Source organism: Vicia villosa, linkage group LG3 (assembly GCF_029867415.1).
Source record: "Vicia villosa cultivar HV-30 ecotype Madison, WI linkage group LG3, Vvil1.0, whole genome shotgun sequence".
NCBI classification, from domain to species: Eukaryota; Viridiplantae; Streptophyta; class Magnoliopsida; order Fabales; family Fabaceae; genus Vicia; species Vicia villosa.
The window spans coordinates 206,383,250-206,455,338 of record NC_081182.1 but is presented as its reverse complement, the minus strand read 5'-3'; the positions used below and the strand labels follow the sequence as shown (position 1 = coordinate 206,455,338).

The window sequence follows — 72,089 nt, the reverse complement described above, 5'->3', positions numbered from 1 at the left end:
TGAAGATAAACCTCAAAAGAGAAAGTTGAAGGATAATGGAGAGAGAGAGATCTTTATATCCAATATAGGAAGATAAAGGAATGAAGAAAATGAGAGAGATATCAGGACAATCATTAGTCTTCTAATACCATATTGACAAGTGGTAGCAAAATGAAAAAGACATTAAAAAAATGATTAAAAATTCATTCTAAAAATTATTTAGATTACAATGTGGACTCTTGTAGTATTTATAGGCTATTTGTTGGAGAAAAAGGCTCTAACTAACTGGGCCTAATTGTAACTCTTTAAAATAAAATAACTTACAATATGACACTTTATATGATTAATTATTAAAGACAGTTTTTTTTATAGACCTTTCTACGGGAATAACTCCTGCTGAAAATTTCAAAATATCCTTGTTTTGGAGATGCATCTTCGAAATGTTTTTTTTCTAGGTTTTCAGAGAATTCGGAGATGCATCTCCGAAATCACTCATTTTTTGGGTATTTTCGGATATAAATCTCCCATAGCACTTATTTTCCAATTTAAACGTTGGATTTAAAGTGTCAGGTGTTTTTTCGGAGATGCATCTCCGAAAAAACCCTTCCTAAAATTTGGGATATTGATTAATTCGGATATGCATATCCGAAATATTCCAATATTCTAAATTTTACGTATCAAATTTTATTAACACACAAACTAAATAAAATAAAGATGATAAAAGGTACATTCAAACAAAAACCAAAAATACATCGTAAAATAAGAATATTAATATTCCAAATATTCAATTGGTAAATTAATCGATCAATTAAATACTACTATATATATATATATATTAACACACAAATTAAAACACAAACTAAATAAAATTAAGGTGATAAACTATACATTCAACCAAAAACCAAAAATACATCTTAAAATAAAAGAATATTAATATTCCAAATATGACGTCATTGGTAAATTAATCGATCAATTAAATATTACTATATATATATTATATTATAAAATAATTAATATTTTTTACTTTATTATATTAAATAGATATTTTGATTAAAATAATATATATTTAATTATATATTTTAATTAATACAATTGATTCACCTTGATTTTTGTTTTCTATATCAGACAATATTTAATTATATATTTTAATTAATACAATTAATTATATTATTAATACAATTGAAATCACATTTTTAAAAAAAAAATAATTTTCGAAAGTGAATATTCGAAACCATCTTTTTTCATAAAAAAGTGACTTCGAAGATGCATTTCCGAAATATAGAGGCATTTTTGAAATTTCACCTTGAATTTCCCAGAAGGATGGGAGATCCGTAAAAAAATTGTCTTATAAACTAGTTTCGGCATTCTAAACATAAGCCATTAATAGAACTTTGTAGGAATTCTTGGTTCTTAGTTCTTTAAACAACTTCGACATCATATGTATGGAAATCTTGCATGGTCTTGCCCTAAAATAAAACCTAGATACTAAAGGATCTTTGCAAGACATATACAAATATAAGGCTGAAAAATTAAATTACACCGATATAATAGTTGGATAATGTAACATCACGTAATATTATTATAATGAATATATATATTTTACAAAATTATATTATACTTATACAATTTATATAAACTTTAGCATTAATTTAAAATCTTTTAATACATTACTGTGTTTGAATTATTAGTCAAATAAGAAGTTAATATAAATCTAAAACAGAAATGAGAACAAAATATCTTAAATTATAAAGAGACAACATGTAAAAGTTAACATGTAGACAAAGTATATTTGTCGACTACTTGTCATTCAAAATAGATTAAAAAAAGGACACATGCAGCAAACAAAACAAAAATAAAACAAACATGCAAAGTTTCTAAACTACTATTAGTAGTAGACACATCCACTAGTAATATTCTAGTAGTAATAGACACGTGCAATAGTAACATTCTAGTAGACACATGCAGTGCATGCACTAGTAATATTCTAGTAGTAGTAGACACATGCAATAGTAACATTCTAGTAGACACATGCACTATTAATATTCTAGGGATGAGAAACAATAATGTTATACTCAACAATATAATGTTGAGGTGTAGAAATGGAGTTAACACTATTCGCAATAGCAAAGCCTCTAGCAAACCTAAAAACACCAGTTCCACCAACAATACTTGTTTCTCTATTTTGCTTTGAAATAGGGTTCCTCCCCAACATACTTAGAGTACTTCCAGCATAACTCCCTTCATCAAAAACTAAATTTATCAACATACACTCAGAAATATCATGAAGTGATGAAAGACCTAATAGCCCTTGAGCTCTTCCAATGTGCTTTGAACTTAACTCTGGTCCTTCTGTCATTGCATCATCCATCATGAAAACTGAACCAAATCCATTAGCCACGTTTTTTGGCGTGTCGATGATTTGTATCATGGTAGGGTTTTTTTTTGTTCTGATGTCGTGGTAGTAGAAGTGGATATGTGTTAGTTTTTCGGTGTCTCGTTGTTGTTCGGAAGGTAATATGATGTTGGATTGTTGTGAGAAAACTCCATTGGAAATTATGAGTGTGATAATGGAGAAGAGAAAGATGAAAGTATGTGAAAGAGACATTGTTATAAGATAAAGATACTTTGTTTTCTTACTCAAGAAGTTTTGTAACTAATGCAAAGAAAACACAATGCTTTATAAGGGTTTTTTCTCAAGTTAAATATTTTTGTTGAATAGTTTATATTGGCCACGGATATGGCGAGGAACTTTCAAGTGGAAATTGTTTATTTGAATGCATTGCACAATGCACAACAATGCCAACTTACACACTTACACATAGAGAAGAAGATTACTAAAATTACCACTTGCTTGTATTGGCATTAATTTGCGTATTATACATCATTCAGATTCTACTTTATCTATGAGGAATCCAGTAGGAACTGAGGGGGGTGACAATTGTTTTTGCAGTGTTTATATTAGAACTAGTAACAAACCCGTGCATACGCACGAGTTCTGTTCGGTTACGCGAATTTGGATACATCATTGATTTTAAAAAAAAAAAGTTAAAAAAAATTAGATTAATAATTGATTATTTTATATATAAAAATATTTAGATCAATAATATATTTTTTCCCGTATACCATTTTTGGATTAAAAATATTTAATCATAAATACCATTTCTCGTATATAAAAATATTTAAATCAATAATAGATTTTTTTCCTGTACAGAATTCATTTTTGTTTAGGTATCATTCACAAAAATATTTGGATCAATAGTAAATTTCGTATATAAGATTATTTAGATCAATAATAAATTTTTTCCCGTATACCATTTTTAAAAAAAAAAATATTTAGATCAATAATATATTTTTCGTATATTAAAATATTTAGATCAATAATATATTTTTTCCCGTATACCATTTTTTATCAAAAATATTTGATCATAAATACAATTTCTCGTATATTAAGATATTTAGGTCAATAATAGATTTTTTCCCGTATACAGACTTCATTTATGTTTAGGTATCATTCACAAAAATAAGGGTATTTTGGACTTTTCCACAACCATTAATTTTCTTATATTATAGATTGATAGATTTTTTTTGGAAGAAAGAAGTGAGAAAGTGATGAAAGAGAAAAAAATAGAGAATAGAGAGAGATTTGATAAGTTTGATAAAATATGAAAGTTGTATTATTTTAATAATAAAATTAAGAACTTTATGGTACAAAGACCAAAAAACCACAATTTTAATGTGGTGGCAAAAAATCAAATAAGGGTATTTTGGACTTTTCCACAACCATTAATTTCCTTATATTATAGATTGATAGATTTTTTTTAGAAAAAAGAAGTGAGAAAGTGATGAAAGAAAAAAAATAGAGAATAGAGAGAGATTTGATAAGTTTGATCGAATATAAGAGTTTTATTATTTTAATAATAAAATTAATAACTTTATGGTACAAAGACAAAAAACCACAATTTTAATGTGGTGGCAAAAAATCAAATAAGGGTATTTTAGACTTTTCCACAACCATTAATTTTCTTATATTATAGAATGATAGAACTTTTTTTGAATAAAGAAGTGAGAAAGTGATGAAAGAGAAAAAAAATACAGAATAGAGAGATATTTGATAAGTTTGATAATATATAAGAGTTGTATTATTTTAATAATAAAATTAAGAACTTTATGGTACAAAGACCAAAAAACCACAATTTTAATGTGGTGGCAAAAAATAAAATAAGGGTATTTTGAACTTTTCCACAACCATTAATTTTCTTATATTATAGATTTTTTTGGAAGAAAGAAATGAGAAAGTGATGAAAGAGAAAAAAATAGAGAATAGAGAGAGATTTGATAAGTTTAATAAAATATAAGAGTTGTATTATTTTAATAATAAAATTAAGAACTTTATGGTACAAAGACCAAAAAACCACAATTTTAATGTGGTGGCAAAAAATCAAATAAGGGTATTTTAGACTTTTCCACAACCATTAATTTTCTTATATTATAGATATATTATTGTACGTTTTCATTGTACGTATGCAAGGATGTAGATTAACTTTTGGTCTATTGGTCTAGACTGTTTAGTTTGGTTTTTATTGTACTTTGTTCTCTTGCATCAAATATTTTAGTGTATTGGAATCTTTGAGTTTTTTTTATAACAAGTAGTGTAAATTTATCAATGAGTACTATGAGTTTTAAATGGAATATTAAGAATTTTTTTAGCGACAACAATTTTGAATCGTGAAAATTGGAGATATAAGATATCTTGATTAAAAAACTATAGAGAAGCATTGAAAGGTGTGATCTTAATGTCGGTTGCCCTGATACAAATACAAATAGAAGAGATTGAGATGGAGATTAAGCCTAGGAATTTCATTATCTTGTGTTTCAGAGATAAAGTATGAGAGATGTCGCAAGATAGAAGACCGCAGACGAAATGTGGGTATAACTTGAATTATTGTAAATGACCAAGTATTTGAATCATAGGTTATGTTTGAAACAAAAACTCTAATCATTTCATATGGTGGAGAACAAATCTATTGTGAGCAATTAATAGTATTTCAAAAATTTATTGATAACTTACAAAATATTGAGGTGAAAATATTGGCATGAATTTGGGAATCATTTTAAAAGTTAGAAGTGATTTTTAAAGAATTATAAGTTATTATTTGAAGAAAATGAAATACAAAAAAAATATATCGGTTACTTACACATTGCTATGATAGTATGAGTTATTAGACTACAATTAAAAGTTTTCTCTAAATAAGAGTTTAAACTTCATGCCTCGTTCACTCATAGTAATTGCATTTGTGGGATCAATAACACATGATTTATTTTTCTTACAATTAATATTTCAGTTAAGAAATTATTTAATGATTTATCTGTTTTCTAAAATTTAATTATTATTTGGAGGCCCTTAAAATGTGGGGCCCTGTGATGTGGCTCTGCTTGCATAGGTATAAGGCCGGACCTGACAGAGAAGATTGAGATGGAGGTTAAGATTAGAAATTTCATTATCTTTTAGTACAGAGATAAAGCATGGGAGAACTCGCAAGGGAGAAGACCGCTGATGAAATGTGGTTAACGCTTGAATCATTGTATATGATCAAGTATTTGACTCATAGGTTATATTTGAAACAACAACTCTAATCATTTCATATGGTGGAGAACAAATTCATTGAGAACAACAACTCTAATCATTTCATTTGATGACTTACAAAATATTGAAGTGAGACTTGATGAAGAAAATGACGTACTCTTGTTGAGATTGTTACCTAGATCTTTTAATAACTTAAAGGATGTCAATCTTTATGGTAAAAAAATCACGATCACCTTGGAGGATGTCCGATCAACATTTAGAACTAAAAACCAAAAAAACTATTAGAACTAATTAGTTAATCACGAAAAAAAGTTAAAGGTCGGTGATAATTGTTTTTGCAGGGTTTTTATATTAGAATCATTTTTACACTAGTGTCATTATTACACATCATTTAGATTCTACCATATATCAATGAGGAATCCGTAGGAAGGTGGGTGACAATTGTTTTTGCAGGGTTTTTATTTGAATATATTATTTTTATTTTAATAATAATAATAATATTCTAATAATAACAATAATATATTGTAATAGTTTTGGTTTGGTCTCACCTATGAGGGGGATGGATTTGTACGTTTGCTGTCGTTTGTTGTCGTGATGCGGATGGTACAAATGCAAGGATGTAGATTAAGTGATTAACTATTAGTCTATTGGTCTAATGTGGTTTACTTAGGTTTTTATTGTACTTTGTTCTCTCACATTACTTTTTTTTTGGTGTATTTGAATCTTTTGAGTCTTTTATAACAACTAGCGTCCTCCACCATTAAATAAAAATGAAATATTAAGTGTTGTTTTAGAGCCAACAATTTTGAACCAGGGAAAGTGAAGATATAAAATATCTTGATTAAAAAACTATAGAGAAGTATTGAACGGTGAGATCTTAATATCGGTTACTTTGACATAAATAGAGAATAAGATCGCCCCAATTAATTTAAAGACTCTGTTCTAATTTAAAAAATAAAGTTAAAAAAAATATAAATTTATACCAATATTTTTAAAACACCGATATAAATCATAGGTTTTAAAAACAAAATATAATTTTACACCTATTTTTAGAAAACGGGTGTAAAATAGTTTTTCAAAACACATTATAATTAGTACATATTAATAAAGAAATATTTTGTTAAGATATAATGAAGTATTAATATCATAAATAATATATATATATATATATATATATATATATATATATATATATATATATATATATATATATATATATATATATATCTTTTTGCAAATATAATCAGTTAAAAAATAATAAATATTTAATTTTTATGTCAATTTAATGTTAAATAAATTAGATTTTGTAATAATATAAATAATATCGTCCTAAGAATAGAAATTTTGAAAGATAATATGTTATTATTAGTAAGAAATAATAAGTGTGTGTGAGATTTGTTATTATAGAGATCTAGTTTTAAAAGTTAGAAGTAATTTTAAAAAAATAGAAGTTATTTGAAGAAAATGAAATATAAAAAAAATATTGGATATTTACACATTCATATGATAGTATGAGTTATTAGACTACAATTAAAAGTTTGTTCTAAATAAGAGTTTAAATTGCATGCGTCGTTCGCTGATAGCAATTGCATTTGTGGGGTCAATAACACATGATTTACTTTCTTACAATTAATATTCCAATTAAGATATTATTTAATTATTTATCTGTTATCTATAATTTAATTATTATTTGGAGACCCTTAAAAATGTGGGGCCCTGTGATGTGACTCTGCTTGCGCAGACACAAGGTCAGGTCTGACAGAGAAGATTGAGATGGAGGTTAAGATTAGAAATTTCATTATCTTTTACTGCAGAGATAAAGTATGGGAGAACTCGCAAGGGAGAAGACCGCAGATGAAATGTGGTTAACGCTTGAATTATTGTATATGACCAAGTATTTGACTCATAGGTTATATTTGAAATAACAACTCTAATCATTTCATATGGTGGAGAACAAATTCATTGAGGAGCAATTAATGGTATTTCAAAAATTTATTGATGACTTACAAAATATTGAGGTGAAACTTGATGAAGAAAAAGACGTACTCTTGTTGAGATTGTTACCTAGATCTTTTAATAACTTAAAGGATGTCATTTTTTATGGTAAGAAAATTAAAATCACCTTGGAGGATGTTCAATCAGGTATTAGAACTAATTAGTTAATCACGAAAAAAAAAAGTTAAAGGTCTGTGATAATGAAGACTTGAATATTTTAAGAGAATGGATGTGAGAGTGTGAGAAACCAAGTGAGAGTATGATCTTTGCATACTAGGCAAACAACATAGAGTGGAGTTTGGGAATGATATGCATAATTCTAGTGAATCATTTCAATATGTTCACTCATATTTTTGGGGTCTAACAAGGGTGAAAACTAACAAGGTGGTTTCTATCTTAGTGATTGATGATTTATCTAGAAGAGTGTGTTCATATTTTGAAGTGTACAAGTCACACTTTTAAAAAATTATGATCATCTTGTGTGTTCATATTTCAAATAGCTTTACATAAAAATCATTTTTAAAATACATCATTTTGAAAAAATAGTGATTTTACTATGTTTTAATCTTTAATAATGGATATTTATATTAGAGGAAGTCAAAGTTACTTTTTCAACTTTTCAATTTATAAAGAACGAATTTACAAACTATAATAATTAAAAAAATGTTTTTATAAAAAAAATCATTTTTTAAAAATATAAAGATAAATTTTATTTTCTTAAAGGTAAAACAGATATATCTCTATTATCTAATTTATTTTATTATTTGATTTATTGAGAGTGAATCTGGTGGTTTGAAATCTAATATGCTACAAACGAGATGGGTTTTAGTAGTTAGGTCTTTATCTTGGGGGAATTCTTTCTTTTTTTTTAAAAAGACATATAATGGTCAAAGTACAAGTGCACTCGAAACAGGCACAAGAAGTATCCATCCCGAGAAAAGCCTACAACAAAAGCTCAAATCAAAACAACAAAAAACAATCCCAACTGCAAAACAGGTGGATTAGAGCCCACAGAAAACATAATCCAAATAAGGCTAGATCTCCCCCAAAACAAGGAGACCTTACTATAAGGTTAGAAACATGAAAGGATTCTCAAGTCAAGCTGAGAAGGAACAAGAATATCCCACATACTTACCAATATATCAATTCCAAGCGAAAATCATATACTCTTGTCTTCCATGTCTTTTGATGTCAAAAAAAATTGGTGGTGATAATGTTCTTTTTCTTGTGTTTCTTTTTTATCTTTAGTTGTATCTTGGTCTATGTTCTATCTCTGTCCTACTCTTGCTGTTTTTTCACCCATTCTATAAATAAAAACTATATTATTAAGTTTAGTACACTATACAATTTAATATTTGTTAGTCCTTAGGGCATCGGAAAATAGTTTTATAAACACAAGTTGTTACTTATGTCAATGTAATATTTACACAACTTTTGTAATATAAAGTTATCCCTTTTTGTTTCTTAATCAATATTCTTAGATTACTCATTAACATTCTTAATAATAAAACATCAAGAGTACAATTTTAATTTTTCTGATAATTCAAAACAACTACTTCATTGTAATAATAACCCTAAAAACAAGACCTTACAAGAGTTCTAAGGATGAGAAACAGTGACATTATACTCAACAACAAAATTTTCAGAAGTAGAAATCTCATAAAGACTCTTCACAACAGCATAACCTCTAGCAAACCTAAATACACCAGTGCCACCAACAATAGGCATTTCTCTAACAGTATCTTGAACAGGATTCCTTCCAAGCAAACTAAGAGTACTACCAGCAAACTCACCTTCAATAAAAACAAGATTGATCAACATTACCAACCCGCGGTCATTCAAAGACGCCGAACCGAATATTCCTTGAGCTCTACCAACAGGTTTTGAGGTTAACTCTTGTTGTAATGTTAAGAGGTTGTCCATCATGAATGATGCTCCAAATCCAGTTGGTGAGTGAGTTGATGGATCTATGATTTTTATAACTGTTGGATTTTTTCCTTCTAGGTTTTCATGGTAAAAGAAGTGCAAATGGGTTGTTTTTTCTGTGTTTTGTTGATTTGTTGGTAACATGATGTTGGAATGTTCAAAGAAGACTCCATTGGTTGTGGAAAAATTAACAAGTATGAGAGTGAGAGTGAAGAGAGAGAAGAACCTAAGAGTTGTAGCCATTGGAGGGTGTAATTTTATGATGAAGTGTTTGACACTTATATAGAGGTTTTTTAATTAGGCTTATAGGTGTTGAATATTAATATTTTATTTATACCCGATCTTAGCGAGGGATTATAAAAAATTAAGCAAGGTTAGTATAAATTAGTTTTAAATTTTCGACCAATTAGTATGAAGTATGTGATAGTAATAATGTTTAATAGACAATTACAAAATAGACATACATGGCAAGATATGATAATGAATTTCTATCAGATGATTATGTAATTTACATCGAGGGTATTAAACCATTACACTTAACATTTATTTATTATTTTATACAAATATTCTATTTGAAAAAAATTTAAAGAATTTATTTTCCAATCTAGTTGTTACCTTTTAAAGTTCTCTCTTCTCTTCCCTTAAGACTCCAGAACAAAATTTTAAATTGTGTTTGAAAGATTTTTGCAGGAAATTGGAAAGGAAGAGTTTACATGTATGTATGTTATATGTATGTCCATGCGTATGTATATATGTATGCATGCAAATAAGTAAGCATGCATAATGGATACATGTATGTGTGTATGTGGGTGTTATATGTATGTGTGTGTGATTTTTTCCTGGTCGTTTGCAAGGCGTAGAAAATAAAAGCCTAATTACGAAGCAGCAAGATACTAAACGCGGTATAGGTAGATCTCTTTCTCCGCGTCGCTAATAATTTATCATATGAATGTCATGCCAATCATCCAGATCAATCCAACAACTAACTGCATCCAACAATGTTTCACATGCGTGTAATTATCAACCATCTTTCCTATTTAAAGAGGAAAATTTGTCACTTCACAAGTATTCAAATCATTTTCCATTCAAATTTCACTTTTCACTCTCTTACATACATAAGTGTTTCAGTGCTAACCTTGCATGTTAGCATCCTCTCCTCTGCGTCGGAAATTTCAAACCACCACATCAGATTGTGAATCCACTATTTCTTATCAACTCTACGGATCATTGACTTTGTCTATGAGAATTGGCTTCTAATTGCAACGACTCTCCATGATCTAACTTCTCTTGTTTCAACTAAATCTCTTCAGATAGAAATCCCTACCTCCGTCGATCGAAGCACATATCTCCATTTCCTAATCACCTCTGCCATATTCAGATTTAAACTTTCCTCCTTTAAAGCATCCATCAGATTCGTCAACGATGGAGGTATCCAAAGTTACTCGCCTTGTCGTCCAACAACAGGTCATCGATGTCACTAAGGTTACCATGAATCTTACATTTCCTCCTCATAGGATGAACGATCAAGTCTTGATGACCGCTTCATTTATTCCCCGCCACAAATTCTTGTCCAACCTTAGACATACTATGGAGCGTTTCAACCTCCTCCATTTTTCGGATCTACACTGCATTTTCAACTACGTGAACCTTCATTTAGACCTACATCACTACTTGCAATGTTTGAGCAATAAATGCTTCCCGATATTCATCACTTGCAGGCTAATATTGGTTTGCAAGGACCCAACGATCTTCTAAACAAAGTCTACAAAATGGTGCAGAAGCATAACTCACAAGCCTTTGAAGAAAGACTAACTTGGATTGAAGAAATTTTACACAACACCAATCCAAGGAAAAACACTCTGAAGGAGGTAGCTTCACATAAAATCCTCATTTCTGAACCAAGAAGGGGTCTATAAGAGGTCCAAATATCACCAAGCTACTGACGGCATAAACACCATACTACTTCCCCTAGTCTCGAAGAAGGAAGGGGTAGCCATACTACTCTTGAGGTTCGCCGCCCTAGGAGGAAGGAATAGTATGAGGAAGATTATTTCATCGTGACATTGAAGGATAACCCCATGTCTACCCCCATTCTAGATAGCGAAATCCCAAAGCCACCAAAGAAGCTTATGAAGCTCCAAAGCTACAACGGGAGTGGAGATCCATATGAAAACGTCGAGCATTTAGACGACCGACTAGATTATTATCATGTTGACGGAGATGTGATGTGCAAGCTCTTTGCACTAACCCTGGAAAAATTAGTTGTGGTCTGGTACAAATCCCTTCTGGACGGAAGCAATAACTCTTGGTCCGACTTGTGTGAAGTTTTTACCGCATACTTTCCTTCCAGGGAAGAGGCAACTAACCACCATGGTCGTGCTTAGCGGAATCATACACATAAAGAAAAAAACAAGACACAGATACATTTAGTGCTTCGTCAAGGTGGTCCTTGTTGTTGGAGGCTTGGATCAAAGCCTTAAGCGTTAGATCTTTGAGAAGGGCCTCATGCCATATTATGCATTCCGAGAAAAGTTAGGTTGCAAAAACGCCAACAATCTGAAATATTTGTTTAGTATAGCACAATCTTACATCAACTACGTGAAAAAACTCTTGGATGACGGGGTTAGTCGAGTACTGGGAGGTGCATGAAAGTGAATGCAGACCTCGCCAAAGGTATATTACTTATACTCCCGTAAACACTTCACAAGAGAGAGTCTTGAAGAAGAGTGTAAACATAGAGTTCAAATAGGCCAGAATAAGGAACCCATATACCGTCAAGGAGTTCGCCTATATTGATAAGTCCAAATAATATTATTTTCACAAAAGTCATCACCACAATACTAACAATTGCATCTAGCTGAAAGATACAATTGAAGTGTTAATCAATAAGGGTTGGTTGTACGAGTATACCAAGGATGGCAAGAGGGGTCGAGAAGACTATCCAAAGGGAAACTAATCCCTTCAGAAAACCATTGAAGTTATGGTCAGGTCAAGGGAAAAGAGGTAAACAGCAAGGAAGATGAAGGGCATAATTGGAAGCGATAATATATCGCTTCCATTACGAGAGGTACCCCGAGCGCGAGCAGCCTTTCTAAGAACAAAATGAAAAGGAAGATAGTTGAGTTAGTGGTCATCAACAAGAATGGCAGAAGCATTTAGCCATGAACTTGGAAAGGTCAATCCTCGGATTCCAGATAGCGAGAAAATTAGGGGGGACTCCAAATGAAAATTTTCCTTTGGTAATAACGGCCATTACTGCCAACTTTGACGTCTCTAGATTTCTAATTGATGGCAGAACCTCCTGCGATATCATGTACTCGGATCTCTTCAAGAAGGTGGAGCTAAAGAATGAAAACTTATGGCCCTACAAAGGGTCCAAGGTACATGACTTTAATGGCACGGTAACTCGTCCTATGGATACATCAAGCTTATGATCACCTTAGGAGAAGAGAGAGACATCAGGACTATTGACTCTCAATTTTTGGTAGTCCCTTGCAAGAGTGTCTACAACAGCATCATGGGTCGGCCCATCCCCGAAACGCTAGATGCAATGATTTCCCCTATCCATTTCAAGATAAAGTACAATAATGTGTATGATGAGCCAGTGACGATAAGCGCCGACATTTTTGGAGTAAAGAGAAAACAAAGGTAAAGTTATGAAAATCAACATGGCATCCTTGATTGGGGAGATGAAAAACATGGTTGTCCAACCCTTGTGAAGAAAGCATGCCGTCTCGGCCAAGTAAGCAAAAGTAATTGATCTAGAAAAATTTGAGAATATTTGTGGCCAACAAGCAATGGCATAGCCATTTGGTTATTCTAAATTCATGTCGCTTTTGTAAAAACCAAAAGATTCTAATGTATTATAATTAATTTATTAAAGAAAGGAGGAATTTTTGCTAAATTATCTCATTTCGTTGTGATTATGATAAGTAACGATGAGTTTGGTGTTCGACTAAAGAGATCTAAGTCTCATCACAAAGACTCAAGAATGTTGTCATAAACACTGTAGGCATAACACTAAAGTGATCAAAACTTCATGATTTCAATGCAGACACGCAAAAAAAGAAAGCCTTAAAAGTATAAAATAAACTGCTCAAACCCGCTCCCCCTTCTCTTAGTAGCTAGTCACTTCATATATCGTGGTGGGTCCGCCAAAGCATTAACCTTGAACAATATTTGGCATGGGAAAGGGTACCAACCATTGACCGGATATGGTCCCTAGAGACGTCCAATAAACTTTGATCACAAACTCGAAGAAAAAGGTCATGGCTACATAGAATAGGGGACACATGTGGATCATCTGTCACTCCTTAAAACGACATGTAAGAATATCTTCCTAGATTCATTGTTTCCCAAAAAACGAATGTTCCATTAGGCATCTCTTCGCGATGACGGCATAAGCGGGTAGTTTCCTTTACTACAAAATCTTTACCCCTCATAACAAGAGACAAGGGTGGGAACAACTGTTCTTGACCTACAAAGGGGTCCAACAAAGCACAAAAGAACAACATATGTAGGAATTGAAGTATGATAAAAATAGACAGATATAATTTCATGCATCCTTGGGTTACATCATCTAAAAAACGCATTTCTCGCCATTAGATTCATCTAGTGGTCATCCGCATTTCACGCTGATTTTCATATTTCAGTTTCTAACAAACTCTCTTATTTAAAAGGGATCAGCGCACCACTCTTAGGTATGAGTTTCGCCCCACATTCGATATCACACTTTTAATTTTCTTCATTGACTTGAGTGTTTGAGTGTTAACCTAGCAAGTTAGTCTCACTCCACCGCATCGAAACTTAACTCTATCGTGAAGCGACGATCAACTCAACTTCTCTGCCATTTAGAGAACTTTGCTTATTTTCCCAACCATCAATATATTTAGAGAATTTTCCTTGCAACCCGAAATTATACTATTTTTCATTATTCCAAAAATATCTTCGGTTAAATGAGAATTTTTGGTCTAAGATTAAAATTTCTAGTATATATAAAATTATGGGTATATATAAAATTTCTGATAAAGTTGCAATTAGTTTAAAAAATTTCAAAATTTGTGATAAATTTTGAAATTTTCAACAAAATTTTGAAAACTATGAAATTGTTGGTAAAATCTCCAAAAAAAAAAAAATCAAAATTTACTGTAAAATCTATTGAAATTTTCAAAATTTCCGATAAAATTTCCAATAAAATCTACTAGAAATTAAAAAAAAATCTCAGAAATTTCAAATAAAAATCTCTTTTTTTTATAAATTTTGGTATGTGCTTGAAATTTTTGGTATCAACCTGGAGATTTCAAATTTTTTAGTGTAAATTTTGAACAAAGATATTTTGATCTTTTGATACACTTCAGGGGTGTCGGTCCAAGTGTCAGTGTGGGAATCACAAGTTAATGTCTCATATTTTTAATGAGATTCAAAATATATATTTTTTAAATTTTAGTTTAAAGTGAGACTCTTAGAATAGTGATGACAAAAGACTGATTTCAATAACCATCTTACATGACACTCATATATAGGAGACATCATAAGACTGCATATTTATGTTATCTGCTTCTCAAACTCAAACATTGATATAAACAAACCCCTTTTACTCAGATTTGTCATTCTGCATTGTTTTGTTTCTCTAATTATCAAAAACATAGTAACATTCTTGCCTTAAATAATAATATATTACTACAGAGAATCATATTCCTAATACAATCTACAATATAAGAAAGGTATATGCTTTGGAAAACCCCATTATGCCCCTCTGCTCAATTAGGCCATCCAGTGTATGCTCTCATCAACCAGCATTCTACTTTCTTTTATATTCTTCCCATCTTTATTTCTTATTCTTTCAACCTTTCTTTCTTATACTTCCCATTTGCCTCTTCATTTTCTTTTCCATAATGCTTCGATGGAAACAAATATATTTTATTAACCTGCTTTCACATCAGCTGTGGTATAGCAGTCTGCACAACCTAACCTTCTTTTCTTGCAATGTTGCATTTGCTACTTTCAATACAAGCCTTTTATTTTGCTTCTCTCTTCAACATCCTTCTTCAAACCAGAAACAAAATTCTTCTTTATTGCTCAGCTCTCATTTTTCTACTTCCATTCTTTTCTCAGATTCGTTCTCCTCATTCTACACTTTTTTTTTCTTCCACATTTTTCTTCTCTATCTCATTCTTATCTTCACTCTTCTTCTTTTGTTATAACTTTTAAAAATTAACTTATTTTCTTCTCAAACTTAGCTCTTTTTATTACATTTCTGCTTCTTCTTTTTTTTGCAGGTTATAAATTAGATCTGGAGAAAAGTAAATGTGGAGAAAAGAGGTATGAAAAAAATTAGATCTCCAAGTGAAACGTTCACTTGGTTTGTATGCATGTTTAATGTTTGATATATGAATTTTCCTCAAACAAAATCAAATGAGAAGGTCTTTATTTTATTTCAATTAATTGTTAATAACTTAAGAGAGTAGTAATTTCGAAATAACTTGTCTCAATTTTTTTCTTCATGAATACTAATGTTAAACGCTCTAATGTTTTTTTCTTCATTTCTGCTCTGCTGTTTTCTTCTTCATCATTTGTTTATCCAAATTATTTCAAAATAATTAATTTACTTTTATATTAAATAAAATTAGAATTAATATTATTTTATAATTAATTTCTTGTATCACTTCCCTTCATTTTACCATTTTTCTTTTTCTATACTTTTTTAAAACACTGATATAAATCTTTTCAAGACCATTAGTGCATCTTTTAATATTATGTTTATTGGTTTTTTCTCCATTGATGGGAGGAGAGAGAATCGAGTTAATGGTAGGGAGGAGAGATAATTTTTTTCTGATTTTCTTTTTAATGCTTTGCTACCTAATTAATTATTCTTTTGATTATCATATGGGGAAATAATGTAGGTAAAGAGAAAAAGAGAGAATCTTTTTTAATATTTTTTCTGACACAATGTCTCCTCAATGTTTAAGTGATTTATTTATTATTTTTTCCTTTTTTTGAAAATCGTGATTCATGATTCATCTCTTATTGTGGCTTGGTTTGCTTCTAGCTGGAATTAAGAAAATAAATAAATTCATGTATACTTATTTTTTCATTATGTTATTTCATAAATTCTTATTAGTATTTTTTGTTACTTTTAATTTTATGGGTTTGATAATAGACTACTAACTATATTATGGTATATGTATATTCAATAATACATATTCAAATCATTACTTTTATATTTTTTATAATGTTTCTGTTTACATTAATTTTATATAGTTCCTTTTAATTATTTTTGATATTATATTATATTTTATAGAAATAATTTTTAATATTTCTGTCTATATTAATTATTGTCTTATATTAATTTTATGATATTTGTAGTGGGTAGTATGATATTTTATAATCATGAGTTTTTTTATCACAAAAGTGTGATCATAACTTTTTTATAAAACACGATTAAATATTTAGAATCTCTTCACTTGGAATAAAAGCTTTTACTTGAAAAAAAATCATATACATGATTCTGATATTAAATATGATTTATTTTCCCTTGCTTTCTATTTAAACTTAATTATTTATTTTAATGTTTATTAATAGTTTTTTTATTTATTTCACTTGATATAAATTTATTTGTTGACATAAATTTTGTAAAGTCATCCGCCTGATAGGAGTTTTGCAGGAGTGCATTGGTAAGCCAAACTTTTGTAAAAGGTACAATGGTTTGTCAGCATTGATCATCGATATATGTGTTGCAAGAGTGCATTGTAAAGCCAATTTTTTATCTTTTCTCATACCCTACAGTAGGATGTAGATTTTTCTAAAGCAAATGTTTATTCATTCATATTTTGCAGACTTTTCTAAAGCAAATGTCTATTCATTCATACACTAATTATATTTTTAAGTTGAAAGTTTAGTTTGTACAGCTATGCCAAACACTAATTTGCTTAGTACAATCCTACTATTTCAACTTAGTTACCTGTGCCAACTTTTTGCAACTTTTGTAGGAAATATTTACCTCCAACATTTTTTGTTTATACGATACAACTATCAATGTGTACTAATTGTTATTTGATTTTTATGTCAAAAAGGAAATAAAAACAACAATTTAATGTTATTATTAGCATTTATGTTTTTGATTTGATAATTAGTGATTATGTTGAATTATGGAAAAATGATCACGTGAATTTGAATTTTTTTAATAAAGTATAAATTTTGTTTTGTTTTAAACAAATAGATAAATTTTAAAAATAATTTATTTAGAATTTTTGGTTTTCAATATTAAAATATATTTTATATATTTACAAAAATATATAATGGAAAGAAGAATATATGGTTTGTGTATGTAATAATGAATGATATCTTATTTCCTTTTCAATCTGTTTGTAATTAGAAAAATAATCAATGACATTTGTGTATGTCATAAATGATTAAATATTATTTGATTTTTTAATATTTTTAATTTACTATTTTTCAAAGACAGTTATGAACATTATTTTGTAGGAAAATTGTTCACTTGTGTCTAACAAGCAATGTGATATAATAGTACGTTATTTTCATCTTTTGTTGCCATAGTACACTAACTTTTTTTCATATGTCACTTCAATACTTTTTTTCTCTTTTACTATTTTCATCTTTTGATGTCATAGTACACTAACTTTTTTTTATATGTCACTTCAATACAATTTAAATAGTGACAGTATAAATTTGTATCATTACTATAGATATGTGAAAAATGTACTATTAATTCACGGGTACCAGACATTTTTCTAAACATTCAATTATTATTTTTTCACTGGTACCAGATATTTTTCTATACATTCAATTATTAGTTTTTCATAGGTAACAAATATTTTTCTAAACATTCAATTATTATTTTTTCACAGGTACCAAAAATTTTTCTATGCATTTAATTATTTTTTTCCACATGTACTAGACATTTTTATATATATTAAATTTTTTTTTTCACGGGTACCAGACTTTTTCTATTAAAAAATATACATCTGAAACAAATGCGCGTGTCGTACCAGAACCCGTGCGAACGCACGAGTTTGTTACTAGCACAGTTAATAGCACTTTAAAACAAATGCGCGTCCCGTACCAGAACCCGTGCGAACGTACGGGTTTGTTACTAGCAAATAGCACTCAATTATGTGTCACCAAATAAACATTATGATTGGATTTTAAAATCTTTAATTCATATCATTAAAATAATGCCTTATGATTACTAAGAATTTATATCATTAATTTATACCATTAACATATGCCAGCTCAACTCTGCATGCTTCGATATTTTTTTGATTAAAAACTCCATCTTCTACTCTTCCATCTTTTCAGCTCAACTCTGCATTCTTCAATATTTTTTATTAAAAAATTAAACAAAATAAACAAATGTTTTCCTTGAAACCAACATTTTTTCTTTTTACTATTTGTTATTATATCTATGGTCACACTTCGTTCTCTCTCTTCTTCTGCCCCAAATATATTTTGCTATTTCCATGTATCTAAGCTATCAATTAAAAATAAATAAAATTTAAACACTTGAGTACATGGGTACCTGCTGCTACTATATATTATTATGATATGATATTGCCTCTATGAGTTTGACAACACCATGCTCCTCTATCAATTAAATCTTAGATAATTATTATTTGTTTGTTTAAACAGAAAATAGTATCAAAGCAATTTTTAGTAGGCGCATCTATTTACATTTTAACATATTAGTAATTAAACATTTTTAGCAATTTTGGATGTCAACTTGTATTATAAGTATACATAAAAATTAATTATTAATGTTTGTATAATTGATGCATATATATAAAAAATGCACACTTCATAGATATTTAAACGTGTTAATAAAAATATATGTCATTTTAGTTAATTTTCTAAGTTTTTTTTTTATAAAATGATTGTATTGATCTAAATGTTTTTACGGGTGCTAGACATTTTTCTATACATTCAATTATTATTTTTTCACGGGTACCAGATATTTTTCTATACATTCAATTTTATTTTTTTTACGGGTGCTAGACATTTTTCTATACATTCAATTATTATTTTTTCACGGGTACTAGATATTTTTCTATACATTCAACTATTATTTTTTTACGGGTACCAGACATTTTTCTATATATTCAATTATTATTTTTTCACGAGTATCAGATATTTTTCTATACATTTCAATTATTATTTTTTCACGGGTACCAGATATTTTTCTATTAAAAAATATTCATCTGAAACAAATGCGCGTCCCGTACCAGAACCCGTGCAAACGCACGGGTTTGTTACTAGTTGGATAATAAAGATAAAGAAACTCTATTAATCATGTTCAGTAAGTTTGGTTCAGTGAACACATTCAAAATTGGTGAATCAACCAATCAGCAAGCAAGTTTACCTTAATCCATTTGTTGCTTGCTAACCAAATGAACAGAAATGAAACACAATAATCAAAATCTGACTGATTGTCCCACTAGAAACACACTAATGCTGCTGTCTCAAGTATCAAAACCTTAATCTTCATCGGAACTGCTATCTTCGGAAACCTTTTCATTGTCATCTGATTCATTTTTACCCTGCGGTTGAGTAACAAGATGAGTGCAAGGTAGCTCGATCATAACATAATAGTATTAGTAACTTCAAAAGATACTTACTGGCATGTTTTTGTCCCAATCCTTTATCCTTGAACTTGTCAGCATATAATTATCTCGTAATGGAGCCCAAGAAGGTTGTTCATCTTCGCCATTGCTTGTGCTTGCATTGGCCTGTAAATCCAAGAGATTTGATAATTAAGCAACAAATGGAAGTTTTCTCATTTAAGAAACACTTGCAGGAGTTATTACAAAGAAAATTAGTATTCTTTTACTCCTTTGACATCAAACCAATGAAGCCACCGGTTCAATGTTTAACCAGTTTGACAATTTGTCAAATGACATAATTTCAAAGTAGAAGGCCTAATAAAAATAATAATATATCAAATTAAACATGTTTTATCTCAAACTAATTTATAGCTCATACACTAATAGCTTTAAAGAGAAAATAGACACTTATGATATAATTTTATGAATTAGGATCTCAAAAATGAAATTTGAATTTGTTCCAGCTCTCAATTTCTTACATTGCTAGGAACAATAAGAACCAGAGTGTACATAAGTTGTAAATGCGCAAGTCTAAATAGAGTAAACACTTTGTACTTGGGCATTCTCAACTTATATGCATTTTGGTTCTCTTTGTTTCAATCAATGTGGAGCTTATCCTTCGTTATATTTGAGCAGATGCACAGGGCTAATCAGTTTTAACTCAAACCATAGTTTAAAACAGTGTTTCAAATTATCAAACAGTCATCAAAAAAGGACTGCCAATGAAAAACTGACAGTAAGAGAACTAGTAACAATCACCTTTACAGAAGTGCCAATTGCTGGCTTCCCTAACTCCGAAAAGAAGGCTTCTTTGGTGCGTTTCCTTAACTCTGCCACAGGTTGAATATATTAGGAACCACATTAATAAAACGGATAGCTATGAACTAGATCATAAAGGTAAATAGAGAATTCTGACAGGGATGCATCCATTTGGGGTAGTATGGTTCCAAGTTACAACTGCTCCTATTTTTCAACAGTTGTATACGAATTACATTAATGGTTAACTCTTTCCTCTAATACTTAGAGCATGATATCATGAACAAGTTGTTGGCATGGTCGTCATAAACAAAAATCAGTGTTACTGATAGCAGATCGTGGAAATTAGTGGACCACCAAAAATCTACTGTGAGGAATACTGGATATCTTTGCAGGAAAATATACAAACTCACATAGCAGTTGAAAGAAATCAATAATATATAAACAATGGTATGCTGCATAAAAAAAGTGCATTGGAAAGTTTAAAAAAGGTCATGTGTGGAAGACATGCTGCCTCTTTACAAAAAAGTTAATTGAAAGGTTTATCCTCCTCAATGAAGATGGAGGAGGAGCACGATGCGTTGAAAGAAAATGAGGCAGAGCATGGCTTGAAAGGTTTATGTATTAGGGTGATCATAGGAGTAATAACATTATGAATCTTGATATCTATTTTAAAACATAAAATTCTTCTTTTTGGCATTGAAGTGACAACTGCTATTGCCTAAGGCCCTAATAGAGAAACAGGGATAGCATTGCGCTTTTCATTTATGGATTCTTCAAAATCCACTAGGCTATAATGCTATAGCAGCATCACAATTTGATAACACTGACAAAATCAATAAAAATGAGTTTGTTTGGCCAAAGAGATTGTGTTAAATTTCCTCGTATATAATATAAACCGAAACAAATAATCCCCCAAATGAGGTTTCTTTTCCTTTAGTCGATTCAGTTATTCTGCAATTGGACAACTAACTTGAATCTAGCTAATATCCCACATTTTGTTGTTGCAGCATAAAACAACTTACCTTTGGCATCCCTATTCTTTGAGGGATCCAGCCCTTTCTGAGCAACTTGTGCCTTGTTGACCTGAAACAGGTGTAACAAACTCCTTGATTTAATAATGCTAATACAACGCAACAAATAGACAGAAGTTGAAGATTAGGAGGAAACAAAATTTGGTTGTATGCTAAGACAGACTTACAGCGTTGAACAACTTGACCACTGAAAGAAATCGGAAGTAGTCCATGTTCACAACAAGAGTCAAATTAGTAAGAGGAAATGGAAGCCATTAATAAAAAATAAAAGAAACCTCTATTTAGAAGAAAAAGCAGTTCATTTACCTCCTTTGGTCGCTACACTTATAAGAAACTTTTCGTGCGCGTCCAAATATGAAGCAGGCTTGACATGTCCCTTTTCTGCTAGCTGAAACAAGTAATAAGATAGAAATTGTCAGATGGATAATATTTTGGTACTAATTAAGATATGATTAAAATGAATCAAGTTGAAATTTAAAATTACCATCAGCTTTTCCTTTTTTGCCTCTCCCTTGACCTTGCGCTCTGCATCCTCTTCCGCGAGCTTTTCTATAACAAGATTCTTTTGTGCTGACAATACTGGACCCTGTAGAGATGTCCAAGTTTAAGAATGCCAATTTTATAATTCTCTAATAAACATTAGCATGTTGTATGATCACCTAGCTTACCAACAAGTCATCAGAAACACTTTTCTTTATAATACTCTTGAAGGCCATCTTGAATGCTTTACAACCTTCTGTAAATTTAGTAATTCCAGGCTGAATTTCATCACCATCTTCTCCTTCATCCTCGGAGAAACTAACTTTTTTATCAGTAACATTCTTCTTCTGCGTTCTTTGTCCTCCTGCTGCTCCTTCATCTTCAGACAGCTCTTCCCCTTCTATGTCTTCCTCCTCGTGCTTTTTTTTGGTGAAAGATGCTACAACTTTAGTCTTAATAGATGCCCCACCTCTAGTCCTCACAGAAGCAGGGGCAGCTGTATCATCTTCATCATCAGAATTATACTCTCGTGCTCGCTTGTGGTAAAGTTTCTTCATTTTTTGATCAATTTTAACTTTCTTCTGTCCCCGTTGTTGCTGCATCACTTTTGGTTTCTTATTTGACTTTTTGCGCCCTTGGTTCCTACCAAACTTCCTCTTTCCCAAGCCTCTTCCAGATTCAACCACTTGTGTTTCTTCAGCCATTGAATTTCTTTATAATTCAACCTATATGTCACACATTAAGATATGTCATGAGCTGAGCTATTAAATATATGCAAAATGATGATTTCCAAAGTATTAAGAGAAAATAAACAACTATTTCCAGATGTCCCAGATCAATGCAGAATTGTAGGAAACAATCTAGCCTATGAAAATAGAAACGGGATTTAACGGAGATATATAGATCCAGGGAAAAGAGATAAATTTTTAACTGATATCTATATTCATATTTTGAACCAAATACATCAATTTTTGCTGACCCAACTTTCTCTTATAGTTAGGACCTGAGGGAGTAATCGGAATTAGAGATTATCCTTGCCTTTCTCTAAATCTTACAAAATTTACCAATCATGCTAATTTAACTGATTTACTAATTTATAGGATATAAGATCAATTCTTATCTCTCTATGATTTTTGAAATTTCAAGCTGATAAAATCCCACTCATCTCTCTCTACAAAATTTCAAAATTCAACTCGATACATATTGCAGCTTAACATTATCACAGCGAATTCGTTGAACAAAAACACTAATTCAATTTTATACATGAGAATCAAATTAAACAGGCTGTGATCAAAGAAGTCGCATGATTGCATCATCTGTGTTGACAAGATACTAGCTTATGAAACTGTTTAGTAATGTTTTAAAGCAACCTTTTAAACTTATAGATACTTAAATAAACATCAAATTATTAAAAATCACAGCTTTGATAACTTTAATTGTAACTTAGAAGAATGCCTTTGTTTAGAGTAATAACTAGCAGGATGGCAATCAAGCTTTGCCCGCGACACGAGGTTTCTAATGTTTTTCAGCTGCGGTTAAGGCTAAGTCAGCTGCAATTCTAAACCATATCAAGGATCGTGACTTGACCATCATTTCGACAGTGATTAAAAACCTCAATGGTTATAAAAACACAGATATGAAACAAAGCAAAAACAGAAACGAATGTTCGAGATTGTAATCATTTAGGCATTTCAACAAACAGGTGGTATGCCCATGCTAAAACCCCACATTCCAGACAAATCAAAATAAATATAAACAACGCTATCGCTTAAACAAGTAAAAGAAAAACTTCAGCATAACAGTAACGAAAATTTTGAAGAAGTAAAGTAATAAACTATCATATATGAAATTAAGAAAGGGGAGAAAAGTTACGAGACGCTGAAAATTTCGGAGATGAAACCGTTGAGAGTATGCGATAAATGCTAAGATGGAGAAAGGAGGTGAAACGGTGACTGTGTATAGGGAAGGGTGAGTCTGGTGGTGCGGTTAGGGTTTGGTTGGGTGCGTCCGAGCAGCGACGGCGGCCGGGGTTATATGGAGAGGGAAAATCTGTTGTACATGTATGCAGTAGGGCTTTGTTTCGATATCTATGTTAGTTGTTTTATTTTTTTAATTGTGTGGGTAAAATAAATTATACTCCCTCCGTTCCTTTTTAAGTGTCGTTTTATAATTTAATGTTATAATTTGTCATTTATACCCTTTTTTTTTTTCAATAACTCCACCTCAAATTTATGGGAAAAAGAGAGTTTATAATTAAATTTATTTGGAAAGAAAAAAATAAATAAGGGTATAATAGAAAAAGTAACTCAAATAATCCACTATCTTGGTTGAAGAGCTTTTTGCTAAAACAACACTTAAAAAGGAACGGAGGGAGTACCTTTTTGCTTGTAGAAAAAATATAATAATAAATCAACAAGTAACAAGTAAAATTGCTTCACGGATATCGGTCGGTTAACAACAACAAAATAAAAAATATTTGTTTTTCAAAATTTTTGATTTTTTCGTAGTTACGTCTACTACGGAAGCGCATTAAAACATAATTACACTTAGGATTTTCTCAACTAATTAAAAAAACTACAAATTAATTTTTCAATTAATTGAAAATTTTCAAATTAATTGCGAAAATCTCAAGTTAATTAAGTTTATGAAATCTTCTTAGCTACATTTACGTAGAGCTGTCAAAATGGATTATCCGGTCCTAAACGGGCCGCCCCCATACGGGCCTCAGACTTTTTAAGGCCGGGCCCAAAAAACCTATTTTTAAATGGACTCCATTTTTACTACCCAGACCCAGCTTTGTCTGGGCTGCAGGCTACCCGATCCTAAATAGGCTTCGGTCCTAAACGAGCCTATTTCTAAAAAATAAATAAAATGTTCCCCTTATTTTTCTAATAACCATGCAATTGCATATATATATATATATATATATATATATATATATATATATATATATATATATATATATATATATATATATATATATATATAGAGAGAGAGGAGGGATCAAATTACACCCGAAGAGTTACACCACGAGTTACACTCGTTCAATAACTAGATCTCGAATTAATATTTTTTAAATTCAACCGTTGGATTGAAACATAATATCATATAGATCATACCTATAAAGTTTGAGCTTAGTCTATAATGATTTACTATATCATCGAGATATCCAAAGATTAACGTCAAAATGAGTTTTCATATAACGTTAATTTTGATGTAATTCAATGACATAGTAAATCATTATAGATTAAGCTCAAACTTTATAGGTGTGATCTATATGATATTATGTTTCAATCCAACGGTTGAATTTAAAAAATATTAATTTGAGATGTAGTTATTGAACGAGTGTAACTCGTGGTGTAACTCTTCGAGTGTAATTTGATCCCTCCTCATATATATATATATATATATATATATATATATATATATATATATATATATATATATATATATATATATATATATATATATATATATATATATATATATATATATATATATATATATAATCTAAAATTATGATTTCTAAATAATCTATATAAATTACAATTAAAATGTAAATCAACATATTAACTTAATTTTAACTATTCAAAATACATCAGAAATTATTCAATGTGACACACACAATTAAATAACTTGTTCCAACAAATTTTAAGATATAAATATTAATGACAATTATAATCTATCATATAAGAAAAGTCTACCATTTGAGACTTTCTTAGGCTATCCACATCAGCATCTGTTCCATGGTTAATCCACATCAGCTTTGGCGGTTAATACTGAATTTTTGATCATTCATCTGCATGGTGGGCTGCGGCAGTTATTGCTGTGGGAGTTTCACCCTCCCAGCTTCTCATGCTGTTGCAGTTATGTAAGGTCCATTATTGTGTGCCTATCCACGTTCCAAACTGCACAATTGCAGTAATTACCTGTTTAAATGGCTTGCCTATTTATCAGTGATTTCATTCTTCTCTTTCCATGCTTGCTAACTTCTGCGGTTATCATTCAGTGCAGTGTGAATTTGCATTATCATGTCAAGGCCTGTCTTGATGTTTATTTTCGATTCTTCTGCGATTTCTGCGTGTTGATGTTGTTCTTCGATGTGGTTGAATATGTTGCAGATTAAAGGAGATGATGGTTGTTGATTGAACGTGATGGTTGTTGTATGATTTCATTCTAAGGTGATCTTTGTTATCCTGTATTTTGTTTATTGATCATTCTATGTTTTTTGTTTTACAGGTTACTGATTTGCACGAAGTTGAAAAACAAATCATGTAGTTTATGGCTTATGGATCCAATCGATTCCCTCGCATCTTCTCTTTAGCTTTGTTTTGTTGCAGGCCTGCAGGTCGGTTTTGGTAGCAGGGCGGTTTATTGACATATTTTTTATGTTGCAGAATTGTGTATGGTTTAATTTGTAGCTGAAAGTTTTAATTATGCAGGGTGTTTTTTTATGGACCTGGTGTGCATGGTTTTTGTTCGGTGCAAGGTTGGTATAGTTTCAGGTGCATTTTGTGAACCAAATCGTATTTGGTTTGTGTATTGCAGCAGGTTCGTTGGTATGAAACAAAGTGAAAATGGCATGGATTTTTTAATCAAGTTTGGAACTGTCTTGGAAAAGAAGAATCAAGGCTCATGGACATGTTTCTTTTTTAGAGTACAAGAGCAAAGCATGGCACATGATGTCCATGGTAAACTGAATGCTGCAGATTTTCCCACGTGATGCAGGGTGAAAAACCTTCTCTGTTGATTCTGAAATAAATTGTTGTAGTCTTTGTGTGAAAAAGATCTGATATTTCTGTATCATTGGACATTGAAGATTGATCTCTAGATTAAGAAATTTTTTATTTGATTTATGTTAATTTGATTTATTTACAGTATGTGATTTGATTCTGCTAATTTGAGGATTGTGCAGATTGAATGTAATTGTAGTTTTAAATAAAAGATATGATATTTCTTGGAGTTTTGGTTTGCAGGTGGTGATTTCTTGGTTTTATAATTATTTTAGCTGATAATATCAGCAATAAAATTAATTATACTGATAGTTATCCACAAATAGTCTTTAGAAATTAAAACTGAAAACAAGACAAAACACTAATATACACAAAAGGCTCTTGACTTAGCCATCTAAAACTAATTAGCCTCTGATTAAGAAAAAAATACAATGACCATAATAAATATCTCTTTTTTTTCCTTTTTAAGACTTATGACAGTAGTAGTAACAATAATGTGTTAAATATCTATTTTTCTGATAACTATATACAATCCTAAAGCTAATTATAAGATTCTAAAAAAATGTAAAAATATGAACTTATGATAGTAATAATAATACTCAGAGAAGTATTATACGAGTTTTGCCTTTTTGTTCCTTTCCTTTGAATTTTTTTTGAACATTTTATTAATGCAATGTTAAGAATGATTTTAAGAAGTTTAATAAAAACTAACTATAACAAATCTTAATAATAATTAAAAAACTTGAAATAAATTGGTTCATATATATTTTTATCAACCAATTAAAATAATACTATATTATAATAATAAATATTAATAATGTGACAAAAAGATAAAAATAATAAAGATACATAATTTTTTTCTATTAATTGTCTATTTTAATCGTTAAATTTAATTAACTGTAATTAATGTACTACATGTTATAACTCACATTTGTTCACATAATTGATGATTTTAAATTATTTCCTATAAAGTTAGAAAATATTTTATTTCTTTAAATATTTATATTTCATCTAAAAACATTAGTTTATCAATTTATTTTACTAATACATATAAAATTAATATATTTTTAAAATCACATATCAATTATTGTTGGCATTTAAAGCAATATTAATAATATAGGACCGTTTCTGTAACAGTTATGGAAATATTAATTGGCCTTAAATCATTCCAAAAATATGTATATATTGTGTTTGTATATTACAGTTGAATGAAAATAAATTAATATTAAAAACAAGTCAAAATCATTTATTGTCTTCAAGATAACATACCAAAATATTTCAAATTATTGACCATAGAATAATATATTATTGACCATAGAATAGTATAACTTTTATTTTGAGACTAAGTATAATTAATATAATTTTGATATATATTTTTTTTAAATTGGTTGTGCCTATATTTTTTCTTTAATATATTAAAGCAAAAATAGTTTAATATTTGAAAAAATAATAAAAGAAAGAATAATTATGAAAACGGGTTTTATATAATATATAAAAGGAAAGAATATAATGTAAGTTTAAATAGGGAGACATTTTTCAAGTATATATATATATATATATATATATATATATATATATATATATATATATATATATATATATATATATATATATATATATATATATATAAAAACAAATTTACTAATGATTGAAATATTTTTATAATTAATGACAAAAAAATATTTATATACAAATAACTATATTGATTAAATTAATTTTATATACGAGAAGAAATAACTAAAATTAAGAATAAAAGAATCAACTTTCTATTATTACTATATAGGATTTATTATTTTTAACTGATGATATATGGAATACGGTCGTTTCAAATAATTGCACGCACCTGAATTTTGTCCCTTACGCTTGACAAATTTTTTATTTATGTTCAAACACATGACTCTAACTATTATTTTACTATTTTTTTAATAATTTAATAGTTGAACGAAATTTATTCCAATTAAATATGCAACAATATTATTTAAAATTTTTCAAAATTATTGTAATACCAATTATCTTTTCAAATTTATTATAACGGAAACTAATTTTTATGAAGAATTTGATAGTAAAAAATTAAATTAAATTAATTTCAACTTAAAGCAATAATAATTATTGATACTTAATAGTTATATCCTTTGATTATTTTTTATTTAAGATGATTAAATGTATGATTTTAATACTTAAATATATGAATTTAATACTTATTATGTGAAGGGGATTTAACTTTTCATTCTTCGTAACCGTAGCTATTTTGTATAAATATTTTGTCATTAAGGATACAATAAATTATATATTATTTAGTTTTAATTGCACTACCTTTCAAATTTCTAATTGATTATTTGACTTTAAGTGATAAATCTTTCTAATTCTATTTTTTAATATTTATGGTTTTCATTTAAGATACAATCTTTTTTAAGATAATATAATAAATAGAATTAATTTTTATTTTTCACATTTATCAATTTTCAATGCGTATTCTGAGTACTTATTTTAAAAATAACTATCGTTACAGAATACTTATAAATGATGTCAACATACGGGAAAATAATATATCATTATTTCAAATATTTGTATAAATAATATTATTTTTGTCTCTTATTTTGTTGTCTAACATCTCTTATTTTACTTTTAAGAACTTTTAAGACTATACAGTTTTATTAAAATGAGCCAAATATTAGAAACGAGTCAAATTTTTATATTTGATGTTTAAAAATAAAATTTAAAAATTAGTGTTACTTTACAATTTTATTAACAATTTTGTTACCTTTTATTTGACTCAATCCAAGGTGAATTAACTAATTGAAATACATGAAATTTTTGGATATTATATAATAACGGAAAGGTGAATTAACTAATTGAAATACATGAATTTTTTGGATATTAACGGGAACAAATTTAGAATATTAACGGGAACACAAAATTATTGATCAAAATAATGAATATTAACGGGAACACGGAGTTACTGATCAAAATAATGAGTATTAACGGGAACATGAAGTTACTGATCAAAATGTTGAATATTAACGGGAACAAATTTGGAATATTAACGGAAATATCAATTTTCCTTCATATCTTTCTATTTATTTTTTCATATAATTTTTATTTAACTATCTTATTTATTTTTTTTTATGTAAAATAAATCATTTTAAACAAATGAGCGTATCACACTGGTACCCGTGCGAATGCACGGGTATCCTGTTAATCTTCAAAATATTGAATATTAACGAAAATACGGAGTTATTGATTAAAATATTAAATATTAACGGGGACACGAAGTTATGATCCAAATTTTGAATATTAATGGAAACACGAAGTTATTGATCTAAATATTTAATTTTTGAATATTAACGGGAACACAAAGTTATTAACAAAATATTGAATATTAAATAGAACACGAAGTTACTGATAATTTTTTGGAATATTAACATAAACATTAAGTTACTGATAAATTTTTTAAACATTAACGGGAACAAATTTGAAATATTAACGGGAACACGGAGTTATTGATCAAAATAATGAATACTAATGGGAACACGGAGTTACTGATCAAAATAATAAATATTAACGAGAGCATGGAATTATTGATGAAAATACTGAATATTAACGGGAACAAATTTGTAATATTAACGAAAATACAAAGTTACTGATCAAAATAATGAATGTTACCGGGACATGAATTTACTGATCAAAATATTGAATATTAACGGGAACATGAAGTTACTTAATAAAATATTAAATATTAACGAGAACATGAATTAGTCATCAAAATATTTAATATTAACGAAATCACACATTTTCTTTACACATATTATTTCTCAATGGAACCTCTAAATTTTTTAAGTGCATCCTTCTAAAACAATATAAACTTTATTTTCTTAATTATTTTTTTATTTTCAATATTCGATTTTTTTAATATTAGTATTTTTATAACTTTACCCATTTTAATCAACATTTAGTCTTTTACTAATACCTTTTTTTTTCTCTCAACCACAATGCGCGAACACGACGGGTACCCTTGCGAACGCACGGGTAAGACACTAGTTTTATAACAATCATAACAACAAACTGTTATAAAATCTTATAACAATTATAATTAGATTGATGAGATATTATTTTATAGCAAATTGTTATATATATGATTTGTACTAACTCTATCCTACCATAAAAAATTACATCATAACTTTTTAAATCTCATTTAAACCTTATTTTTAATTAGAATACATCATGTGTCTTTTCTATACTATCTACATAATTATATTAGGATGAAACCTTTTAGTTTGAAATTAAGTCAAATCATCAACTTTTGTTTGATATTTATACCTTTATAATACTAAAAAAAATTAAAATACATAATACGCAAATTGTTTATAATATACCTTTATGAATTATGAAAGGATAATTTCTAGTTATATTAAAAAAATTTAATTTTTCGGGCTGGCGGGCTACCCATGGCCCATACGGGCCGGCCCATATTTTTAGTGCTTTTTAGGGTCGGGCTTAAAAAGGCCCTGATGTATATGGGCTTGAAAAATAAGGCTCAAGTCCTAACTATTTTCGGGCCTGATGGGACGGCCCATGGGCTTGGGCCCATTTTGACAACTCTGCATCTACGTAAGAGTTTGAAAATAGACTATTCCGTAGATGTACCTACGGAACATTCTGTTATATTTTCAAATCAACTACATTTCACATCTAAACTTCAATTTTTTTTAACAAAATTGAAATATCAAATTATAGTAAATCAAAGTAATTGGAAAACCTCAACTGCACTACTTTTATTTACTATAATTTGATGTTCCATTTTTATTTTAAAAATTGAGTTTTTTAGTGAAATGTAATTGATTTAAAATATAACAGAATATTTCGTAGGTACAAATACGAAACACTTTTTTAAACCCTTCCCTAGATGTAGCTACAGAATATTTAATGAACTTGAGATTTTTCTAATTAATTGTGAAAATCCCAAGTTTTACTATGTTTTAACGCTTTTCATAGATGCATTTATGCAAAAAAAATCAATTTTTAAAAAAAAAATACTTTCGGATGTGCATCTACGGAAGCAACAGACATAATTGAAATTACGTCAGGTGGCTAAGAGATTCAATGGATACATTGAGAAATTATCTTAACTTTTAGATTGTAAAATAAATGATTATTTATGTATAAATTATTTTTAAAATTATAAATAAATTTAAATTATTTCAATATAAATTATAAATTCTCTTCTTAAACAATTTTTTTATTGAAAGAAAGTGAGGCGCTGAGGCATTACAATTATAAACCCTCTATTATTTCCACTCAATCATTCTCGTTTTTTTCAAAATCTATCATTCTCTTCTTCTTCAAACTCTCAAATTAAGCCTAAAAAATGACATAATCTTGAGGGCATCAAGCTTTATTGCAAGTTTTGAGAATATGAGTAATTGAGAGTCTACTGAGTTGCATGTTAATCGAAGCGCTTAGCCAATTTCATAGGTGTTGGGCAAAGGTGTAGGAGAAGAAAATATGCTTATAAGTTTCCCTAATTTTAAGACACAAAATGCATATAAAAGTTATTGAACAAACTCTATGCATGAGATTCTCATATTTTGAGTGGAAAATGCAAGTGTTCTAAATTAGCTTAGACTAGAGAGCCTTCTAACTCAAATTAGTAAGAGGAAATGGAAGCCATTAATAAAGAATAAAAGAAACCTCTATTTAGAAGAAAAAGCAGTTCATTTACCTCCTTTGGTCGCTACACTTATAAGAAACTTTTCGTGCGCGTCCAAATAAGAAGCAGGATTGACATGTCCCTTTTCTGCTAGCTGAAACAAGTAGTAAGATAGAAATTGTCAGATCAATTACCAGATGGATAATTTGAGGAAACTTTTGAATAATGTCACAAAGAATTCTCCATTAAGAATTACGAATGAAGTTTATAACTTCGGCTTGCAAGGATTTTTTTTGACGTGATCATGAAACAAAATTAAATCAAATAAGGGGAAGCCACGCCATGAATCATTCCAAAAATTGATGTAGTGGACATTGTCAATGAGCAAATAGTAGTTGTTTAACACCTCCTAAAAACTTATGATTCAAACCACTTCGAATGATGGGAAATATGGTATCTAATGACAGATTGATGCCTTAAAACTCTAATCATGAGAAAAATGGCCCATTGAAGGTTTGAGTTTAATAGGTCCCAATATAGTTTAAGGGAAATAACCTCATTTATTTTTATAAGAGATTTTTTATTAAGCCCTCATCAACGAGGGTGCAAACCTTGTGCCGACCATTGTGACAATCTTTCTAGCGTTGACATCACCACTCTAGATGAATTTTCGAGTTTGTTTGTCAATATCTTTAAGAGAGCACCTGACCAATTATAAATAAGGAAGCTATAAAACGGTATTACTTGGATCACCATTTTAACTAAATAGACTTTATGAATTATTATTAACATTGAACCTTTTCAAGAAGATGCACCACTTTAGGTTTACCCTTGAAAAATATGACTCCTAAATAAATAAAAAGACTATGAACCAAGCTCAAAGCCCAAAAAATGATAAATAAAAACAAGCCTCATATGTGAAGCTAAATGAGCAAAGATTGTTGATTTATTGGGATGTATAACATGGACAAAGTCTGTCGCATATCTATTGAACAAAACATACAAAGCCTGTAAGTTTGACTGCTTTTATTTGCAAAATGGGCCCTTGTATATGTATAATCAGGGCTGTCAAAATGGGCCCGACCCGTTGGACATGCCCATTTTGCCCGCACTTTAGTGCGGGGACGAGTCAAGGTTTTAGGCCCTCACCCTTTAATGTGGCCGCCTTGTCCTGTTTTTCATGCGGCTTTGGTGGGCATGGAAATTAACATAAAATTTAACATTTTTATGCTTAAAAGGTGTAGTGCCTGCGGGCTTAGTCCGCTCTGCCTCACGTTTTGCAGGGCGGACCAAGGTTTTGAGTCCGCATCCTTAACTATGGCCGTCCCGCCCCGTTTTTTTGTGGGCTTTTATGGGACGGGCCTAAACGGGGTGGGCGTGCCCGTTTTCCACCCACCCCTATGTATATTCAATGATTGATTTAAGATATACTTCTAGCTATTATACTTAATCGTGGGAAAACCTTGTTGTTTGGAGGATTAAGAAATAAAGTGCAGATGCTCTATCAAGCCCTAAAACATAATTTATGGATGTGAGATATTGGATCGAACTCTAGTATGGTCGAAGGGTAGCTTCTTGGTTCGACGGGATTAAGCATGAAGTCGAAGGTTGTTCACATGCTTGTGTCGAAGATGCTAGGGTTGTTAGCATGCTAAATTAGGTTTAGTGTTTAAACCCTAATTTGTTAAGTTAGCTTGTGTATTAAGTTGGCTTGTGTAATGGGCCTTGCTGAAAAAGCCCATTAGTTAGTATGTTAGGTTTTATTATAAATAGCATACTAGTCTCTCATCATTGCTAAGCTGCAAATCCTAATTTAGGGTGAGAGAGGTTATTTGTTATTCTTGTAAACTTGTAATCTTGTTTTCTAAGAGAAAGTGAAAGAATAGCAGTTATAACCAAATTCTTGTGTTCTTCTTCTCCTCTCTAATTCCCTATTATACTTTGTTATTGGTATCATTTTTCACAATAAATTGGTGCGGTGAGCATGGAGAAGATGCCGTCAACAAAGTATGAGATTGAAAAGTTCACCGGAGTGAATGATTTCGGTTTGTGGCGCTTGAAGATGGTTGAAGACAAAGTGTTGGCTGAGCAGTTGGATATGTTCAACAAGGTGATTCTTGATCTTGAAAATATCGATGTAAAGATTGATGATGAAGATCAAGCGCTGTTACTATTGTGCGCTTTGCCTCGATCACATGCTCACTTCAAAGAAACTCTCTTGTATGGAAGGGAGTCCCTGACGTTTGAAGAAGTTCAATCAGCCTTGTATTCTAAGGACTTCAATGAACGAAAGGATCATAAACCTTCGACCATTGGTGAAGGTTTGGCCGTTAAAGGAAAATTCTTGCGAAAGAATGCTAAGTTCGACAAGAAAGGCAAAAGCCAGTCGAAGTCTTACAGTGGCGAAGCATCTGGCATTCGATGCTATCATTGTAAGAAGGAGGGTCACACAAGAAAGGTGTGCCCTGAACGTCTGAAAGATCATGGAGGTAAGGATAATGGCAATGCAGTCATTGTTCAAGATGATTTTGAATCATCTGATGTTCTTGTGGTTTCAAACAGTGACTCGAGAAGAGAGTGGATTATGGATTCAGGTTGCACTTGGCACATGACTCCAAACAAAGACTTGTTCTAAGAATTATGTGATCAAGATGGTGGATCAGTATTGCTGGGAAACAACAAGGCTTGCAAGATTGTAGGTATTGGATCCGTTAGATTCAAGCTCCATGATGAGTCAATAAGGTTGTTGACTGAAGTCAGGTATGTTCCTGATTTGAAGAGAAATCTGCTTTCTCTTGGTGAATTCGACAAGAAAGGATATGTTTCTCAAGGAGAGAAAAGTATCCTAAGAGTCATGAAGGGTTCAAAGGAAGTCTTAAGAGGCGTGAAGAAACAAGGCTTGCATACCCTTGAGGCTGAAGTTGTAAGTGGTTCGACAAATGTTGTATCCACGAAACCGTTGTCGAAGACAGAAATCTGGCACATGAGATTGGTCCATGTCAGTGAAAGGGGTCTGGTAGAATTAGGGAAACAAAATCTGCTTGGTGGAGACAAAGTCGAAAAGCTGAAGTTTTGTGAACCCTATGTATTTGGAAAATCTTGCAGAGTGAAGTTCAACAAAGGCAAACAAAGAACACATGGATCCCTTGACTACATCCATGCTGATCTTTGGGGGCCTGCAAGGTGTGCATCACATTCTAGGGCAAGGTATTTCCTATCCATAGTAGATGATTATTTCAGAAAATTATGGGTATTCATCCAGAAGACTAAGGATGAAACTTTTGAGAATTTCAAAAGTTGGAAGACTCTGGTTGAAAATCAGACTGGCAGAAAGGTCAAGAGGTTGAGAACCGACAATGGCCTTGAATTTTGCAATGAGGCATTCGACAGTTTTTGTGCTGCCTATGGTATTGCAAGGCATAGAACTACTACAGGTACTCCACATCAAAATGGTTTGGCTAAAAGGTTTAATCGAACTATTTTGGAGAGAGTCAGATGCATGATGACTAGTGCCGGTTTAAAGATGGTGTTTTGGGCTGAGGTTGTTTCGACAGCAACATATCTGATAAACAGATGTCCTTCGACAGCGTTAGATATGAAGACACCTGAAGAAGTTTGGTCGGGACATCCACCAGATCTCGACAAACTTAGAGTATTTGGTTGCGTAGCCTATGCTCATGTTAGGCAAGACAAGGTCGAACCTAGAGCTCTGAAATGCATGTTCATGGGATACCCTGAAGGAGTCAAAGCTTATAGGCTATGGTGCCTAGAGCCAGGTCATAGGAGGTGTATCACCAGTCGAGATGTAGTTTTCAATGAAGCTGAAATGGCTTTTAAGAAAACGGATGATGTTGGTCGAAGTACAGAAACATCTGACGAAGAGCTGGAACAGGTAGAGATTCCTGTTGAGGTGGAGCATGTTGATGCTGAATTGCATATCCCTAATGAAGTCTAAGAAGAAGCAGAAGATACTGAGGAAGTTGAGGAAACTGATGATGACTACCTATTGTCGAGAGATAGGTCGAGAAGAGTCATCAAGGCACCTCAGAGACTTGGGTATGCAGATCTTATAGCTTATGCCTTAATCTCTGCAAGTGAGGTTCTAGACGAAGAACCTAGAGACTACAAGGAAGTTATGAGGAGTCGAAATAAGACTGAATGGCTGAAGGCCATGGATGATGAGATGAAATCTCTTCATGATAATCACACTTGGGAACTGACCAAGAAACCTGCTGGGGCAAGGTTAGTCAGCTGTAAATGGATTTTCAAAGTTAAGGAAGGAATTGAAGGAGTAACGTCGAAAAGATACAAGGCAAGGTTAGTTGCAAGGGGTTTCACTCAGAAAGAAGGTGCCGACTTCATTGACGTGTTCTCTCCTGTTGTGAAGCATAGGTCCATTTGAATGTTGCTTGCCATGGTGGCGCAGTTCGACCTTGAACTGGAACAGATGGATGTGAAGACTGCGTTCTTGTATGGTGATCTAGATGAAACAATCCTGATGAGGCAACCTGAAGGGTATGTCGAAAAGGGGAAGGAAGATTATGTGTGCAAGCTAAAGAGATCTTTATATGGGCTGAAACAATCTACTCGACAGTGGAATAGGAGATTCGACAAGTTCATGGCACGCATAAGTTTCATTAGAAGTCAGTTCGACCACTGTGTTTACTTCAGATTTCGACCTGGTAATTCATTTGTTATTTTGTTGCTTTTTGTGGATGATATTCTTGGAATTGACATTCGAAGAGATAGAAAGAAGTCGAAGTTATGCTTATCTCAAGAGGCATATCTACGGAAGATTCTCGAAAAGTTTGGTATGTCGAATTCGAAGCCAGTTGTGACTCCAACAAACCCCCAATTCAATCTGAGTATTGATCAGTGTCCCAGTACTGATGTCGAAAGAGCCTATATGAATAGCATCCCATACGCTAATATAGTCGGTTCTTTGATGTATGCTGTTGAATGCAGTATAGGGCAAGCAACAAAAAAGATTTGGAAATATTGATCCGGGAATTATCGTCCTCAGAGATGGAGAGATGCCATTCAACAGTTTCTACGGTTTCGAGCTCGGGATTGAATGAGCAAAAAGTAAACAAAGATATAGACAGGTAAGAATAAACACATTCTTAGAAGAGAAAGAACTTATCAGGAATGTAAATATATCCACTCTTCACAAACATACACTTACCAACCCGTTATACTCAACCTACGATACTCATCTATGTCATCACGTATCTCTCACATAAGCGCCCATCTCTGGAGCACAAACGAGATCATCTCATAACTAAGGTTATCTCTAACGCGAAGTCATGAGAACATCCGTATTCTCGCGTCGGCGATCTCTCGCGCGCCGCTCAAACACGAAAGCATTAAGTACAGATACAAACAGTGAATGCTAGCTCTAAATCTATCTCTAGAGTTCAGAACCAACAGATTATCATCCTAGATAAGGATTCAAGAAGTTTATCTCTAAAGCAACCCAAATCCCCAGCATAGAGCAAAAATCCAGGATAATATCAACACAGATTTGTAAAGCAAGTTTAACATAACATTATAATCGGTAAATATACATAAGATTCAAGTAAATATACAAACAAAACCCAACCAAAGAGAAATACACAAAGAAGAAGAGAAATGAACCGAAAATCTCCCGGTTTGTCAGCTCCGTTCGACGCTCAATCCACCCCGAATCATCCAAATGCAACCTCCGAAGTTGTTTTCTAAGCTAATCTACCCTAAGAATGAAGGTTTGATGATTTGGGAACAATTACCCCAAAACATAACCTAAAAATGTGATTTTTACCCCTATTTAACGAGCTGATATCTGTCATGGTCGCTCAGCGGAGGTACTCCCGCTTAGCGGCTGACAGCAAAAGTGAAATCTTGTTTTTGCCATAAGTTGAGAACCGTAACTCTGAATTGCGCCCGGTTCGAAGCGTTGGAAAGCTTATTTAATGCTCTATCCAATAATGAATGAATGGAAACCAAAATGATGATTTTGGTCATCCTTATTTTGAGCCTATGGAAGTCCGCTTGATGCTGGCTAAGCGGGCTTTCACCAAAATTGCGAAATCGAAGCCGTGCCTTTGACACTTTATTCCTCAAGACTCCAATAAGCATGAATACCTATAAAAACAAAGGAAAAACTATCAAATGGTATAAAAGTATATGAAAATACAACTATTCACAAAGTATACGTATTTATACACAAAACGGTGAATTATTCAAACGGTATTAACAAAAGTATCGATAAGTGTCACTATTTACATACACAAAATAAGTACATTTTGACACTTATCAAACTCTCCCCAACTTGAAACTTTGTTTGTCCTCAAACAATGTCAAATAAATCAAAGAATTGAAAGTAATAAACCAAAGAATTGTGAGTCAACAAGTTTAGAAAAACCAAAAACAAATGTATGGCTCAATACAAAAACGTACAAACAAAGTAAGTACTTACCACTATCCTACAACGACAACATGTAAACGAAACGAATCCTAAGTACAAAAAGCATACAAAACATTCTAACACAATACATGCTCACATCATGAATCACACCTAGCAAAAATTCATCAATGGATGAAGAACACGCAAAGGTGAAGGACTTTTAACACTCATCCAACAATCTTGCAAACAAAAGATTAATTATGCATTCATCCAAAAATCACATTGAAGATACAAAAGCAAGATCACAAGGGCTCTTCAAGGTTGTAATGTGGCTTGGTTAACAAACAAGGGATATGTCCTAAGGCTAATCGAAACAAAAACTTGCCTAAACCTAAGGGAGTGATCAATCCACCAAAGATTCAAACAACAAAACCTCGATTAAACTTCTTCCATAACCACAAGTTTCTCAAACAAATCACAATACTTATTAGCACAATTATTCGCTTCTCTTTTCTTTTTCTTTTTCAAAACTTTTTCTCCTTTTTTTTTTCTTTTTCTTTTCTTTTCACTTTTTTTCTTTTCTTTTCAATTTCATAGCAACAACCAAATAAGTGCACAATCATTTTTCTCCCCAACTTGAATTCAACCACATCATCATGTGAATACTCCCTACTTTCTAAGGCAAGGTAAAAATTCATACCAAAAATCATGGTTGAGGGTTCAAGAAAACAAAGAATCAATCATCCATGCAAAAATGAGAACTAAACACTCAAAGATAAGCATTTAGCAAAAACAACATGGATATTGACAAAAAGCTCAAAAGGGTTAACAAATGATCACACACTCACAAGGTGAATTGACTATTTGGTTATGGTGGTTGTGCTCAAAATGAAACAAAATGCCTTGATCCTTTTCATGCTTTCATAAAATCAACATAAACAAAAGATTAAGCATAATAAAATCCAGTTAAACAAAGATTGTGGCCTCCAGCATATGTGAACAATGGAAAGCTTTCTCACATTTATGGTTTGGGAACTAAAGTGATTCAATCAACAAGCAAGTAATGCAAAAGAATGAATTGTATGGTAATTGTACAGAGGAAAAGTTTCCTAAACATGTTATTCTATAGAAAGTGATAAATGAGTACCTTGAATGATACAACTTCAAAAACAATGTCCTACCATACATCCGCAGGTTGAAACATTCAAGCTTCGGAGAATCACCTCAAAAATCTTTGAATCACCGAACAAAATTTGAATCCAAACAACCAATACAAGAATTAGAAAAATAAAACTAGTATCTACTACTAAATAGCCTTGGTGAAAGTGGAAAAAATGAGTGAACCAAGTGGAATGGGAACCCCACTGGTACAGAGCAGAAAAACAAAATTCTGCTATGCTCGCTTAGCGGAGCTGAGCTCGCTTAGCGGGCACATCAGAACTCAGAAAAATCAGAATTGCACCAGTTGTTCCAATCACACATCACTTCACCTAAATACCTCATAAACAGAAATATAAACAACATTTACAACTGTTGGGGTGCCTCCCAACAAGCGCTTGTTTTACGTCGTTAGCTCGACGCCTTTATTGTTTTGGTGTTTGGAAAGTAGCTTCCTCCAATCATGCCATGGTGACGTCTCACCGCACAAGCCTAAGAAAGTGTCCTAACCAAAGCACTCAACAAACGTTACGGGTACAAATATATACAATGATTAAATGAACATAAAAACCAAAGTATACAACTATATACACAAACAAACACATATATACAAGTATGGAACAAATAGAATTATTATCATACAAAAAGAGAAAATTGGTGAATGTTGGATTCACAAGTTGAAAAGTGAAGATTTTGAATAACGAACTTGTACGATCTCAACGTGTTTCACCAACATTCACCAACAAAGTATACTTGTATGCAAACATATACAAGTAACTATATGGTGAACATAAACAAGTAAACATGTACAAGTAAATATATACACGTGAAACTATACAATATATACGTTATATACAAAGCTCAAAACACGAAAACTATTGCGATGCAGTTCAACAACCATCCCCGGCAACGGCGCCATTTTGTTGAATGCAGTATAGGGCAAGCAACAAAAAAGATTTGGAAATATTGATCCGGGAATTATCGTCCTCAGAGATGGAGAGATGCCATTCAACAGTTTCTACGGTTTCGAGCTCGGGATTGAATGAGCAAAAAGTAAACAAAGATATAGACAGGTAAGAATAAACACATTCTTAGAAGAGAAAGAACTTATCAGGAATGTAAATATATCCACTCTTCACAAACATACACTTACCAACCCGTTATACTCAACCTACGATACTCATCTATGTCATCACGTATCTCTCACATAAGCGCCCATCTCTGGAGCACAAACGAGATCATCTCATAACTAAGGTTATCTCTAACGCGAAGTCATGAGAACATCCGTATTCTCGCGTCGGCGATCTCTCGCGCGCCGCTCAAACACGAAAGCATTAAGTACAGATACAAACAGTGAATGCTAGCTCTAAATCTATCTCTAGAGTTCAGAACCAACAGATTATCATCCTAGATAAGGATTCAAGAAGTTTATCTCTAAAGCAACCCAAATCCCCAGCATAGAGCAAAAATCCAGGATAATATCAACACAGATTTGTAAAGCAAGTTTAACATAACATTATAATCGGTAAATATACATAAGATTCAAGTAAATATACAAACAAAACCCAACCAAAGAGAAATACACAAAGAAGAAGAGAAATGAACCGAAAATCTCCCGGTTTGTCAGCTCCGTTCGACGCTCAATCCACCCCGAATCATCCAAATGCAACCTCCGAAGTTGTTTTCTAAGCTAATCTACCCTAAGAATGAAGGTTTGATGATTTGGGAACAATTACCCCAAAACATAACCTAAAAATGTGATTTTTACCCCTATTTAACGAGCTGATATCTGTCATGGTCGCTCAGCGGAGGTACTCCCGCTTAGCGGCTGACAGCAAAAGTGAAATCTTGTTTTTGCCATAAGTTGAGAACCGTAACTCTGAATTGCGCCCGGTTCGAAGCGTTGGAAAGCTTATTTAATGCTCTATCCAATAATGAATGAATGGAAACCAAAATGATGATTTTGGTCATCCTTATTTTGAGCCTATGGAAGTCCGCTTGATGCTGGCTAAGCGGGCTTTCACCAAAATTGCGAAATCGAAGCCGTGCCTTTGACACTTTATTCCTCAAGACTCCAATAAGCATGAATACCTATAAAAACAAAGGAAAAACTATCAAATGGTATAAAAGTATATGAAAATACAACTATTCACAAAGTATACGTATTTATACACAAAACGGTGAATTATTCAAACGGTATTAACAAAAGTATCGATAAGTGTCACTATTTACATACACAAAATAAGTACATTTTGACACTTATCATATGCCATGGTATGTACTAGACCCGACATAGCATACGCAGTAAGTCTTGTAAGTAGGTACATGGCGAATCCTGGAAAGGCTCACTAGCAAGCATTGAAGTGGATTTTAAGGTACATAAATGGGTCTCTGAATAAAGTCCTAATTTATGGTGGAGCCTTAGGTGAAGATAGTAAAGCAGTAATCGAAGGATATGTCGACTCTGATTATGCAGGTTGTATGGATTCTAGAAAATCTATTTCTGGATATGTTTTCACTATGTTTGGCACAACAATTAGTTGGAAAGAAACACTTCAAAAGGTTGTTGCTCTATCAACCACTGAAGCGGAGTATATTGCCTTAACTGAAGCTGTGAAAGAAGCATTGTGGCTTGAAGGTTTTGCAAAGGAGCTGAAACTTCAAGGTCGAAGTATCACTGTTAAATGTGATAGTCAGAGTGCAATACACCTGTCGAAGAATTCAGCCTATCATGAGCAAACTAAGCACATTGATGTGAGGCTGCATTTTGTCAGAGGAGTAATCGAGCGTGGAGAAGTCCAAGTGCTGAAGGTTTCGACTGAAGACAATGCTGCTGATATGATCACCAAGACATTGCCGAGTTGCAAGTTTTTCCACTGTATGCAGTTGATAAAGCTGCATGAAGAAAGCTAGTTTGTTCCCTTGATGTTGTAGAGTTAGATCCAAGGTGGAGATTTGTGAGATATTGGATCGAACTCTAGTATGGTCGAAGGGTAGCTTCTTGGTTCGACAGGATTAAGCATGAAGTCGAAGGTTGTTCACATGCTTGTGTCGAAGATGCTAGGGTTGTTAGCATGCTAAATTAGGTTTAGTGTTTAAACCCTAATTTGTTAAGTTAGCTTGTGTATTAAGTTGGCTTGTGTAATGGGCCTTGCTGAAAAAGCCCATTAGTTAGTATGTTAGGTTTTATTATAAATAGCATACTAGTCTCTCATCATTGCTAAGCTGCAAATCCTAATTTAGGGTGAGAGAGGTTATTTGTTATTCTTGTAAACTTGTAATCTTGTTTTCTAAGAGAAAGTGAAAGAATAGCAGTAATAACCAAATTCTTGTGTTCTTCTTCTCCTCTCTATTTCCCTATTATACTTTGTTATTGGTATCGCTTTTCACAACAATGGATATAGTACTACGAATTTATAAACAATTATGGATTAAACAAGTGCTAAAAGATTTAGTGATGCAATGCAAAAACCATGTAAATTTGTTTTGTGACAATAAATCATCCACCAACATTGCACATAATCCTTCTCACTATTACATGGCAAAACACATTAACATTAGTCAATAATTCATCAAAGAAAAGTTGGATGATGATTTGATAACTACAACTTACATAATGAAAATTTGTTATAATTAAAAAAACTCAACAATAAAATTAAAACAAAAAGATTTTAATAAAACAAATATAAATAAAATAAGTCAACTAGGACATTGCGAATAATGAAACATTGAAATCAAAAGGTAAAGCAATACTTATCCTATGGATTGGAAAATTTCTTAACTATATGTACACTTGAAGCTTGTTGAGAAATAATGAAATGATCAAGTAAATTTCTACCTTGGTTACCCTTAAAGATCTTATTGGTCTCTTTCTTGATGGTCTAGAAAGACCATTCGCTTTCTTAGTCTTTATAAGACAGGTTACTTGAATCTAGGTTTCTTGAGTTTAAGGAGAATGATCAATGGATTCTTCTTTCGTTTCTTCGTCAACACATATTAGCCCTTGAATAAGAACTAATTTCATTAGAAGTTTAGCATTGAAAGGTTCTCCATAACAAACTCTTAGGAGTTCTTCATGATTTTCAGCTTGTAGAGTGTCGATGAAACCACTCTTTTTAGTAATGTTTAAGATTAATCTTTCATACGGTATTTCTCCATCAAAATAATGTCTAGTTATTAGAATGCACAAACCCATGACTCCAAGGACGACTTCATCAATATTAACCATAAATTTCTTATGCGTGCATGAGAGAATATAACTTTCCGTCACAATTTTTCTACATGATACTTTTGAAAATTATTTGAAATATCATATTGAAGTGGTCCTTCTGATTATCCACGTGGTGAGCCTTTTTATTTATTGCAAACAATGCAAAATTTATTGAAGAATGTAAATATTTTATGTGAAACCTTTAGCAATAACTCTTCCATGGAATTCAGTGTTTGTAACCTCAGCAAGGTCTCTTACACTTACTTTATTTTCCTCTCCTTAAACAATTTGAGTGATATAGTTTCCTCCTATAAAGGCATGTATCAAGAATTTTTTGATGAGTTTGGTGTAGACATGTTTCTAATTAAGATCCAAGTATCTAAAACATTTAACTTCTTTAAACCAGGGTTGAATTAATGTCAAAGTCATTAAGATTTAGGCTTTCAACACCAACTATTGGTTCCACAAAAAATGGTGAAGTCTTCATCTTTGCAAATAAAGGTGGGCTTTTCCAATAAATTCAAATGCGCCTTTAAGAATTATGAGCAAACATGACTATGGTGAAAGGTAAGTAAGATGATAATGGAGAAGATGAAATATTTCTAAGTAAAAGAAAGGAAAGTGAGGTAGTGTGTGCTAGTGAGTGAGTGATTTTGAAAATCATTTTAAAAGTGAAACATAATATATGTAATAACTCCACAAAATCATGACCTAGAAATAGGATGAGTAAATATTACTTACAATACTCCATGTGTTGCCTATAGAAATGAACAACCAGCTATTTTCTTGTAGCGTGTGTAGATAGCAAGAATTATGGGAGGAAGTTGAATACATTTGTTCATCCATAAATTTGTTTCAACGACAAATATAATACGTGATATAAAACAAAGGGCGGTTAAAAGATCATAAGAGTATAAATAATGATACAATCAAGAGGCACAAGATGTATCAAGCTGATACTGCTAAAAACAATAACAAATAATAATAAAACAAATCACAAACAAAAAGAAAACCTCCAAACGTAGACAAATAAAAAACTGCCAAAAAACTGGGCAACAAATAAAAAAACCACAATAATAAACACCAGTAATGAGTAAGAGAACACATGTTAAAGCTCAACCCTAAATAAACCACCATTAATAGAAACAGAGAGCTCTTGGGAAAACACCAAGAATACTCTACCACAAGAGCAAAGTTAAAGACTCTCAAACCTCTATTGATTCAGATAGAGGACATGGTTTTCAATCCAAGTAGGGAAAGCATAGAAGATGGTTACAGACCTACTAAGATACAATTTATAAGTTAGGAAAATGCTATTTTCCTCCACATCCTTTACATTAGTTGACAATTTTGAAAAAATAATATCATTTCAGGATTTCAAATCGAGCAAAAAACTGAATGCCAGACCATGGTGAGCCCATCCAAAATCCTAGGCCCTCCTCTCAACGAGAAAAATATCTCAAAAAGCAACCTAATATTCTTAGGAAGAACTAAAAACAACCCAACCACCTAAATATCCTATACCACACAAACTTCACCACCTCATAGGTTACAAATAAATAAGAAACTAAATATACAGACCCCTACACATAATACAAAAGATAATGTTCAAATAAACCAAAATCATACACTTACAGAAATTCTCTATAATATGGATTTTATTGTGCAATAATTGCCAAAAAAAACAACCACTTAATAGGAAGTCCAAAAAAAATTAAATTAAAGGAAGAATAAAGTCCACACTAAGAGAAAAGAGATTAGAGGAGATATTTTTCTTTAGGAGGGTAGAATAAGCCGAGACTATAAAAAACACATCATCCTTAACATTCTTCCACCACCACTGATCATTATATATATATATATATATATATATATATATATATATATATATATATATATATATATATATATATATATATATATATATATATATATATATATATATATATATATATATATATATATAACTCGACCACACTCACAAGCCAATCATGTTTGTCAAAGATGCTAAAGTTTTTGAGGAAGGTGATCTCAACCCAAGGACTGACATAGAAAGACATGTGAATACTAATATTCATTCTCTTACTTATACTTCCCATAGGTGCGCCTTTCCACTAGGTGCGCCTCTTATTAGATATAAGCCAGACAATTCCTCTAATTGGTTTTGAATGTAATTCTTATTTTTTTCTTGTCTTTCTTAGAAATATATTTTAAGGTTTTAGAAGAAGATTGTTAGAATCCAAAGAAGGTTTCTCTAAAGTCGAGTAAAAGGTGATTCTAAGATTTCTTGGGTTAAGTGGCTTGATATTTTCAAACATAAGCAGATAGAAGATCTAGGTGTCTAGGATCTCCATTTGGTAAATTTGGCCCTTTTAGAAAAATTGTAGCAGAAACTATTCTCAGGTGCATCTGGTCTCTAGTGTAATGTCATATATGCTATATATGGAGTTCATGATGTTTTCTCATTGATGTCAGGGGGTAGGCACTCTGGTCTTTATATTGCGTTTTATTCTTTTGAATCAAACTTGTCGAGGTTTTTCTTGGTGTTTATCTCATAACAAGTACAACCAAATTGACAGGGTCTTAATAAATGTTGGGATTTCTACCTTTCTACAACTCATAAGGAGTATTATTAAATATATGTCTAATATAAACCCTATTTTGAATATAACATGTTGTATTTTCATCTTTTTTCTAGAAGTGCTTAACAATATTTTTCTTGTTTATCAAGTTTTAATCATTTCTTGAAAGATCTATTTTTCCTTTATACAACTCCATGTTGTTATGGAGTTCTATGATTGATGAAATAATGGAAAATACCATTTTCTTCAGAATTTTTTTCAAAACGTTTATATTTTCAATTTCTCCACCATGACCACCTCTAATAGTTGCAACATTCAAGTCTTTTTAAACTTACATTTCATTTCATAATAGTGAAAACACATAATTAGACTCATCCTCGTGTCTTAATAATTTGATCCATGTCCATCTGTTGTAGTCATCAACAATGATAATTCCATACTTCTTACCATTGGATGATGTCACTTTTCACTAACCTAAACAAATAAATGTCTAAGAACTCTAGTGGTATAAATGAAGAAATAATGATTTTAGAATAAAAATAACACTAGTGCAGAAAGTACTTTTTACATCGGGCGAAAAGTACTTTTTACATCGAGCCTAGGTCAGATGTAAATCCAAGCAATGTAGTAAATCAGGCCCGATGTGAAAAATTAACATACCACATCGGTTGAATTCAGATGTCTGATGTGAAATATAATTCAATTTTTTAATAAAAAAATATATATGCCATATTTTACATCGGTGAATTTGATGGACCGATGTAATATATAGTTTTTACATCGGTTTTTCCAGTTGCCCGATGTATTATATATGTTTTTACATCTATTTCCTCAATGGCCCGATGTAATATGTTTTCTTCTTTTAAGTGAATTCTAGGTGTTTTTCGTTTTTTTGCTATAATTGTTTTTTCTCCTAATTTTTCATATGTTTCTAATACGACACAGACCAAAGTTAGGTCGCTATTTTTCACATTTTTCAACTACATTCTAATACATGCAAAAAGGCAAGTTTATTATATACATATATTGTCTATCAATAAATTTTATCAACAATTACCTTGTGTAATGGTTACAAGAAAGTTGATAATGCTACCTAACATACATGAATTTCCAAGGGATGCAACATATACACATATACAATTACTTGCTTGTCAAAAACAGAAAATCCAGAAGCCATATTCTGCATTATAACAATCTTTTTGAGCAAAGACACTTTCCTCCCACTACTTATAAACATATATCTCTTCTCATTACTCCTGGTGAATATAAGAAAGCCCATAAGCCATGTGAATATTTTTAAACCAGACTTATCAAACAAGTGCGCACAATAAATTAGTATTCGTTTAACATTTACCTCAGTTGTAGTGGATTTCTCTTCTATAGCCACCGAAGAGCTTCTTGCTTCTGATTTTTCATTTGAATATCTATTAAGTACAAAAGTCCATGTTAGAACCACTACAGATATTTCTAAAGACTATAAAGTTTATTTTGGATTTTACAAAAGTAACTTATAGTATGTTTGTAAGTTGTTTTCAACTTCTTTCAATAAGCTAGATGTGATAGCTTATGAAAACAACAAAGCATATAATTTAATCACATTCTATCTTTGAGTACAAAAAACAACTTATACATAAGTGTCTATATGGTAAACACATATTCACACTCACTTCCAACTTTTCTCCTGTTCATCATATAATTTCTACATGAAGAAATTTTCAATGCAACAATTCAAGATAAACCTAGATAAACTTACGTTGAAAGTATGGTCACCCAAATAAGCTCAATCATATCGACCCAAAGAAGTCTTTGTTCAATTGGTATTACACCGTATGTAGTTAGATGAGCAAATGGCCACAACTTCCATCCTGCCTGTATAAGAAAATTTAGACGAACATTAATCGTAAGAAGTTGCAGAATCATAGTTAGCACTAATGGTTCTCAAAGAAAAACATGAATTGTTGCCATTCAACATATAAATAAAAAGAGCCAGAAGGTTCTCTTACAGTCAAAACGCAGGAGCCCCACAACCGTATAGTAAATGCTATTCCAAACGGCCGACCATGCAGTTTGATCGAAGGTAACTTTGACAGGAACTACCTACCATTCTTTATAAGGAAATAGTTTCGATCTGAACATCCGAGCACGACCAAACTCAAAAAGAGGTTTTCCTTCCAAGCACTGCAACAATCAGGAGACTTAAGCCATAGTCCATGATTAAAATATCGTCTATTCAACTAACTGAGACTTAGCTGAACATGAAATCACTACAACACGGAACAGCTACAAGAGCGCTTATTTTGGCCTTTAACAGCGCTTTAAAGCGCTGCCAAAGCCAGCGCTGGCATAGGCTACGAAAGCGCTTTTAAAAGCGCTCTGGTAGGCCCCCCTATAAGAGCGCTTTTCTGGAAAAAGCGCTCTTGTAGGCCCCCCTTTAAGAGCGCTTTTCAGGAAAAAGCGCTCTGGTAGGCCCCCCTTTAAGTGCGCTTTTTCCAGAAAAGCGCTGTGATAGGCCCACCTGTGAGAGTAAAAAATAAAAAAAAAACGCAACATACTAAAGCGCTTTTGTAAAAGCGCTCTTATAGGGTGGGCTTTAAGAGCGCTTTTTCCAGAAAAAGCGCTCTGATAGCCCCCCTATAAGAGCGCTTTTACAAAAGCGCTTTAGTATGTTTTTTTTTTTTTGCTTTTTTAGTAATCTTTGGCAGCGCTTTTAAAAAGAAGCGCTTTAGTATGTGGGCCTTTAAGAGCGCTTTTTTAAAAAGCGCTTTAGTAGCTAAATGAGGTATTTTAATGTGCAGCCTGTAATTTAATCCTCCCAGTCGACCTGTAATATTTTCGACCTGTAATATGTTTTCAGCCTGTAATATTTTCGACCTGTAATTTATTTTCGACGATATTATTTCAGCCATCAGTAAGACAATATATATATATACTAATATAATACCATTATAATATCCAAAATTATATATATACATCATTACAACATCAATAATATTATAGTACTTCAATTCGACACAAACCCTACATGAAAAAGCGCTTAATATAAAAATGACACAAATCCTCTTTTATTTCTTCCAACTTAAGTCTCGAGTATCCAGCGGCACGGAATTCGTCAAGGTACTACAAAACAAAAACAAAATATGAATGATACATTTAGTTAAATGTAATAAATTATATGAAATTATCTTAAGTTATAAATTCATACCGTGATCGGAATCTCTAATTGATTTGCCTGAAGGATTTCTTTCATAAACCTCAATACAAAGTATCCGCAATCGTAACTGTTTTTCTGTTGCGGGCACTACATAGAAAAACAAATAAGATTCTATAGTTGTGCATTGTTTTATCAAGTAGCATAAATATATTATAAGCAACATTGTGAAAAATAATGTACCTGCACTTGGATCCAAGTAATGTTGCTAGATTTAGTTCGGGATACCTGTGCGTCCCGTTGACTTCGGAACACTTGTATTGATCTAATTAACAAATATATAAAAGCATATGTTTAGATCAATCCCACAAATAAGTAAATATATATATATATATAAATATACACGAATATATATTTAGAACGATCCCACTTACAAATCAACGATGTCCTTCATGGCCGAATAATTGGTCCATTCACCATTTACCGAATTCAGATAATACACGACTTCCCTTATAGGGTTGATAGCAAGCAGCAACCAGTGTGCTCTATAAATAAAAACAATAGGTTATATGAAAATTTTGCTATACACAAAAGAAACAGAGATTAGATGAACAAAGAATGAGAAACTAACCCTACTGGTCGGGTATTATACGCCCAAAGATGCAGACATTCTGTATTGCCGGTGGACATGAATCTATCTACTAAGCACTGTCTAACTGATTCCGGTTCCGAATCAATTGCCATTCCGCTGCAGTGGGCGGAAGACACGAAACGGAATCTGTTAGACAACGGAGTCCCGCGCAACACTCTGTCATACAACAACCTTAAATAAAAACATAATAAACATTAGATTATTTTCATTGAAATGTGTAAATAAATTATATTGTGGGACTAATTAAATAATATATCGGATGAGGGAATATTACCGAATGTATGAGTGCATGTTATTGACGCCTAGTTGATCATGCTTAAAAATCTCCTCCAAGTCATCAAGTGTAATAAGTGACTTGAATTCAATACCGAAGACACTCTCATCCATAACGATTTCACGTAAAGCACCATCCTTCAAATCGGACATATCAACCATTGTTGCGAGCGTCGACCGGTACCGAGGCACAGAAGCACCGCCTTTTTTTCCCGCTGGCTTCGGAGGACCAGTGGGTGGTACGGTACGAACTTGCTGCGTCACTTGTTGTGACTCTCGAGCGGATGCCTAAAAATCATATAAGTTATGTAAAATATAAAATCATGCAGATTTAGATTCAGATTAATTATTAACACTGTAAATGTACCTCTTTTAGTGATGCAACGGACTCCTCCTCCTGTAAAATCCCTTTACCCTTAACTGTGGGTTTTATAGGAGCAGTCTAAAATTAAAATGTAAAAAATAATTAATAAACGGTTTAGAATTGACATTCGAAAACTAAATGATTCATAATCGTTTTCAATATGCCTCATCACTAATGGTAATGAGCTCCGAGGGCCATGCAACAAATGATCCTATTGCATCTCGCAGCAATGTCGTCTCTGAGACCATGTCAGGTACCGGTAGCATCGCATCATGATCTACTACAACATCCACCGATACTTTCAGGTGTCCATCCGGGAGCGGTCTATGGTGAAGTAAATCTCCCAAAGTGTTGTGCACTTTTCCCTTGCCAACTAGTCGATAACTCGGTTCCGATAAGTATAGTTGGCAAGATGAAATGCCCTAAACCAATAGTAAATATAAAGTCATTATCATTAATAAAATAGAACAATTTAAAAGGAAAAAAAATTATAATTACCTCGGGAAATTTCCTTTGATAGTTGATACTAGCCTTATCACTAGTTTCTTTCACCGATGAAGTGTTGCACTTTTCTCTCATATACGCCTCTTTATCTCTTTGCAATTCAGAGACTTGTGCTTGCAATTCCGCCAACTTTTGCAACACTTCTTCATTTGAAGGATTTCTTCTCCTAGGACTCTTGTAAAAAGAGGTTGGAGTCACACCATGACCCTTACCCCTCACCCGACCGGGATACTCAGGAGCATCTAGTGCTCTACTAAGTACGCTCCCCTCACCGGTGGATGCCGATTGCGACAAGGTCTCCTGTAATTCATTTACATTAAAAAATCATTTATATATTAAAAAACATTTGATTTAATTAAAGACACAGTATTATACTTACACATTCAGTAAAAACTCTCTGAACTTCGGGATCGACAGCATGATCCTTGCCCACACGAGCTTCCCTCCACAACACATGTTCAGGAAGTGAGGTTTCCTCACTTTTAGTCTCCTCTAACTATGCATTGACACAAAAGATAAAATCGTCAAATAAAACACATTTAGACAATTAATTAAAACGCATTTCTACCATGTTCGGCCTTTCCGTTGAATTCTTTTCTCCACCCACGGTAGTGATGATTAGAATTTAAGAATCTACGATGACCGAGAAAGACATTCTTCTGACAAAGATCCAATCGTGTCGTATCGGTTTCATCTTCACAAACGGGACACGCCTTTTGACCTTTATTGCTGTACCCGGATAGATTTCCGTATGCTGGAAAATCATTAATTGTTCCAAACAACATCGCCCTCAAGTTGAAACTTTCCTTCCTATACCCATCGTAAACCTCCACACCGTTGTCCCACAAAAACTTTAAATCTTCGATTAACGGTGCCAAGTATACGTCTATGTCATTCCCTGGTTGTTTAGGCCCAGAAATTAGCATTGATAACATCATGTACTTACGCTTCATACATAGCCACGGAGGTAGGTTATAGATCATAAGAATCACAGGCCATGTGCTATGCGAGATACTTTGAATACCATGCGGGTTCATTCCATCAGTAGACAATGACAACCGAAGGTTTCTTGCTTCTTTTGCAAATTCAGGATAATCAGTATCAACTTTCATCCATTGTGGTGAGTCTGCCGGATGTCGCAACTTTCCATCAATAATTCTTTCATCTGCATGCCAAGTCAAGTGTCTTGAATCGGTCTCACTACGATACATGCGTCTAAATCTCGGAATTATAGGAAAATACCATAAGACTTTAGCAGGAGACAACTTTTTCTTATATCGAGGGGCACCACATTTAGGACACTCATTCAACGCTGCATACTCGTTTCGAAACAAAACGCAATCGTTTGGACATGCATGTATCTTATCATAGCTCATGCCAATAGAGGACAGCATCTTTTTGGCTTCATACGTTCGATTGGGAAGAACATTATCCTCTGGTAGCATATCTTTCATAAGGGCTAATAACTCTGTGAAACTTTTATCCGACCATCCATTGTCCGCCTTTAAGTTGTACAACTTTAACACCGCAGACAATCTTGTGAATTTTGAACAACCATCATACAACGGTTTCTCTGCATCGCTTACCAACCTCTCAAACATTTTGGGACAATCCGCAAGATCTTCTTCAAGCGCTTCTGCAATCTCTTCAACTCGATCGCAATCGTATGTGTCTGTGCAATCGTCGTTTGAAGCATACTTCCTATTACAACTCGACCCAGCATTCCCGTTACTTTTCTCACCATGCATTGTCCAACATGTATAACTTCTATCAATTCCAAACCGTAGTAAATGGGATCCCAACTTTTTCCCGTCAACCTTATCCCCATAACAGCAACCCAAGCAAGGACACGGCATTCGAAGCGGGTCTTCGGAGTGCGCAACCGCAAACTCAACGAATTTCCATACCCCTTTCTCGTACTCTTTCGACAATCGGTTTGATCTCATCCATGTCTTATCCATGACTTAATTAAGCTAAACAAAAACGGTCAAACTTTCACTCTTCACAAGTAACCCCTATGGCGAATTCAATTCACAAAGTTAGTAAGTACATCACTTAACGATTAACGAAATTGATATCATGTCGGAATAATGAGTATTACTTAATATAATCTAAAAGTTACAAAGTTAGTAAGTTCATCACTTCAAAATCAGAGAATATTCCACATGTCGGAATAATGAGTATTACACTCATGTCTTAATTAATTAAGCTAAACAAAAACAACTAATTATTTAGGAACAGAACGGTATAATGCGTTTCTGTCAATAAAACGCAATGAATCAGAAGCAATAAAACGCAACATATTACCGAATGAATCAGAAGCAATAAAACTCAACATATTACTTTGGCGAGAGAGAACAATATATTACCTGTATAGTAGTAAGCAACTTGTAGACCCACACAATGTAAGATTCGTGAATGAGATCAAACTTTCACTCTTCACAAGTAACCCCTATCAATACAAAAAGAATAAGTCACAAATCTATAACATTGACAACACTAGAAATTGTGTCAATGGAATATAAAAATTAGGTCATAACCCATAGCTTAAAAAAATCAGCATTGTATCATTATGTCAAATTCATTCAAATTCAAGTAAACTCACAAACAAACACAATTTTCAAACCAAAAATGAAACAAGATGCAAGAAGTCACATTGTACCATGAGAAATTGGGTTCAAAACAAGTTCTAAATCCCTAAACCAACATCCCGGACAACCATGATATACGTATAAATTGGCTCTCAAAATTCACTTCAAACAAGTTCAAGATGAAATAATGTAAAATTTGAAAGAGAATAATGTGAATGTTTCGCATCTCATTTCATTTCAGAAATAAATATAGATATTTCCTTCTTATCTCTTAAAGTCAATTTAATATATGAGCATGTTTTAATATAGTTCAATCCATTTCAAAACTTGTAGAATTCCATAAACCAAGTTGCAATAAAGTAGAGACATCAATATGAACTCATACATTAAATCCAAAACCAAACTAAGACACCTTTTTCAATTTACAAAATAGCAAGAGGAAGAGTTGAAATGTTTGTATTACATTCAAACATGCTCATAGTGCACAACGATCATGTTTTAGAATAAAGATAGCATTTTCATTCTCAATCCCACAAATAAGTAAATATATAAATATACTTCATGAAATAGTATGCCAAAGTTTTCATGTAATCAAAATAACAGTAGAACTTCAAAACTTATACTTTTATATAAAACCTCACGAAACATTGTTCCAATAAGTCAACAAAACCTGAAGCATAACAACCTAACTTAAGTATACTTAAGCATAGTTAAGAGCACAAACCTGAACTAAGGAGAAAGAAGAGTGGTGATATATTGGGAACAAGGTTAAGCAATTTTCTTTTAGAGATTCAGATTCTGCAGATACAAAGAGACAATAAAACAAGATTATAAAAATTGTCTCACCAAATCACCATCTCAAGTAAGAAAATATCATAAAAGTAAGAAAATATTCAATGAAAATTAAACACTCTAAAGACATTTAATCAAACATGTAATATGCTTCATTCTCAAATTGCAGTGCAACCCTTAGTTGAAACCCTTAAAACTAAACCCATAAATCATATTACCTTGCACAGTCAGACGGAGGAGAGAACGACGGTGGTGGCTGGCGACGGAGGGACGAACGTGGTGGCTGGCGACGGAGGGACGAACGGTGGTGGCTGGCGACGGAGGGACGAACGGTGGTGGCTGTGGCTGGCGACGACGGAGGGTTTTTCGGTTGCAGAGAAAGTGAGAAACAGTAATAAAAAGAAAACGAAAGAGAGAAAGTGAGAAAGTGAAAGCGTGTTTTTGTTTTTAATTTTTACTAATAAAGGCTACTAAAGCGCTTCTGAAAAGCGCTCTCATAGCCTGGTCTATACCAGCGCTTTTTAGCAAAAAGCGCTCTCATTAAACCCCCCTATAGCAGCGCTTTGAAAAGCGCTCTCATACCCCCCCCCTTACCAAAGCGCTTTTCAAAAGCGCTCTCATACCCCCCCTTACCAAAGCGCTTTTCAAAAGCGCTCTCATACACCCCCCCTACCACAGCGCTTTTCAGAAGCGCTCTCATACCCCCCCCTTTAAGAGCGCTTTTTTAGCGTGTTTTTTTATTTTGTTTTTAGTGCAACCTATAAGAGCGCTTTTTACTAGAAGCGCTTTAGTAGGGGTGCTGTTAAAAATTAAATTTGGCGTAGTGAATGACATACACAGAAACGCACATGTGCAATCCAGTCTCCTACTGAATAAACAACCCCACTGATCACCATCTTTGCTAATACTGGATTTGTCTTAAGAGCTTCCTCATAAGCAGACCAGTTGTGCTGAGGTGCATATCTTACTATCTCATAGATTGTCCATCCCTACATAGCATAAAAACACAAGTCCATAACAGATAAGCAAAACCTCAACCAATAAAAATAATCAAATTTCAATGAACATATAAAGCTAATCTAAATTACCAACTAGCACGTGTTTAAATTAGCTTATTTAACATAAATAATCAACTTAAATCAAATTCAAACAAACTTCTAAAAAACCCTTTTGAAGGCTTCATATTTTTGGATTAGGCCAATTAAAAAAATTCCCTCTTCCTCCCATAACCAATTTTATAGAAAAATAAATTTAAAAATATATACATTTTTTCCTATGAACTAGTTCAAACTTACTCTTACACCTCTAACTTGTGAAAATATGTATGCGTTGAATCAAACAAGTATAAGGGTGATGGCACTTGCAAGCCATTTGAAGCAAAAATTGTTAAACAAAAAAGGATCAATATTTGTGCTGAACAAAACAGTGTTTTGCAAGGTATACAGACATGAATAAATGGTAGTGGATAAAGCAATGCTATATTATCCTTGTTTTCCACACATTTTTATAGGTCTATTCCAAGGGAAAATCTATGTTAATTTATTTCAGACACTATAATATTTAATCTTAAACATTTCAGAAGGATTTAGAGCTTTAGCAATCAAGGTCATACTACCATAGACAAGGACATGGAAAACAGATAATTGGTGCCGTTCTTTAATAATTGATTGAGATTATGGCATATTTAATTAACAGTCTAAAACCCCAACATAACATAGATAGACATTAACCATAGATCTTGTCCGACAATACAAACACTAACCTATAATTATTCAGTTGTAGAAGAATACCAAGACCAAAAAGCAGTTGAAATCCAAGAAAAGAAAGCACTTGAAAAGGTGTTAAAAGCCCACTAGCCACAGGTCTCAACTTTGTACATTATACCTGCAATATTAGATTGTATAAAACATACTCAGTGAGTCAGTAATAAAATTATTTTTACTAATATTGCACTAATGGTCATTTTACAATTGTCCCATATGGGATTTGAACTTTGTCACTACACACTATCAACAAAACACAAAGTATCGATATTAAAACAAACTCTACAAAGTTACATCATAGGAAAATAAATCAAAGCAAAACGGAGGTAAAAAACCTATAGAAGAAGGGTGGTGACGCCGCAGCCGGCAAACAAATGAGGTCGGAGGAAGAGGAGATGGTCGTCGATTTCGGGAGAAGGCAAATGGAGGAGTGGGCGGCCGGCGAACAGAGGAGTTTGGAGGATGGAGAACGGAGGGTTTTGGAGAAAGGCGAGATGGTCGTCAGTTTGGAGAACGCGCTCGAAGAAGAAGAAGAAGAGAAGAAATGAAAAGATTTGCAACAGTAAAGAAGGATTAGGGTTTTTGGATGAAATTCTTTTAACATTTTCCATCAGTTTTTTACTAGACCGATGTAAAGGCCCACGATTCTATATTTCCCATCGGTTAATATCAAGGCCCGATGTAAAGGCCATACTGTGTAATACATTTCTCCCATCAGTTAATATATATAACCGATGTAAAATCCCTTAAAAAAGAATTTCGTTTTATTTTTAATTTTGCCACCGCCTATTTTTTTTCATTTTATTTACAACACTGCCACTGTGTTATATATTTTTCATATATTTTTCATATCGTTGAACATAAATACCTGATGTAAAAATTTTTTACAAATATTTTTCACATCATATATTTTAACATTTGATGTAAAATCCTTTAAGCAAATGTCATATTTTTAGTAGTGTAAGTTTTAACAAGTTTTCCTTTTTGACATGCTTAAACAATAGAATCTGATTGATACTTTAAATTAGGCAAGCCTCTCATAATATCAACCTTGTTTAGCTTTGAGATTAATCTAGATGTTCTTTACTTAAAACTTTTTTCTTTTTTCAAGTTGATTCTCAAAATGTTTATTCAAATACTCAAAATATTACTTAGTTCTTTGAATAAAATTGTGAGAAGTTGAATCTTTGTATTGCTTCCTTGTTGTCGATTGTTTTCTTCATCTTTGATAAATGAGCTGTTATAATATTTGTACAATTGCAACAAACTATTTTTCATCCTTGTACTCACGACATGTATTGTAGTGCATTACATTGTACTTTTTTTTATGCAAAACTTAACTATCACTTAACTATCTTTCAAATTTGAAATATTAATGTTGACATGAAAATTATCAAAGTTATTCTCTAGAGAATAAACTTCATTGATGATCACTAGAGGAATTATCTCAACAAATAATGACAACTTAATCTCATAACACAAGATAAAATAATTGACTTAATGCTTTGAGTTAAGTAGAGGAAACTAATGATTTACTTGTGCAATCATAACCAAATGATAACGTTGATAACATGAACTAGTAGATATCATAGGGAAGTCTTCATGACACACGCTCATAGGATGCTTCAACGAATGGAGTACTAATATGCCTAATAATCATTGGGTCAAATGATAATTTTCAAATTCATCTTAAGATCATAGGATCATTTAGCAGCAAAATTACATTATACTAAAAGCTCTAAACTAGTTAATATTATTAACTAAATTGAAAATATAAATTTGAAGCCTAAAAATATTTGAGGCCTACGACAACTGTCTCACATGCTACCTCACTTGCAGCCGGTTGGACTAACCTTAGTTACGAGTTTGAGGATTTATCCTGCCACCTCTTAATTTCACCTGACACCTCCATAAAAGTAGTGTTTTTATCTTAATACTCTTCGTGAATTTTATAGTTTTTAGAAAAATTCTGTGTTTACCAGATATTTGGATTTTGTTAGAGATTTTATCGGATTTTTAAAGGGGTATATGAATTTTTATCGGATATTTTAAGGGATCTATGAGATTTTACCATTTTTTTTGAAAAAACAGATGCAAAACACACTTTTACACCTGTTTTTAAAGACCATGTGTGAAATCGTACTTTTTACACATGATTTTTCAAATATGCGATATAAAATCCTATTTTTCTTGAAAAAAATATGATTTTTGTCGGGTTTTTCAAATATGTCTGAAATTTACAAAACATATCGAATTTTTCAAAAAAATTGATAGTGTTAATTTTTTTTTTTGCCTATCATAAATGAACTACCAAAATTTTCAAAAATATAGAAGATTTATCAAAAGATAAGGTATGTTAAATTCATTTTTTTTTAAAATCGATAAAAATGCATTTCAAATTTTTTAATTTTTACCAAAAAAAATTGTTTGTTATACCCAAATTTTTATGTGCACTTTTAACTAAACTTTTGTCAAAAATAATATAAATATTAATAAAAATTATAAGGGCGTCAGAACAATTTGTGGGGGTGACAGGATAAGTCCTTCCCGAGTTTGCAGCGAGTTCAAACCACAAAATTAATTTGTTCTAAGATCAAATACCCATTTTTAAAAAAATAAATAAAACCACTAAATACTATATTCAAAATGATTACCTAAAGCTTCCCAAAATGTTAATAAAACACATTTTAAAAAACACTTTCAAATAGCTTATTATAGCAACAAGGTGTAACTGGAAATTCCAAGAAGTCTATCAATGGGTGAATCTTTATTAGATGCTGCCTAAATTTATATGAAGCCCAATTAGAAACATAAATTTTAAGCCTTGCAAAAATTTGAAAATTTATTCAAAAAAAGTAATTAAATAAGATGTAGTTTAATTATTTTGATAAACAATTGTAGTTCATCTGATAATGTTATGTGTTAGTTTTGGAAATGCAAAAAAATTATATATTTTTTTAATTTACTATAAAAGATTTAAAAATATTGTTCAACTATCCATTGACGCGCTTGGGTTATTACCAAATCTTTGTAATAATGTGTATAACAAAATTGGATTGAACTCCTTCAAAACATATATAAATTTTATCTTTTGTTAAATGAGAAAATATTTTAATGAATTAATGGAAAATATTTTTCTAGTCAATTATTACAAATTTTAAAGGAAAAAGAAGTCATTTTTGTTAAGAAATCAGACATTAAAAAAAATATTTAATAGAAAAAAGATAGTAGAAAAATAAGAGGTCCAAGTACACCACCTTTGAAATTTTTTTATTGAGAATAATATTAATGAAATTTTTTTATTTATTAGAAAATGATTTTAGAAAATAATTTTATATTGAAAGTAGTTTTTGTAAAGCTTTATAATACAAACGTTACGAATAAGGCTGCAAATTTACTTGAATTTTATTGTCCATTTATGTGTGGTTATAATAACTTTAAGTTAACTTATGAGAGACCTACTAATTATGATGTGTTAAATGGTGGTAAAGAAAACAATTATGTTGCTTAGATTTTTAATATTAAATTTTATTGGATCCAATTTTAGAGTGGTCAGGGTAATCTTCTCCAAAATAATATTTGTATAATAAATTAATAGTCTTCAAAATTTTAATATTTCCGTGTAAAAAATGTTTAAAATTTGAATTTTAAAAAGGGAAAATAATTATTTTAAATTAAATATTAAATATAAATATACTATGATTTTTAAAATATGCTTGTCAATTAAAAAAATTCCATATAAAAATTATAAACATAATGTTTTTAATATCAAGAATTTAATATTCTGTTGTAATTTTTGCAATCATGTTTTTTATTGCATATATAAGTAGTATTGCAATGATAAAAATCCTTCTAAGATGCCAACCAATTCAATCTCATACATCAATTGAGTATTAAGATCAAAGATTATATAACTTCCTAGTTTTAGACAAATAATAAAAAGAAATAAAATACATCAAAGGAAAATTAATTGAGTTATGTCTAAATAAAAAAAAAATTATGTATATATACCCATGTTAGTTTCCCATCTTGAAACCCAACAAAAAAGGGTTTTAGTTTTCTTATTGTTGTTTCTTTTCAACTTCTTAACTCCTTTCTTTTCACCATGTCAAAGAAGAAGTCTAGCTTAGGGAGACAAAAAATTCCTATTGAAAAAATACCAAAAAAAAGTCATTTACAAGTTACTTTCTCTAAACGCCGTTCTGGGCTATTCAAAAAAGCTAGTGAACTTTGCACTCTCTGTGGCGTTGAAATTGCAATGGTAGTTTTCTCTCCAGCTGACAAGGCATTTTCATTTGGTCATCCAGAAGTCGAGTCTATCGTTGATCGTTATGTGACTCGCAATCCTCCACCAGAATCCAGTGCTCTCCAACTTGTTGAGGCTCATAGAAATGCTAATGTTCGCGATCTCAACATTCAATTGACTCAACTTCTTAACCATTTGGAGATTGAAAAGAAACAAGGGGAAGAGATAGAGCAAGCAAGGAAAGTTAGGCAAAGCCAATTTTGGTGGGAGAGTCCAATTGATGAGCTTGCCTTGAATGAATTGGTTCAATTAAAGGGATCTATTGAGGAGTTGAAGAAGAACATGGGGAAATTTGCTAACAAATGCATCATAGAACAATCTAACGCATCTTCATCAAACATGGGAGTTAATGGATTTGGACATTATGATTCATTTGACAACAAATTTGGGCTTGGAATCAATCTTGTTCCCACATACCCTAATGTCTATCTTGGTTTTCGAAATGGGTATCTTTGAGCTTTTTTTTGTGGTTTGGTTATTGATTATTGATTATGAGGAGTTAATTGCATTATGGTACTTCACTGGTTATTTATTTTCTATTGTTTCTTTTTTCTAATAAAAATTGCAAGGTGACAAGTATGGTTGAAAATAATTCTTCCTTTTTTCAAGGATTTTTGGCAATAAAATTTCACATTCTCGTCTATTGTATTTTTTTTAAAATGTTAGTATATGATTTTTTATATTCATAGAAGTGATTTCCACTAGCACACATATAAAAGTAGTAGTATTAAAATTTATGTGATTCCTTTTCTAAGATAAAAAATGAAAGTGACACAATCAACTATTAAAATGTACAACAATATCAATGTTGTAATATAAATAATGTTTCATTTTCTTCCACCTAATCTGAATTCAAAAAAACTATACATGTAAAGTGTTATGAACTTATGGTGATGAAGCATTCAAAAACACTTTGAGTCTTGTTACATTTTTTTTTGAAAAGGCAAAATTTTTATCATTAAACAAGCTAGCACAAGACATGCTAGAAATCAAAGAGTGGTAGTAGAGATTGATAAATTAACTGCACCAATTCTAACACAACAACTCTAACAAGAATACTCTAACAGGAATACTCTAATAGGAAAACATGAGGATACTTTGTACTCACTAGCCAACAATGCTTTCCAAAGACAGCAATCCAAAACTAGGAATCCCCCTAAACACACCATTGTTGTATCATGAGTTATAACAGTAGCATCAGTATTCACATATGTATAATTCATAAATTATAAACAGCCTCTAATGTAGGAGAAAGAAAACGATATTTGTAATCAGCAATTCGAGAATTTGGAAATCCTTTCTTATCACGATCATGAACTCTATGGAGAAGAAACCTACATTCTGCACCATGAAAGATATTCAAGTGCCAGACCAATAAGGGATAGACCGAAGCTAATTCTACTGTCATTTCAATGCTTCGAGACATACAATCGGAGTGGATAGCCACTGATAAATGGAGTAAGTGAATCTTCTTGAATTAACTCTCAACCAATTCCATGAGAGGAGCTTAGTTTCTTCGACAATCGCTGAGAAAGAGATATCTTTGTTTTGAAAGATCTTCGCGTTTCTAACTTTCCAAATGCTCCATATGCATGCGAACCAAATTATGGAGATTCCGCGAGCCTGTCCTTTATTTCCCTGCAACACTCCTGGAAAGGCGTTAAAATTGACAACAGTAGAGTTATGAAATATAGTAATCACCCTTAACCATCTCGCGATATCAGCCCAGACTTTGGTTACGGGATGGCATTCGAAGAAAATGTAGTTTGTGGATTCTACCGATCCACATCCTCCTTCACAAAATGAATTGTCCAAAGTTAATATCCCTCTCTTACATAGGTTTTATTTTGACGGGATTCGGTTCTGGATGATTTTCCAAACAAACACCGCCACTTTAAGGGGAACGAACTTGTTACTAGCATCTGATAGGGCGGAGTAGGCTGATTTAACAGAATAGCTCTCGGAAGGATCGGTGATCCAAACAACGTTGTCCCTTCGCCCAGTTCTAAAAGAGGCTGAACTAATTTCTTCAATTAACTGCTACAATAATTTCGACTCCCATTCAAAGAGATCTCTCCTCCAGCTAAATTGACATTCTCTAGTATTTCCCTCTCCCCTTCTCATATCTGCCATTGTAGCTTCTTTATTCAAAGATATTGAGAATAGTCGTTCGAACCTCATTTTTAAGGGACCTTCTAACCAGCAATCACTCCAGAAAGATGTATTCTCCCCCTCCCCCAATATTCAGCTTTCCAGCCCCTCAAACCAATTGAGATGGTTCCCTCCTCCTACTAGTTCTATCTTCTTAATGTCTTTAAGCCAAGAGGAAATACAACTACCCCTTATCCTTATTTTTCCCTCCTCCTCGCCGTATTTACGCTTGATATTTGCATGTAATGTTGGGCCAAAGTTTATTAGAGCCATGACAATGAATTGCTGAAAATAATTGTTGGTATGCCAATATAGTTAGGAGGTAAAATCAACCCATAATTTTGCAACACAATTTGTTTTAGAAACACGATGAAAAATAATTATAAAAAATAGAAAAAAAATCATTTTATTCAGTAAATTATTGAGTAAAAATCACTCATTAATTAATTATGATTAAAAAACAATTAAACCATTTTAACTTGCATATAATGTACTAGATGATACTCATAATAATGCACCAAACTGTTAAATATTTGTGTAAATATGTGGATAGCTAGCTATTATTAGTACTAATCTTATTTATTTTAAAGTTTATAGTTTCATGTATATATTTATGAAGAGAATCCTATGAATCCAATTATTTTTGTCGAGTCTAATTTTTTTTGGTATTATGAGTCTAATTAACATATGGATTTTAATGCTAAAAACTCATATAGTCCTAATGTATATTTAACATCTCACATGTTATTGTTTTTGCAAAAGTCAAAATCTTTTAATAATGTTTAACAAGGTAAATAAGAGGACATCAACATTAAGATTTAATATTTCATTACTTTTGTCATTTTGAACTTAATTTAATAAGATGACTACATTAAGATAAGATTGCATTTTTTACAATATGAGATTAATAGTCTAGTTTTTTATTTATTTTAATAAGGCTCATATATATTGATAAAGAAGAAAGAGATACAATCAAAACCCAAAAAAGAGCTAGGTTAACCCCATAAAAAATTATCAAATTAAAAAAAGGTATTCTTAACCTATTCTTTACAAAATCACCCCTAATCTCAATTGGGATGAAGTCAAAAATAACAGTCGAACCTGTGTTGAGCGCTAAATTAGCACAAGAGTTCCCCTCCCTGTGTATGTGAGTAATGATGATGTTAGTAGTATTAGGAAGATTCAAATTTCTATTCCACCTACGAAAAAGCTTCAAGGGGACCAAAGTCGAATTAGAGAAAGTGTTAACAACCATACTACAATCGGTTTCGATCCAAATATTCCTCCAATCACGAGAAATTGCTATGTCAATAGCTTTGAGAACAGCGGAAAATTCAGCGAACACCGACAATGCCGAAGTAATAGTCTCTGCAAAAACAAGGATGAAATTACCCAAATGATTATGGAAAATCCCTCCACACCCAGCAGCCTTAGTAACCGGATTAAATGAACCATCGCAATTGTATTTGAGCCAACATAATTTTATTGTACTTAACATTTGTATAGTATATTTTTTTTAATACTAAACATTCCATATTTTTTTAAAGGAAAAATAAAATAGTGTTAAAAGCTCAAATCGAGTATATAGGAGCGAAATTGTTGGCATAGGATGTACTAAAAGATACAACAATAAAATTAAGCAAATAAAAATAGTATAAATTTTTTTTACAAGAGCATAACAAAACAAGTCACCACAGACAACTCTAAAAAAATGGCCCTATAAGAAATGCACGTAAAAAAATTAAATTAGATCTCAAATCAGCTAGACCACCAACACAGGATCAAGACCACCGAGGGAAGAAAGAAAGAAACACTTACATAGTTACATTTCCAACCTTGCCGAAATATTGACCCACTATTGATTAGCCTAAATGATATGGTTTTGAAGTCATTCTATGAAGGTGCAAGAGTTCTTTACTGATCTCCCTCAAAAACCATTTTCAAGTCAAATAATATTAATCTTTTCCACATGTTTCACGTTTGTTGAAAACTAGAAAACACAATATCATTTTAGACCCTCCAAATGGTCCAGGCCATGGCATACCATATCATATTAAAGGAAGAAGTATCTACCACCCTAACCAGCTGGAAATCCTATACCAAAAATTGCTAGCTAATTCACAAGTTATAAACAAATAAGAAACTGACTTAATCAAAATACCACAAATATGACACAAGGTAATAGTAGGGCTCACAATCACCTTTCTCTTGATTAAATACTTTCTGAAGGGCAATATATCAAGGAGAAGCTTTCAAGAAAAAACAATCATTTTAGAAGGTGCCCAACTACCCCAAATGAGGGGAAGAGACATATTGCCTATAGAGGATGGGTTACTAGAAAAAAAATAAAAGAGCCCAAAATCTATGGTGGACTTTGAATCTTCCTGATTCGAATAAACTTTACAACAATCACCAAACACTATGAAGATCCTCATAAAAATTAGAAAGTACTCCTCTTTCTATTTACAAACACTTTTCACCGGCACATTATGATGAAAAACACAAGCACTCAAATTTTTGTTGAGAAATAAAGAATGTAGTTGTAGGCTATTTGTCGAATCCAATATTGAGATTATAAACTTTTTTCTCAATATCCCAATTCAAGGTGTATCATTTAATTGCTCAGATTCTGTTTTTCGTTTAAGAAACTATTTCTGATTCATTAAAATTCACATAGTTTCAAACCATTTGAAAAATGAAGAACACTTTGAAAATGATATTTGACTCTTAAAAATATGATTTTGAAAGTTGGTAATTCATTTTCTAGTGTACGATTCTTTATACACACTTCCAAAAACTTCTATAAATGATTGCATAAGTTTGAAATGAGTTCGTGAAACTTTGCCATTCAAAACAATGATTATGTTTGATGAAAAAACACATTGGTCCAGCTAGTATTTTCACACCACATTGTGGTTCCCGAATACCACTTTGAAATGTTCTATTTTTCAAAAAATTCACAATGGTATTCAAATACTATATTCTAGTAGTCGAATACCATTTTCCTAGCAGCACTAAAAACAATTTTCAACAATAAAAATATCATTTTAAGGCAAAGCTTCCAAAGGTTTTTATGCCTTAACTTTTAAAAAAATTTAGTTTAAGTTTGAGTGATATTTTCTAACATTTTAAGTGATATATAAGATGAATGATGATATATCAAAGAGAAAGACAATCTTAATTTTGTTGAATGTTAATCCTTGCTACTTTGTCATGCTCGAATGTTGTCTTTATCTTCATCATTCATTGTCTTCATCTTTTTATTCATTTTTGATCATTGTTAACTTTATATTTTATACTTTTATTGATGTATTTGTGTTTATTAACACCCTAGCCAAGGTCAACTAGATGTTTTTCTTAACATTCTCCCTCTTTTTGATGATGACAAATATCTTTTGAAATTTTCTTGTTCTTCAACGAGTTTCTATATTATTTTTTAATCTTAAAATATGTGCAACAACTAGAAACTCTCTCTATCTTGTATATCTCCCCCTAAATTTTTTTAATATGATACTTTTGTGTGTTCTGAAAATATCATGAACATAACAAGAATAATACCTTACAATTTCTCCCTCTTTGGATATCATTAAAAAGAAGAAAAAATAGAACAAACAAGAAAATATAATGGAGAGAGAAATATTACAATCCATAACAACTAATCCAAGAGGAAATATTGCATCATCATAATTAAAGTGTTAGATAAAATGATGTAATTGCATACTCTTACTCTACTTCATAATTTTTCTTCAAGAAAAAGAAAATTTACCTTACCATACCATATAGTTTTCTCATGTCTTGAACAACCAATCTTTATGTTACAATTATAGCACATGGTTTCCAAATACACCTGCAAAATACAAATTAATGTTTCTTTCTAAGTATCCAAAACTCTTTGGATCCTTTTTTGTTAGTTTCTGTATTCATCATCATTATCATCATAGTAATGTGCTTATTCTTTATTTTCAAAACTTGTACTCACACCGCTGTCTTCCCAAGAGATATATGCTTTTCTTGTTGTTGAATTTGGTCTTCTTTTGGATAAAAGGACAATCACTCTAAATATGAACTTGTTTTCCACATTTAAAGCAAGTGACATTTTTTCTTGAAGTTGGTTCTTCATTGAACTTTTTTATTTGAAAAAATTCTTTATTTTGTTTCTTTTCAAGAATTTTTCAAACTTCTTGACAAGTACTTCTATGTATTCATCATATTTTTCACTATCTGATTGAGATTCTTCTTCTTGGCCACTATCTTAATCTTTGAATTTGGTTTATAAGGCAGGAGATCTCACTCTATGTTCATGTCCTTCATGCTCTTCCATTTTTTCAAGTTCCGATTCTTGTTCTTGCAAATTTTCAAACAATGTCGCCAATGTCATATTGGATGGACTTCCATTTAATACAATTTCTTTCACTTTTGGTTGCCATTACCTTTTCAAAGATCTAAGAACCTTTAAATTTAGTTCATTGTTGGTGAAGGTTTTTTCAAGAACGGTTAAGTGGTTTGTCAAATTAGGAAACCTCTTTGCAAATGTAGAATTCTTTCTACTGGTTACATTTTAAGCATCTCATATTCTTGAAAGAGAGAGAGAGAGAGATTGTTTATTTTAGACCTTTTGAATATTTCCATACCTTCGTGTGTGATTTCCAAGGTTTCTCATATTTCTTTAGCGGTTTGGAAATTACACACTCTAAAAAATTCATCCATACCTAAGGAGGATGATATCATGTTATGACTTTCTTATGATGTAAAATTTTCTTTTTATCGTCGTCATTCCACTCATCTTCAAGTTTTGGTTAACTTAAACCATTAACAATTGTACTAGGAATGTAAGGACCATTTTGACAGCTTCCCAAATTTTTACACCTTGTGACTCAAGGTACATTTGCATTCTAATCTTTTAAAAATCCTCACACTCAAGGGTTAAACAAGTGGTCTATTAACGTTATTGCCTACTTCGAGTAAAGGTTTTTTGGAATCCAATTTATCCCGGATCTAGGAATAAGTTACCTAACTCTTGCTATGATGTCAAATGTAACTATGAGAGGAAATCTTAGATAGGCGGTGAATAGTATTGTTGGATTTTCTTGAGTTTATGCAACGTTTTTTTATCTTTTAATTTTATTGGAAGCAAGTGATTGAGTGCTACTTTAAGTTAAATGTAAAGTGAAGAAATTTAAAGGCATAAAAATAAATGACACGAGAGAATTAAACTAGTTACTCGTATCAACCATGGTACATCTATTTTCTTTACTCTTTAGAGGGTTTTGTTTAGATCCTTGTACAATTCTCACGCCAAAACCTCTTTACAAACTTCTAAAACATAAACAAACACAAAACCATATGCTAGACTTTGAATATCCCCAACTCAAAGAACCTTTACAATAATCACCAAACACTATGATGATCCTTACAAAAATTAGAATGTACACCACTTTCTATTTACAAACGCTTTTCACCAACACACTATGAGGAACTACACGAGCACTCAAACTTTTGTTGAGAAATAAAGAATGTAGTTATAGGCTATTTTTCAAGTCCAATCTTGGGATTATAAACGTTATTTTCTCAATATCACAATTCAAAGTATATCATTTAATTGCTCAGATTGTGTTTTGGTTTAATAAAAATTTTCTGGTTTATTAAAGTTAAAATAGTTACAAACCATTTGAAAAAAGAAGAAAACTTTGAAACTTATATTTGATTCTCATAAATTTGATTTTGAAAGTTAGTAATTCTTTACCTAGTGTATGATGCTTTACATAAACTTCTAAAAATCTATAGGAATGATTGCATAAATTTGAAATAGTTCCATGAAACTTTGTTATTCAAAACAATGATTTTGTTTCATGAAAAAAAAATACATTAGTTCAATTAGTACTCAAATACCACATTCTGGAAACCGAATACCACTTTGCAACATTTCCTTTTTTCAAAAAATTCACAATGGTATTTGAATACCACATTCTGGTAGCCGAATACCACTTTCCTGAAAGCACTAAAAAACAACTTTCAACACCAAAAACTTCTTTTTAAGGCAAGGCTTCCAAGGGTTTTAATGCTCTAACTTTGAAAACATCATAGGGAGACTTTATTTTAATCAGCTCGGGGTTGCCCTATCTACACTATATCTATGCATGAAATACACACTCCCATATAGGTGAGTTGGGATTATCCAGGGGAATCATGAGGTCACCAAAAGGTGTTACATATAGTGCGTGGAGATAAAAATATAAGATGGCCATGGCCCATGCCCATCAAGCAAACGCCTAACGAATAAAAATTGTAGCAGTGAAAGTGGGGGTCAAGCCACAACACGTAACTCTCAGGGATGAATATCTTTCTTCTAAGCACCAGGAGTGTACGAAGGTGGAAGAAGAAGATACTTGTTAGAAACCTTTAATTAACTTGAGCGTTAATCCATGTCTAGTTTAGTTTAACTTATGTGTTTGGTTTGTTTAAGGAAAGGTAAAATATCTGTCATTTGTATGGTTAAATTCACGCTATTATTTATTCTATACATTTTGGAATACTAGTACCTTATTTTGCAAGAACTATAGATGGAAAGGAAAACTTATCAAAACCATCCATGAAGGAAATCAAGCACGCTGGATCCTCATGCAGGAATCCTTTCCACCCTTTGAGGCGATGATCACACACGTTGGATCCTTATAAAGGGATTCTTGCCTCCTTTAAGGCGACCACACATGTCGGATCCTCATGGAGGAGTTCTTGTCGTCCCTAGTGGCAATCAAATGTGTTGGATCCTTATGCAGGAGTCCTTCTCGCCATATAAGATAACATTATCACCTCATGTAGAAATCTTTGTTCTGCAAGACTACAAAAAGGCTAAAACTTTTTTGAAAATTATTCTAACATACTTCACACAAAATAAATAAGGGTATACCAATCCACCATTTAATCAATTCCCAAGGGATAAGAATACAAAAGAAACCCTCAAGAGCAATATTCATAATTACACAAAAACCCCTCAGAAATCACAAAATAAGCTGCTAAGGGAAAAAAAGTAAATAAGCCTTAAATTCATTAGCCTGCCTCCAGAGCTTTCATTTCCTTTAAGATAATCCCCTATGGAACATCATATCCCTTAGGAGTTTCCTCTACCTTCTCTCCTTCAGACTCGATATAGGCTCCCTTATTAGGAAAGGCGTCTGGTTTCTCATTGGATGGATCCTCCTCTTCCTTTACAAGCTGACCATCAAAGAGCACCTTGAGAAGTTTATTTGGTTCAAATATAACTAAATATAAAGGAAGGAGACCTACTCCTTTGCAAGTAAAAAAAATAAGAGTAACAGGTGTCCACCAACTCATGTTTAAGTGAAGACAGTTCCTCTCTCATTTTATCCTTCAAGTGAATGGTGTTCTAAAGGGATTACTTCAGTTTTTGCTCTAAAGTGGTGAGATCGTGAGCTTTTGGCGAGGTTCCCTTGGGAGTCAACGAGCTTTAACTTCAGCTCATTCATAATCTAGGCATGCTTCTCTTGGTTATCACACTTCAATAGTAATATCCTTGACAAGTGACTCTTCTTTATGTTAGATAACTTGTGAGGCGCCTTATTGTAGATAGCCTTATAGTCACATGGGTATTCTTCATGTAATGGAAGGTAGGCGCCATTGGAATTTTTGACTTTAAACCAGGGATCATGCCAAATAGAGGATTAAGGAGGCATGTAGTTTTTTATGGTCGATGAATTCTTGCCATATCTGTCTACTTCATGGATTATGATTTCATTATCCATTAGAGTAAGGGAGAACCCCACTTCATGTTTTTGGATTTTAGACGCGTAGAGCTTGGGGCACGTCACCCTTAGCTCGCCTCTTAATCCCTTTTGTCATCAAGTATCTAGATGACTCTGAGGGTCATCCATCTTTGGTGCTCGACCTTTCTCTTGGACTAATGCTCGTTCCTTTTGGCCAAACTTAGTTTTGACATTTTCTCTATAAAAAAGGAAGGATAAATATGAGCAAACTAACCTGCTAAAATCCCAAATAAGGGACATTACAATTTCAAAGTTACATATGTATTTGTTCATGCCATTAGCACCCACTGGTCCAAGATGATCATGGTACGAGAACTCATGACCTCAAATTCATTCAAAAGTTGAACTACCTCCATTTCATCATGTGTGAGGTAGTCAAAGTCATACCCAATGTTCACCATTGGATTATTTGTCCAGGATAGAGGAAAGCGATAGACACCATCCATCCTATTAGTGACCATAGAGGTGCCATCACGCCCTCTCACTCCTACGAACTTGTCTTTCCAATTTTTGTAATTATTGGAATATGGTTTGAACAGGGTTCTTCATGGCAAGGCACCTAAGGTTACCCAACCTCCTTTAATGCTCATCTTGGTGACATAGAAATAAAATGATATTCTTATGGTAGGATAGATCTCCAGATGTCAGCATATGATCTCCAACGCTTGAATCAACTTCA

The 72,089-nt window shown here is 32.0% G+C and overlaps 4 protein-coding genes, 1 long non-coding RNA gene and 1 pseudogene across 5 annotated transcripts; 2 read left to right on the top strand and 4 right to left on the bottom strand.

The window, feature by feature from the left end:
• Positions 1 to 2,023: 2,023 nt before the first annotated feature.
• Positions 2,024 to 2,584, bottom strand: LOC131657204 (dirigent protein 11-like). Its single transcript, XM_058926673.1, has one exon. The coding sequence runs from the start codon at positions 2,582 to 2,584 to the stop codon at positions 2,024 to 2,026; it is 561 nt and encodes a 186-aa protein (XP_058782656.1).
• A 6,573-nt stretch (positions 2,585 to 9,157) lies between these two features.
• Positions 9,158 to 9,727, bottom strand: LOC131657203 (dirigent protein 21-like). The gene has a single exon (XM_058926672.1). It carries the CDS (start codon positions 9,725 to 9,727, stop codon positions 9,158 to 9,160), a length of 570 nt encoding a protein of 189 aa, XP_058782655.1.
• A 10,034-nt stretch (positions 9,728 to 19,761) lies between these two features.
• On the bottom strand, positions 19,762 to 24,461 carry LOC131593386 (uncharacterized). Its single transcript, XM_058865874.1, has 9 exons — positions 24,243 to 24,461; positions 22,559 to 23,095; positions 22,375 to 22,476; positions 22,197 to 22,278; positions 22,058 to 22,077; positions 21,882 to 21,942; positions 20,860 to 20,930; positions 20,116 to 20,226; positions 19,762 to 20,037 (listed from the first exon to the last, which is right to left on the bottom strand). The coding sequence occupies exons 2-9, from the start codon at positions 23,072 to 23,074 to the stop codon at positions 19,975 to 19,977; spliced, it is 1,026 nt and encodes a 341-aa protein (XP_058721857.1). The 5' UTR covers positions 23,075 to 23,095; positions 24,243 to 24,461; the 3' UTR covers positions 19,762 to 19,974.
• Positions 24,462 to 26,465: 2,004 nt separating this feature from the next.
• On the top strand, positions 26,466 to 27,232 carry LOC131657202 (uncharacterized). The gene is made up of 2 exons (XR_009300527.1): positions 26,466 to 26,718; positions 26,813 to 27,232. It is a non-coding gene; the product is annotated as an uncharacterized LOC131657202 (long non-coding RNA).
• Positions 27,233 to 48,094: 20,862 nt separating this feature from the next.
• LOC131659804 (protein SYM1-like) lies at positions 48,095 to 57,887 on the bottom strand (annotated as a pseudogene).
• Positions 57,888 to 61,277: 3,390 nt separating this feature from the next.
• On the top strand, positions 61,278 to 61,934 carry LOC131659803 (agamous-like MADS-box protein AGL61). The gene has a single exon (XM_058928937.1). The coding sequence runs from the start codon at positions 61,278 to 61,280 to the stop codon at positions 61,932 to 61,934; it is 657 nt and encodes a 218-aa protein (XP_058784920.1).
• The last annotated feature ends 10,155 nt before the right edge of the window (positions 61,935 to 72,089 follow it).

Bases quoted from the DNA above. Each gene is read 5' to 3' on its own strand.
- LOC131593386 (XM_058865874.1), bottom strand. From the start codon at position 23,074: ATGGCTGAAGAAACACAAGTGGTTGAATCTGGAAGAGGCTTGGGAAAG. The intron at 21,943-22,057 runs GTAAGTCTGTCT...CACCTGTTTCAG, and splicing joins TGGTCAAGTTGTTCAACGCT to GTCAACAAGGCACAAGTTGC. The intron at 20,227-20,859 runs GTGATTGTTACT...TTGGATTTACAG, and splicing joins CAATTGGCACTTCTGTAAAG to GCCAATGCAAGCACAAGCAA.
- LOC131659803 (XM_058928937.1), top strand. From the start codon at position 61,278: ATGTCAAAGAAGAAGTCTAGCTTAGGGAGACAAAAAATTCCTATTGAA.
- LOC131657204 (XM_058926673.1), bottom strand. From the start codon at position 2,584: ATGTCTCTTTCACATACTTTCATCTTTCTCTTCTCCATTATCACACTC.
- LOC131657203 (XM_058926672.1), bottom strand. From the start codon at position 9,727: ATGGCTACAACTCTTAGGTTCTTCTCTCTCTTCACTCTCACTCTCATA.